At 50.8% G+C, this 70,473-nt stretch overlaps 2 protein-coding genes across 2 annotated transcripts; both read right to left on the reverse strand.

The window, feature by feature from the left end:
- Window positions 1-1,147: 1,147 nt before the first annotated feature.
- LOC120403955 (maestro heat-like repeat family member 5) lies at window positions 1,148-11,725 on the reverse strand. Its single transcript, XM_039535980.1, has 7 exons — window positions 11,720-11,725; window positions 11,010-11,096; window positions 8,714-8,818; window positions 7,428-7,563; window positions 3,572-3,672; window positions 2,368-2,517; window positions 1,148-1,210 (listed from the first exon to the last, which is right to left on the reverse strand). Exons 2-7 carry the CDS (start codon window positions 11,082-11,084, stop codon window positions 1,148-1,150), a joined length of 630 nt encoding a protein of 209 aa, XP_039391914.1. The 5' UTR covers window positions 11,085-11,096; window positions 11,720-11,725.
- A 39,320-nt stretch (window positions 11,726-51,045) lies between these two features.
- On the reverse strand, window positions 51,046-58,879 carry LOC120402844 (small VCP interacting protein). Its single transcript, XM_039533281.1, has 4 exons — window positions 58,593-58,879; window positions 55,775-55,825; window positions 53,101-53,220; window positions 51,046-52,209 (listed from the first exon to the last, which is right to left on the reverse strand). Exons 1-4 carry the CDS (start codon window positions 58,653-58,655, stop codon window positions 52,195-52,197), a joined length of 249 nt encoding a protein of 82 aa, XP_039389215.1. The 5' UTR covers window positions 58,656-58,879; the 3' UTR covers window positions 51,046-52,194.
- Between the last annotated feature and the right edge of the window lie 11,594 nt (window positions 58,880-70,473).

Consider the following 70,473-nt stretch of genomic DNA (forward strand, 5'->3'; position numbering starts at 1 on the left):
TCCAGACGCCAGCGTGCCAAGCGCGCGCTTAGAGGCGGCAATGAGAGCCGCGCGGGGCGAGGGCACTCTGCCTGTCGCCGGGAGGGCAGCAGGCAGCTCGGTGGACCTCCACAGGAGTGCCTGCGGAGGGTCCGCTGGTCCCGCGGCTCCGGTGGACCTCCCGCAGGCATGGCTGCGGATGCTCCACTGGAGCAGCGGGACCAGCGGACCCTCCGCTGGCACGTCTGCAGCAGGTCCACTGGAGCCACGGACCAGCGACCGCCAGGCGCCCCGCGGCGTGCCGCCCTGCTTGGGGCAGCGAAATTACTAGAGCCGCCCCTGGGTATAGCATGCAAGTCATGGGAGGCGATAGTACCACTCTACTCAGTGCTGCTTAGGCCTCAGCTGGAGTACGGTGTCAGTTTTGGTCACCAATGTCTAGAAAGGATGTGGAGAAACTGGAAAGGATCCAGAGGCGAGTGACAAAGGTGATTAGAGGGATGGAACACAAGCCATAAGAAAAAAAGGCTGAAGGAACTGGCTATGTTTTGTTTGGAAAGGAGGAGATTAAGGGGACTAGATAATGGTCTTCAGATTCTTGGAAGGCTGCCATAAAAAAAGATAGAGAAAAGTTGTTCTCTCTTGCTACGGAGGGCAGGACAAGAGGTGATGGGGTCAAACTACAGCACAGCAGATGTAGATTAAGCCTCAGGAAAAACTTCCTAACTGTAAGAAGAGTAGGACGATGGGAAAGATGCCTAGGGAGCTTGTGGAAACTCTTTCGCTGGAGGTTTTCAGAAGGAGGCTGGAGCCATCTGTCCAGGGTGGAGTTAGAAACAAGAAGTCCTGCATTGTTGCAGGGGCTGGACAGAGCTGACTTTGCGATCCCTTCTCACCCTGTGATTCTATGAGTGCTGCTGAATAGCACCAGGAGAGCGTTTGGCGTGTTCCGGCTCGAATATAGCACTGGCTAAAGTCACACTCTCTCTCTTTGGCCCAATGACTATACCCCGTGGGAGACTGAGAGACCCCTCAGGCCATGATGGGGACACACAGCACTCCTTCCCTTGCTGCAGGGGCTGGTACTTACGGCCAGGAGGCGGCGCCGGCGGTCTCTGAGAGAGCTGATGCCGTCGTGGAGCCTGCCCTGCAGCCTGCTGACCAGCTCCTAAGGATCTTTTCTGTGCTCTTGGGCTGGGATGTCAGCATCTTCCACATCTCCGCAGCAACACTGCAAAGGGAGAGAGCCAGTGGCACCCGATCAGAGCCCTGCCAGCCTCCTGCACCCCTCAGCACTGGCACGCCTGCTGGGTCTCCCCTCACCGGCCGGCCCTTTGTTGCCCTCCTGCTCCTGCAAGGACCCCGTTGGCTGGTGCAGGCTACATGGAGCCAGGTCTGAGTGTCAGCCACAGGAGAGGCCGAGGATGCCGTACAGGGTTTTGCAGATTGGCCTGTGTCCAGGGCAAGCCAGCCTGCAAAACCCTCCAGGAGAAGCAGCAGCTCTGCAGGAGCAGGAGATCTCTGGAGGGTTCTGCACTCCCCTGTCTCTGGCAGCGGGACCAGTCCGGGGGACCCAGAGTGCAAGTGGTGGTAGCCGCAGCCCCGTACCTGTCACATGACAGTGAGCAGCCCAGCAGGGTTCCGACCACCTCCTCGCTGAACTGGGAACCCAGCAGGAGAAGGGCCCTGAGCAGCTCCTGCCGGGCAAGTGGCTCGCTGATGGAGTCAGGTGCTTATGAATGCTCCTCACAGCCTCTGACACCTGGAAGGAAAATGGGGAGGTGGGGGCCTTGGCTTCCTCGCACGGCTATTGATTGGGAGCCAAGGACCTGCTGCACCTGAGAGCCATCTGCCCTCCCAGAACCTCTTCACCAGCCCCAGGCCTAGAACACAGCACCAGTTCCCAGCCTATCGATTCATAGACTGCAAGGCCACAGCGGTCATGGTGATCACCTAGACCAGGGGTAGGCAACCTATGGCATGTGTGCTGAAGGTGGCACGTGAGCTGATTTTCAGTGGCACTCACACTGCCGGGGCCTGGCCACCGGTCCAGGAGATCTGCATTTTAATTTCATTTTAAATGAAGCTTCTTAAAAATTTAAAAAACTTATTTACTTTATATACAACAATATTTAGTTATTTATTATAGACTTATAGAAAGAGATTTTCTACAAACATTAAAATGTATGACTGACACGTGAAACCTTAAATTAGAGTGAATAAAGGAAGACTCGGCACACCACTTCTGAAAGGTTGTTGACCCCTGACCTAGACTGACCCCCTGCATTTCACAGTTCAGAGAACTGCCCCCCAATAATGCCTAGCACCCAGAGACAGAGTCTCCCACGGATGGGCTCCCCAGCACGGTGTTCTCACTGCAGCTCTTACCCTCACCAAGCCTAGGCCGGGAACCTCCAGGATCTTATGCAGCATGTTCCTGGCCGTCACTGCGTCATGGACGCTGGAGTCTCTCACGCCGTCGATAGCAACGAGGAGGAAGTCCATGCTCTCGGATGGGTTGAAGTACTTCCCAAACAGCTGAAACAAACTGCTAGTGAAACCCCTTTTGCTGCCCAGCGCGGATCTGGTCAGCGGCCAAGCAGCCAGGACTGGCCCGGCCAGGAGTGCAGGCAAACCCCACTCTACCGGGACAGGCCTGGCTTACTGCACCTGGGCAGCACAGTACCCAGCCAGCAATTGGAAGCTGTCATGCATGGCAGAGGCCAGCGTGGCAGTGCAGGGGCACAATACTGCGCAGCACGGATACACTCTCTAGTGCTCAGCAGGGGCTGGTGCTCGTGCGCAGATGCAATGATGCCTTTTATTGCATTAATCTCTGAGGAAGCTCCCAGCAAACCTGACAAGGAGCTGGGATCAGGTTTGGATGAGCCCCAGTGCATCTTGCGGTGTGTCATGTAGGCAGGTATATTGGGCTGCATTAGTAGAAGCATTGCCTGCAGATGGAGGGAAGTGATTATTCCCCTCTATTGGGCACTGGTGAGGTCACATCTGGAGTATTGCGTCAGTTTTGGGCCCCATACAAGAGAAAGGATGTGGACAAATCAGAGAGAGTCCAGCAGAGGGCAAGGAAAATGATGCGGGGGCTGGGGCACATGACTTGATAGCAGCCTTCACTACCTGCAGGGGGGTTCCAAAGAGGATGGAGCTCGGCTGTTCTCAGTGGTGGCAGATGAGAGAACAAGGAGCAATGGTCTCAAGTTGCAGTGGGGGAGGTTTAGGTTGGATATTAGGAAACACTATTTCACTAGGAGGGTGGTGAAGCACTGGAATGGGTTACCTAGGAAGGTGGTGGAATCTCCATCCTTAGAGGTTTTTAAGGTCAGGCTTGACAAAGCCCTGGCTGGGATGATTTAGTTGGGTTGGTCCTGCTTTGAGTAAGGGGTTGGACTAGATAATTTCCTGAGGTCTATTATTCTTTGAGGTGGAGTGGGCCATAGGCAGGTCTCTGTCCCAGCTGGATGGGGTTAGTCACATCCTGGGTCTGTCCCTTCCCCCTGACTCCTAGGGTGTTAATTTCTGACTCCTGATAACTCTGGGCACAACAATCCCAGGAAGCACTGACTGTAGTTACCGATGTGATATTGCTGATGTTGGTGACCCAGAAGGCTCTCTCAGTTTGACTGTCCTTGAGGATCTGCCGATACTCTGCGCCGTGCTTCACCAGCATTTTGGCTGACCCAGGAGGAAACAGACAACAGGCAATATAAATCAGACCTTCGGTTAGCAAGCGGGAGTTTTGCAAGGAAGTTTAGAGAGGGTGTGTGAGAGACAAGTACATCTAACAAACATACTGTAAACTCAGGCCAATAACCTGTTCCCCATCCCTCCCCAAACTAAACAAACTAACCTCCTGGAAGAGTAAAAATAAACCAGGCAGAAGGGCAGCAGCAGCGTGGGGCTCTCAGTTGATTGCACTGAATGCAGCATGTACGATTACCAGCCCTGTGGGTAGGTAGCATATGTGGGCATTTGGCCCAGGAGCTACTGGCCCTCGGAGACCAGGAGACCAGAGGGCTGAACTGGTGGAGCCAAGGGAGACAGTGAGGTACATAGAGGAGACTTTTAGGGATGCAGTAGAGTAGTCCCACTCCCAGTCTGACAGCCTCTGTGCTGCTGAGGAGGGTGAAAGTTTCGGGGAAGGAGAACATCGAGCTGGGGCAGAGGAGACGATCCCATAGTTGGGACCCACCTTCCAGATGAAGTCATGATGTCCTCTCACACTGAGGCTACCCCTCCTGAGGTGGGAATCCCACTTACAAAGAGAAGCCAGGAAATAGTAATGGGATTCAATCAATAGACACATAAACAGTTGGGTTTGTGATGACTGGGAGAACCGCATGGTAAATTGCCTGCCTGGTGCAAAGGTTGCAGCTATCACGAGACATCCAGACAGACTTATGTGCAGTGCTGCGGTATGTAACCTAGCGTTTAAATCGGCCTCTGTATGAGATAGCTAATGTGAGTGAATTTTAAAAAGTCTCCAGATGTGATCCTGGTAAGCCTGACTTCAGTACCAGGCAAATTGTTGAAACTATAGGAAAGAACAGAATTATCAGATCGTCGGTGAACACAATTTGTTGAGGCAGAGCCAACATGCCTTTTATAAAGGAAATCATGCCTCACCAGTCTACTAGAATTCTTTGAAGGGTCAACAAGGATGTGGAGAAGGGTGATCCAATGGATATAGTGTACTTGGACTTTCAGAAAGCCTTTGACAGGGTCCCTCACCAAGGCTCTTATCCTAAGGAAGCTGTCATGGGATAAGAGGGGAGGTTCTCTCATGAGTCAGTGGTTAAAAGATAGGAAGCAAAGGACAGGAATAAATGGCCAGTTTTCACAGTGGAGAGAGGTAAATAACGTGGTCCCCCAAGGATCTGTGTTGAGACCAGTGTAGTTCAACATAGTCATAAATGATCCAGAAAAGGGGTAACCAGTGAGGTGGCAAAATTTGCAGATGATACAAAATGACTCAAGATAGTTAAATCCAAAGCAGCCTGCGAAGAGCTACAAAGGGATCTAAAAAATGAGGACTGGGCAAGAAAATGGCAGATGAAATTCAATATTGATAAATGCAAAGTAATGCACATTGGAAATCATAATCCCAACTATACATACAAAATTATGGGGTTGAAATGACCACTCAAGAAAGAGATTTTGGAGTTATCGTAAATAGTTCTCTGAAAACATCCAGTCAATGTGCAGCGGCAGTTAAAAAAGCAAACAGAATGTTGGGAACCATTAGGAAAAGGATAGATAATAAAACAGAAAAATATCATAATGGTTCTATACAGTGGTGAGCTGGAGCCGTTTCCCACAGGTTCCCAAGAACCGGTTGCTAAAATTAGACCTCCGTGGAGAACCGGTTGTTAAAGGGCCAGGGGGTGGGCAAAGAACTCCGGTCCGTGGGCGGGACCATCCTGTTGCTCCCAGGATTCCCAGCTGGGGAGGCTGAGGTTCCCCTGGACCCTCCCCCGCTTCCCCCCAGCTGCAGCGTGGCCAGCTGCCGGCGCCAGCTGGGCAGCTCAGCTGAGCTCGGGAGTCGTCCTGCTGCCGCTTTTTGAGTAGCCCGGCAAGTGGGGTGGGAGAGGGGGCTGCTGCAAGCTCCAGGGCTAGCCAGAGGGGAGGGAAGGGGAAGGGGCAAGTGGGGCAATTGGCCCAGGCCCTGCAGGGGCCCCCGGCCCCACGAGGATGTCTTCCCCGGGCTCTCCCCCGCTTCCCCCACCCTGCAGAGCCGCAGCATGGCCAGCAGCTGTGCAGCTCAGCTGAGCTCTGGGCTGCCGGCAAGGTAAGGGGACAGGGGGCTGCGAGCTCCGGGGCTGCAGGGTGGGGCAAGTAGGGAAATTTGCCCCGGCCCCTCGGCCCCACGAGGATGTCTCCCCCGGGCTCTCCCCCGCTTCCCCCACCTCGCAGAGCCGCAGCATGGCCAGCAGCTGTGCAGCTCAGCTGAGCTCTGGGCTGCCAGCAAGGTAAGGGGCGGGGGGCTGCGAGCTCCGGGGCGGCAAGTGGGGCAATTTGCCACGGCCCCCTGGCCCCACGAGGATGTCTCCTCCCGGCCCCACGAGGATGTCTCCTCCCGGCCCCCTGCAGAGCTTCAGCGTGGCCAGCAGCTGGGCAGCTCAGCTGAGCTCCTGAGTCGTCCTGCTGCTTTGAGATGCCGGCAAGGTAAGGTGCAGGGAGACTACGAGCTCCAGGGCTGCGGGGGGGAGGGCAAGTGGGGCAATTTGCCCCAGGCCCTGCATTGGCCCCCAGACTCTCCTTTGCTTCCCTCCCTTAAATCAGAACTTTTTATAGGGAACCGGTTGTTAAGATTTTGGCAGCTCATCACTGGTTCTATATAAATCTATGATGCGCCGAAACCTTGAATACTGCCTGCAGTTCTGGTCGCCCCATCTCAAAACAGATATACCAGAATTGTAAAAGGTGCAGAGAAGGGCAACAAAAATGATTAGGGGGATGGAACAGCTTCCATATGAGGAGAGATAAAAAAGATGGGGGACAAGGGTACACTTCAAACACTGTATCGCCGTAGCTGCACTGGCGCTGTAGCGTTTAAGTGAAGATGCTCCTATGCAAAGAAGCTCTTAATCCACCTCCCCGAGAGGCGCTGGCTAGGTGAGTGGGAGAGGTGCTCCTGCCGACAGGGGTGTGGATTTTTCACACCCCGAGCAATATAGTTATAACAATATAGGTCTGTAGTAGAGACCTGGGACTATTTCGTTTAGACAAGAGATGACTAAGGGGGGATATGATAGAAGTCTATAAAATCATGACTGGTATGAAGAAAGTGACTAGGGAAGTGTTATTTACTCCTGCACATAACAGGAGAACTAGGGGTCACTTTATGAAATGAATAGGCAGCAAGTTAAAAACAAACAAAAGAAGGTATCTGTGCACACAATGCACAGGCAACCTGTGGAAATTGTTGCCGTGGGATGTTGTGAAGGCTAAAAGTATAATTGGATTCAAGATAATCAGGGCATGTAACCCCATACTCTGCATGTCCCTAAACCTCTGACTACCAGAAACTGGGACTGCATGTCAGGGGATGGATCACTCAGAATTTCCCTCTTCAGTTCATTCCCTCTGAAACATGAAGCACTGGCCACTATCTGAAGACACAATATTGGGCTAGATGAACCATTGGTCTGACTCAGTATGTCCATTCTTATGTGAGTTATGAAGAGTAGAATACGGATAGAGGAAGCTAAAGACATCGGGGGAAACTCCATGGCTTGCAGGACTAAGGAGGTTTCTTTAAAAAAGTGAATTAGGAACAAAAGAAATCGTAGCAGTGGTGTAGGCTCATTACTAGATGGAGACTGTTTAAAGGTTGCAGAAAAGGTGGAAGTGTTCAATAAATATGTTTTTCATGTTGGAAACCCCATGTCAGTGTATTTAGGAAGGACAAGGGTCTCCAGTGCTCTTACATTTTAGCAGCTGCATGAAGGAGAAGAGGTGGTGAAGTCCCTCCACAGCCGATTGCCAGATCTCCTGCTCCTGCTCCACACAGCACAGAGTGAGACACCCCACCAGCTGGCCCAGGACTCTGAACTCCTCCACTTCCTGACGGAGAGAAGGAGCAAAGGGAGTCACTCGCCCCTGCAGACCTAGCGCAGTGAGTCCCCCTGGCATTGCCCTAGCAGTGGGTTAGAACAGGGGGAGGCAGAGACCACCGCAGAGAGACTGGGGACACTGAGCGCAGGAGGAGCTGTGGGGCCCATCACCAGGGGCTGAGGAAAGCTCAGCAGGGACGGAGAAATCTGGGCAGCAAAGTCAGCAAGCGTTACCCCAGTGGGGACCCAGGTAACGAATGAACTAACGTCAGTCTCCATCTCAAGGGCAAGTTCCTAATCCCAGCCCCTTCTCCCATCCCCCTCCCTTCTTTGACCTCAGGCCCAGGAGCTTGGAGTCACCTTGGACTCCTCTGCTCTGCCTCCTGCCTCTCTCACTCCATCCTGGAGCTCCCCAGAGCCCGCCCTTTCGCGCCGCCCCAGCCTGCCTGCCCTCTCCGGCCGGCTCTCTCCTGCAGCCTTGTCCTCTCGTCTCCCCCTCCTGCAGCCCCTGCACTGGCTCCCTGCTCTTCCCCACCTGGCACCAAGCCCCTTGCCCTCCTCTCCCGGGGTCTGCACAGCCTCCCCACTCCCACTCCCCAGTTCTCTGGCGCCTTTGGCCCCGCCCATCCCTTTCACTGTGTCCCCTCCCACCTCCCTCCTTCTGTTCTGCTGCCCCAGCCTCTGGAGGCACATCATCCGAGCGCCCCCGTCCAGCTGCCGGAGGAGGCCCTTCCATAGGGGATGGAGCATCTGGAGCAGCTCAATGGCCCTGAGCATGCAGAGCAAGGGCGTTCATCTGGCAGCCTGGCAGAAGCTGATGCCAAGGCATCCCACAGGCGTCTGACAAAGGGGGTGAACAGACACCTGGGTTCGGAGGCTGCTGTCAGGGCAATCCTGTGTAAATGCATTGACCCTGCAGAGCAGACTTTGGTGCTAGGGGAACAGCGGGGAGAGTCCTTGGAGACAGAATGATGGAACTCGACCCAAAGCCCACTGGAGTCAGAGGAAAGACCCATCGACATCAGGGCTCGTTAGATTGGACTCCTACTGAGGATCTTGCTGAGTCACTATTCTAGGCCTGCATTTTCCATGCCAGGGCATGCTGCACCGCAAGGCTGTTCAGTGTAGTTAGGAGGTGGCCAGGGTCACAGGCTGCTCACCTGGAATTTGCACTGAGACCCCATGAATTCCATCAGCCACCTGATCCTTCCCACTGCCCTCAGCCGCTCATGTACCTCCCTGGATGTGGTCCAGGGGAGCAGGACCTGAGAGAAACAAATTGGGACAAATTGCTAAGGAGAAGTACCAAAAAATAGTCCAAGCACATAGGGAGAAAATCAGCAAGGCAAAGGCAAAAATGAGTTCTAACTGTCAAGGGACATAAAAGACAATCAGAAGCAGCTCTATAAATGCATTAGGAGCAAGAGAAAGACAAAGGAAAGTGTGGGGCTACTACTCAGCAGGGAAGGAGAGCAAAGAATGGATGACACAGACAAAGCCAAGGTGTTTAATGCCTTTTTTGCTTTAGTTTTCACTAAAAGGTTAATGACGACTAGATGCTTAACACAATATTAACAACAAGGGGCAGGAATACAGGCTAGACTAGGAGAGAACAGGTAAAAGACAATTGAGGTCAGTTAGATGTATTCAAGTTGGCAGAGCCTCATGATATTCACCTAGATGGAGCTAGGCAAAGAAATCGCTGAACCTTTAGGAGGTTGAGGTCCCAAAGGACTGGAGAAGGGCAGACACAGAACCTGTCTTCAGAAGGGGAACAAGGAGGCCCCAAGGAATTATAGACCTGTCAGCCTAACTTTTGTACCCAGAAAGATACTGAACAAGTTATTAAACAGTTTGTAAGAATCTAGAGGAGATAATAGGGTAATAACAAATAGCACCATGCCAAACCAATCTAATTTCCTTCTTTGACAGGGTTACTTGCCTAGTGGATGGAGGCAGGCAGTATATGATGATGTATATGAAGTTTAGTAAGGCTTTTGACACAGTCCCACAAGACATTCTCCTAAGCAAACTAAGCCAGTCTGATCCAGATGAGATTACTATAAGGTGGGCGCCCAACTGATGGAAAGATCGTACTCAAGAGGAGTTATCACTGACTCGCTGGCAAAGTGGGAGGGTGTCTCAAGTGAGGTCCCCCAGGGGTGTGCCTGGTCCAGTACTAATCAATATTTTCATTAAGAACTTGGTTAACGGAAAAGAGAGGATGCTTGTAAAGTTTGCGGATGACACCAAGCTGGGAGCGGTTGCAAGCACTTTGGAGGACAGATTAGAATTCAAAATCAGCTTGCTAAATTGGAGAGTTGGTCTGAAGTCAACAAGATAAAATTCAGTCAAAACAAATGTGACGTAACACACTTAGGAAGGAAAAATGCATAAAAACAAAGTGGGGGATAACCGGCTAGGTGGCAGTACTGCAGAAAAGGATCTGGGGCTTATCATGGATCTCACACTGAATATGAATCAACAGTGTGATGCTGTTGTGAAAAAGGAAATGCCATTCTGAATTGTGTTAGCTTGGAGCTCTGTGTCCAGTTGCAGGCACCACGCTTTAAGAAAGATGTGAACAAACTGGGGCCAGTCCAGAGGACAGCGACAAAAATGATCAGCAGTTTAGAAAACCTGACCTGTGAAGAAAGGTTGAAGGAATTGGGCATGTTTCATCTTGAGAAGACGGAGGGCACCTGTAACAGTCTTCAAATACGTTAAGGGCTGTTATACAGAGGATGGTGACAAATTGTTCTCCATGTCCCCTGGAGGTAGGACAAGAAGTAATGAGCTTAATCTGCAGCAAGGGAGATTTAAGTTAAATATTAGGAAAAAGTCTAAGGGTGGCTAAGCACTGGGACAGGTGACCTAGGGAAGTGGTGGACTCCCCATCATGGAGGTTTTAAAAACAGGCTGGACAAACACTCAGCAGGGACAGTCTAGGAATGCTTGGCCCTACCTCAGTGAAGGGGGTGGAGTAGATGACCTCTTGAGATCCCTTCCAGCCCTGCACTTCTGTGATTCCCTCTTCCCAGGTTCTGGGATCGAGGAGACCGAATCTCTGTTAAGGACATTTCCCTCTTTTGGGAGCACAAACCACCCACAGAATCTACTTCCTGTGGCCCCAGAACTAGAATGTTGGGGGAATCTAGCTCCGGGCTTTGGCCAGGTTGTTGGGGCCCATGGTGAACACAAAGGAATGCCAGATTCACATGAGGGCTCAGTGGAGAACACAGCAGATCCCGCCCACGCTCCTCCACCCCCACCCCATACAGACGTTTTTAAGATATATTGGGGGCACTTGGCCTCAGCCCAAGAACCTTTGTAGAGAACGTACTCTGAGGGCCGAAGGCACGGGGTGTCCCATGCTTGGGATTAAACAGAGCCTTGGTCCCTGAGCCCCACCCCAGCTACAGGACTAGTCCCCTTCCTGCCCCCACGCCTCCAGACCTTCAAGATGATTTGCAGCACCAGAAGGTTGGGCTCCTGATCCTCGCACACCAAGGCCTTCAGCATCTCATCCATGGTTTTCAAAGTCTGCATGCAGAGCAGAGGAGAAACCAGAGCAAGTGGAGTTACCCAGCCAGGTGATGAACCAATGCCCTGGCGTGTGACACCCCCCAGGTCATAGCAGCCCCTGGTATTACAGCTCACCCACTCACTTGTATCCATGGGGACCTACTACAAACTCCTCTTGGCAACAGGGCCCCACCTGTCTTTGCTCTCCCCAAAAAGCCCACTGCACACAGTCTATCCCACTGGGAGAGTCAGACAGGACTCCACATTTGGAGGGCAGATTTCCAGCCAAGTTTCGGCTCCCCTGGCCTATGTGCACCTGAAGCAGGCGATCTCCGGCCTGTGCCTCGAGCCACGCATGGGGGTTGATTGTGCTTGTTATTGGAGTGTCTGTTCCCCACTAATTGTCAGTGCATGTGAAGGATAAATGCCTACTACTGCTACCCTAGGAGGAGTTACTCCTTTATCTGGGCCTGTGCTTTGGGGCCTGTGCTTTGGTGCTGCAGGTCCTGAGCTGAAGTCCTGTCGGGAGCTGTGATCATTACACTCTTATGCCAGTGCCAGGTAACCCAGGGGACAGTACGGCGAGTGGCAGGATTCCCACTCAGTTTGGGACAGCTCAACATGGCCGGTTTGGGGCTTACTTTGGTGTAGAGCAGCCTCCACCTCCTCCATGGTGTGTGCTGGAGGCAGGGAGAAGATGCTGGAGAAGCAGGTGGCGAGCAGGCTGGGTTGTGTCAGGATCCGCACCGGTAGCTTCATTTTGCTAAGAGAAGAGACACATGCGGTTGGGGTCTGAGGCGGGACTGATGTGCTAATATTGCCCTCAGGCTCCCAGGACATGGAAACACCTGCGGGGCTCCAGCTGGCGGGTGGCAGATGAGAACAGGCCAGGGGGTGGTGGACGGAGTTGGTGCTGCCTTCTCCCATACCAGCAGGCAGGGACTTAGTGTAGCCTGCAGCTGTCTGCTGTGACCCCACCAGCACTCACCGGCTGGGGCAGAGATCGCTGCTCTTCACCGAGAAACAACATCCTGCAAATGGCATGGACGGGAGACTAGAGCCTGCTGGCACCAGCGCCTCTGAACCCAGCGGCCACAGTGCAGAGGAGCCTGCCAGTCCTGCCCGCTGGGGCAGAGACCCTCCCACCACAGCCGTCTGCACTGCGGCTGCACAGTCAGGCCAGCACCGAGATGCTGCAACAACCCGCAGCCAGGCAGAACCGAAGCAGAGATCTAAGCCCTGCCCCTGCCCATTGCTCTCAGCCTGCTGGACAGGGCACACAGCTGTGTGCAGGGGGGCAGGAAGGTGGGGACAGCCCAGACAGCATTAACCTCTTCACCCCCACTGCCAGAGCATGGCCCCAGCACATGCAATGAGGTGCCAGGTGACTACTTGAGCTGCCCCTGCAGCGCGCCTCGTGGCAGGCGGCAGCCAGTGAGAACAGCTCGCCCACTGCTGGCGCAAATCCCTCCCCTCTCACCCCCCGCAGAGAGCGATCATGGCCAATGCCGTCGCCTGCCCCATTGTCAGGAAGCCAGTGTGCAGTGGGAGAGCTGCTCCAGCTCCTGCCCCGCCTCCTCTTCCCATTCCTGGGGAACCTATCGAGCCAACAGCGAGAGCCCAGCTCCAGCCCGCAGCATCCATCACCTTCCAGGCGCCTGATGGACAGGGAAGCTCAGAGCAGGGCGCTAGTGGCACTGAGAGAGCCCCCATGGCACAGGCAGTGCCAAGTGCCAGGGCTCAGCCTGCCCAGCCTCTCAGCCACTGGGAGTCGCTGAGCTGCCAGTGTGGCGCAGCTGGCACAGCTGGCACCGACTCCAGTCGCTCCGCTCCAGCAGCACCTAACTGCCCCTCTCCCCCAGAGGACTGGTCCTGCCTCCACGCCCCCTCCACCATATCTTCATAAGGCCACGTGGAGAGGTCACCAGGCACCGAAGGATCCTCCACCACCTACCCACTGGTGCCAGTCCACATGCACCAGCACCATCATCTGGTGCCACATTTCCTGGGAATCAGAAGATGGGGAGGAGCAGAGAAATGCCCTGGAAAACTGGCCATGCCAAGAGGCTGGCGTGTCTGGCTGCACGTAGCACTGGCTGGGGCTGGGCCGGGCAGGCTGGGTACCTCAGCTTCATGATGGCGAGCATAGCTTGCTGGCGCATCACGCCGGTCAGGAGTCGACGGACTCGTGATCAATCAGCTCCTGAGGAGACAATGTGGGAAATGCCAGCTGGGCTCCAAGCTCCTGCAAGGCTCCGACAGGATCAAAGCGCAGGGCCTGCAACACGTGGGCTCGGCAGCCAGGTCGTCCTACTGCAGGCTTGATGGTGTGCAGGGCTCCAGCCAGGGAGCGCAGTGCAGGGCCTGTGCTCAGTGTCCCAGTGTCACGCGCCAGTGCTCTGCAAAGGCTCCATCAGCATTAGCACCCAAGGACTCCACCTGAGATCAGGCCCCCTTGTGCCCGGTGCTGCACACACACAGTGAGAGCCAGTCCCTGCCCCAGAGAGCTCACGAGCTAACTAGGCGAGACAAGGCATGGGAGGGAAATTGAGGCACAGAGGGAAGTGACTTGCCCAAGGTCTTACTGCAGAACTGGGAGTAGAACCCGGTGTGTTGAGCCCCATCCCACTGGACCACCCACCAGCCCACGCTGTCCCACGTTCAGGGAAGGGAGGTTAGCTCTGGAAAGCTTTCTGCAGCGCTGGAGAGCAAAGACTTTCCAAATCTACGGAGCAGATTTGTTGCTAGTTCCCTAGTGGGCACTGACTGCGGAGTGTTGGGGCTCTGGGCAGGGAGACTGGCGTACACAGAGCGACCCGGTGACTTGGGAAGCTGGGTGCAAGGGAACAATCTACGTTTCAATACAGTTATATGTTTAGGAACAAAGCGGCAGGTCACACCCACAGCATGGGGGTCCTAACCTGGGAAGCGGTGACTCTGGAAAAGACTTGGCAGTCATGGTAATCAGCTGCCCATGGCGCCCAGTGCGAAGTTGGGGCCAAAGGGCTAATGCCATCCCAGGATGTACAAACAGGGCAATCTCCAGTTGTTAGAGAGGTTATTTTCCCTCTGTATTTGGCACTGGTGCGACCGCTGCTGGGATCCTGTGTCCAGGTCCGGTGCCCACAATTCAAGGAGAATGTTGATAAATTGGAGGGGGGTTAGAGAACAGCCCCAAGAGTGACTGAAGGACTGGGAAACATGCCTGATAGTGAGAGACTCAAGGAGCTCAATCAGTTCAGCTTAACAAAGAGAAAGTTACAGGGTGACTTGATGACAGTCTGTAAGTACCTACAGGGAAGCAAATACTGGATAATGGGCTCTTCAGTCTGACTCGATCCAATGATTGGCAGCTGAAGTTCGACAAATCTGCAAAGATCTCCAGGACAATCACTAAACCCGCCAAGTAACACAGCCCCAGTGTGTGTTTTACTCACCTTTATCTTCTCCACTAGCAGGGCTTTGTTCATAAAAGCAGGCAGGCTTCTGAGGGTGCTGATGGAATCCAAGAACTTGAGTTTCTTGGCCTCGTCCTACGCCCCGCAGAGATTAGACACAAACAGGAAGGTTAGCGTGGAAAGGAGCTGCCAGTGGGAGAGATGTCAGAAAGCTTCCCCCCAGTGCTGCTCAGGCTTTGATATGCCAAATGGCAGAAGGCCATTCATCCGGCAACAGGAGTGACTATCTGGGGAGGGCAGGGCAGCTCTGTATGAAACCGGACCAGAGAGGAGCAGATCTCACGGGGTAGGTGTCAGAGAGGAACTACAACATGGCAGCTAAGCAGCCAGACAGTGTTAGCAGGGGCTTGACAGAGTGGGAGGAACATCTGGGTGGGATACCCTGACACCCCAATATTCACCACTGTCATGTCATTAGGATATGTTTTGTACAAAGTACATATTGTAAGGTATTGTAAAAGTCTTTATCTGCTAGACATTAATGTCTCATTGGATTGTATGTGCTATCGCTGTATGTGCAGTTATGAAGTTCAGCTATGTATGTGTTCCTGAAACACGTTGTGAGGTTCAAAACAACCTTTCAGGTACAACAGTAAAAATGCCAAACAATGGCTTCTTGAGGAAATGCACACAAACAGCATAGAAACCTCTTGAGATAACGCTACACAGTGGGAACTGTTGGACCCAGGTCGCAGCAAAGAGTTTTCCAGCAGGTGGGAAGAGGAGATAAAGGGAACAATGACATCAGGGGACCTCACGCTCCCTGCAATAAGACACCTGGAAACACCTGAGGACAAAGATTGAACTATGAGAAGTGATGGTCTCAGGCTGGAGAGAGATTCCTAACCTGTGTAAGAAAACCTGGGAAATCCAAGCTGCACAGCAAAGAATCTTAAGAATCTGCCAGCCTGAGAATTTGCTAGTGTAGATCCTATCTATCTAGTGTGGAAAGCTTAGTTTGTATGTTGTGTTTATTTACTAAGGTAATCTGCCTTGTTCTGTTTGCTATCTCTTAGAACCACTTAAAATCTACCTCTTGTAGTTAAGAATCTTATTTCTTGTTTGTACCATAACCCAGTTTGTACAATTAGTAACTGGGGGGAGGGGCAAAGAGTTGGGCATGCCTCTCTCCACATCAAGGGAGGAGGCAAATTTCATAAAACCTTTGGGTCTGTACTCCAAAGGAGGTGGGCACCAGAGTACTGGGACAAGCCCCTTCAGCTGAGTCTTCCCAGAGCTGATCTCAGGGTCTGTGTCTTTCTGCAGCTGGGCATGGCCCTGCCTGAGTGTATGGCTGAAAGTGGCTTGTGAGCCAAGCCCAGGGCCGCCCAGAGGATTCGGGGGGCTGGGGCAAAGCAATTTCAGGAGCCCCTTCCATAAAAAAATAGTTGCAATACTATAGTGTCATGTATTTGGAAATGTAAAAAATAACCAGTGAAATACATTCAAAAATAATTTTTAATAATTTGAAAATACACCTCTACCTCGATATAACGCTGTCCTGTGGAGCCAAAAAGTCTTACCGCATTATAGGTGAAACCGTATTATATCGAACTTGCTTTGATCCACTGGAGTCATGGCCCACCCCATGAGCACTGCTTTACCGCGTTACATCCGAATTCGTGTTATATTGGGTAGTGTTATATCGGGGTAGAGGTATACACGAAATACATGATTTTAAAACATTCAATGCTTTAATGTGTGTGTCATAACTATAAAGGGAAGGGAACTGCCCTCCTGTGTACAATACTATAAAATCCCTCCTCGGCAGAGACACTAAAATCCTTTTACCTGTAAAGGGTTAAGAAGCTCAGGTAACCTGGCTGACACCTGACCCAAAGGACCAATAAGGAGACAAGATACTTTCAAATCTTGGCGGCGGGAGGAGCTTTTGTTTGTGCCCTTTGTTTTGGTGGTGTTAGCTCTTTGGACTAAGAGGACCGGACATCAATCCATGTTCTCCAAATCTTTCTGAACAAGTCTCTCATATTTCAAACTTGTAAGTAACAGCCAGGCAAGGCGTGTTAGGTTTAACTTTGTTTTCTCAACTTGTAAATGTTCCTTTTTGCTAAGAGGATTTACCTCTGTTTGCTGTAACTTTGAACCTAAGGCTAGAGGGGGTTCCTCTGGGCTCTATGAATCTGATTACCCTGTAAAGTTATTTTCCATCCTGATTTTACAGAGATGAGTTTTACCTTTCTTTCTTTAATTAAAAGCCTTCTTTTTAAGAACCTGATTGATTTTTCCTTGTTTTAAGATCCAAGGGGATTGGATCTGGACTCACCAGGAATTGGTGGGGGAAAGGAGGGGGGATGGTTAAATTCTCCTTGTGTTAAGATCCAAGGGGTTGGATCGGTGTTCACCAGGGACTTGGTGAAGAAGTCTCTCAAGACTATCTAGGGAAGGGAGTTAGTATTTAGGAGTGGTGGCAGCAAAACCAGATCTAAGCTGGTAGTTAAGCTTAGAGGTGTTCATGCAGGTCCCCACATCTGTACCCTAAAGTTCAGAGTGGGGAAGGAACCTTGACAGTATGTATACATTTGCAATTACATAATGGGCTGTCGCTGGGTGATGGTGATGGTTGGTGCCAATGGGCCGGCGCTGCCTGGGGGTGGCGCTGCTGTTGCCCAGGGCTGGGTGGGGAGCTGGGCTCAGGGCTGGGGGGGCCTGTCAGGAGGGTGTCCAGCTCAGAGGGGCTTACCATGCTGCTTACTCCCACCTCCCCACTCTCCCAGAGCCTCAGAGCGCGCCGCGTCCAGGAGCTTTCCTGGCCCCTGGACAGCACTGCAGCAGCCTGGCTCCATCGGGACCTGAGCTCACAGCCCCGCCCCCTTACCATGTGGTTCTGAGCAGGAGGTGCTCAGGCCATGCCTCCTTACCACGCAGCTCTGAGTGGGAGGAGCTCAGTCCCGCCCCCTTACCAGGCAGCTCAAGCAGGAGGTGCTCAGGCCATGCCCCCTTACCATGCAGCTCAAGCAGGAGGTGCTCAGGCCCCGCCCCCTTACCATGCAGCTCTGAGCAGGAGGTGCTCAGGCCCCGCCCCCTAACCATGCCGCTCACGCAGGAGGTGCTCAGGCCAGGCCTCCTACCCATGCCGCTCAAGCGGGGCGCTCTGGCCCCCCCCTTACCACGTGGCTCCAAGTGGGAGGAGCTCAGGCCCGCCCAAGCCACGCTGCTTTAGCTCTGTCCAGGGCCACTCCTGGAGGCGGTGCGCTGAGGCGCCGGGGATGGGGGCAGGCGGAGGAGCCTCCGGCATTCTCGTGGGGGCCTCTCGTGGCCGGGGCCTGGTGCAAATTGCCCCACTTTTCCCCCTCTGGGTGGCCCTGCCCAAGCCCAGCAAGACAAGGTAAAGGGGCCCAGGCTGGCAGAACAGGCGGGCTCAGTGGTATCCCGATACATCAGGTGGCACCTCAAAGGGGCTGGAAATTGAAAGTAGACAAATTCAAACTGGAAATGTACGTTTTTAACTGAGAAAGTAATAGACCATTGGAACAACTGAGCAAGTGGCATGGTGGGTGACCTTTTGTAACTCAAGACAGGAGATTTTTAAGATGCTTTAGTTTAAACAGGAATTATTCGGGGGCTGGTCTCTGGCCTGTGTTATACAGGAGGTCACAGTGGTCCCATCTGGCCTTAGAATCCATCGTCTCCCGGAGAAGGCGGATGGTGCATGTGGACAGGGCACTAGCTGACAGGTCAGAGGAGGGCTCTTAGTACCTGTTCATTGCTCGTGAGAAAGGCTTGATGTAATCCAGAGCCTCTTTCTCCTCCGAGTCTAGCCTCATCAAGCAGGCGTTACAGTAGGCTGGTGAATCTGATCAAAGACAGAGCGGTGGTAATACCTGGGTCTACCAAGCTGCAGGCTGGGTGACAGAGATCTTAGAAAACCCTTACCCCTCACTTCCGCCCCAGCAGGAGCAGCCCGATGCACAGCAGGGTCTGGCACAGCGATTCCTGGATTCCTCACCTCTTTGCTGCCCAGCCCAGCAAAGATCCAGTCAAACCCTGGTTCCCAACAGCCACCCCACTTCCCGCCCAGCATGCAGGCTCAGTCTGGGGATTTGGAGAGCGTCACATCTGGAAGGAGGGATGATGTCAGGCCATGAGTGGTGTCCCAACTCTCCAGGCCATTGCTGGAGGGCAGAGGGACTGGCAGTGAATTGGTCTGGTCCTCGTGTAGGAGAGGAACAGTTGCCCAGTCTGTGTGAGAGATGGGGACCCAGAGCCTGCCCGTTCTGCTTGTTCTGACTGCCTCTCCTGCCACCAACAGCCAGCCAGAGCCATCGGGTGTAACCTGGGCAGGCACTGGGCTCCCATCGTCAACACTCCCCCCCAAATGCCCTGTGCTGGGACATGCAACAAAGGAGCCAGCAGATGGGGCTGCAACACCAGGGGGCATCTTATGCTCTGGCCGGTGCCCTGCAATCCTAGGCTTTAACAACCCACCCTGCACCAAGCAGCCCCTTCGACGGGTGGAAAATATCTTCCAACCCTGCAGCGTGACAGATAAGGGTGGGCGATTCAGTCAGTCTCCACCCCATGCTTCGGCTGCCGTTTCTAATGCCCCAATCAGCTCTAGAGGCTGCAGCTGCTGCCAGCAGGAGGGGCCATTCCCCCCTGCCGGGGTTTTCCTGTCTCTCCATCTCATGGCAGCTCAGAGCAATACAAGGTCTATGGAGTCTTCTCCCCCCAGTGACACCCTAGTCCTGCCACCCAACCCCCAGAGGGGCCAAGCCCCACCGCAATGCAGGGCCATGGCCCCGGCCATTTCTGCAGCCCCCTCCGCCCACGCAGGAGGTACCCACTCACCGGCATGGAAGGGCTGAGGCACACACAGCTCCTGCTTCTGCTGTGGGCTCTTTTGCCAACTCTTCCATTGGGGAGGTTTCGTCTCCTCCCAGGCACCGATGGGCTTTGAGGGGTCCTTGGGGCTTCTTCAGCCATCCTGCAAGAAGCCAGGACAAGGCATTGCTTGTGAGTGACGAGGTGACTGCCCGTTCAGCATCAGGGCCAGCCCAATTATTTCTGTTCCACCAGCGCCTACAGATGCCAGCTGAGATCAGGGCCCTGTTGCACCAGGTGCTGCAGACAATCGCTGGGCTGTAGGGCTCAGACTCTAACTAGCCAAGGCAGCCAGCAGAGAAACAAGTGAAGGGATGTGCTCAAAGTCATCCAGCCAGTCAGCAGGACAGGCAGGATTAGAACCCAGGTCTCCTTATGCCCAGCCAGCACCCCATCCCGCAGGCCAAACGGCCTCCCTGGGTCACTCCCACCTCTCCTTCTGCTGGTTCACAAGCTGCACAGCAGACAGGCTGGATCCAGCCACTCAGGATTCTTCCTGCCCAGGAAATTACCTAATCCCTTCCCCAGGAATATTGGGGCCATGGCAGTTCCCAGGTGGGCGAGGCCAGGGGGGTGGGGCAGCTGGGGCGGGCTCGTGAGCAGCAGGAGTTGCTCACACCCCCCCGTGAAAGGGCAGGAGCAGAAGGTGGGAGAGCAGCAGAGAGGCTGGTACCTTCTCTTCCAACGTGCCCAACCTCAATTGCTTTTATCCTGACCACCCCCTGCAGGGCAGGGCCTGGCTGCTACCCCCACTGAACAGACAGGGAACTGTGGCACAGAGGGAATAAGGGACTTGCCCAAGGCTACGCAGACTATCTCTGGCAGAGCTGGGAAATGGCCATGGGTCTCCTGGGTCCCAGGCTGGCACCTTCTCTTCCAACCTCCTGCCCCCTTTGTCCCTGGTTCAGTGTGAGCTGTGAGAGCTCTCTGGGGCACAGGAGCTGGCTTGTGCCCAGATGGAACAACGTTGCCTATTGCACAGATCTCACTTTTCCCGAACATTGAAAATGCTGCTAAAACCATACCAGGGCCCGCCAGGATCCCTGCAGCTGGTCATTGCAAAGTTGTGAACTGTTCCCTGGCCTCCCAGAGTGGGGCAGTGGGAGAGGGTGGGGCTGGCCCAAGGCCCTGCTGGATGGCGGCTTATGTGTATGGGGTCCCAGTGCTACAAAGCTGTGTGCCAGGGGCCGCGCTTTCTGGGGGTTTCATGGATCATCTCTCCAAGGCCTGTGTGGCAGCAGCCACTGGAGAGCATCCCAGGCCTGATTCCCCCCATGATGGGTGTCCTGAATGGCCCCTGCTCTGGGGGGCTCCATTCCTCACTCAATGTCTCCTGCTGACTCTACAGCAGCTGCACGGCAGGTGTCCTAATGCAGCCCTAGCCCTGTCCAGAGCTCAGGGGCACTGTCCTGGCATCGGACTGTCTTGGTAAATAGAACAATGGCTCCTGGCAACCTGAGAATGCCAGTTCCCCTGGCATCCTCAGTGCCATTCCCTATGGAAGTGATGGGGTCAGCAAAGGTGATGGAGGTGGTCAGGCCTAGCTCGCTAATGACATTCCAGGTGCAGGGGGCGAGGTGCAGAGCCAGGGAGGAGATTGGGGAGGCAGGAGTGGCACATTGTGATGTGGCGCGGGCGGGAACTAGCTCCCCACATCTGAACGCTCCGCAACACTGGCGGATTCAGATCCAAACCTAGATCAGGCTCCAAATTCACAGCTGGCCCCTCCCCCTGATCTGGAGCGGCTGAGACTCCAGCGCTCTGTGGAAGAGACCAACAAACGCCAAATCCTGGGGTGGGCTTCCCCCAGAGACAATCTCGTGCTGGGAAGGGAGATGCCTAGAGCCGGCAGCTCCACCACTCACGCTCCCAGCTGCCTGGGAATGAGCCAGGATCAGAGCATCGGATAGCACGCAAAGCCCAGATCAGCACCCCCAGGCCTGCAAGGGACCTGCACCGTCTGGGGGTGGTTGATTTCACCAGAAAGGGAGCTTCCCACAGACTCTCCAGCTCCCTCACCTCTCATGCTTCTTCCCATTTGCCTTTCATCACTGCCACATGGACCAAGTTGGCCACCAGCTGCCTCCTGTCTGGACACTTACCTGGCCCCATCATGGCAGTGGCTGAGCAGAGGTGGCCAATAGAAGATTCTCCTACCTGGAGTCAGGAGTGGGCAAAGCCGGTGTGTATATGGTCCACCCACTTTCTGCTGCCGGTGGCAGAGCTGAAGCGGCTGGCTCAGCGTTCCTCAGCAGCACGTGAAAGCACTCGCTCTGCCAGAGCCAAGCCTGGCAGTGAGGGGATGAGGCTGTGCCAGCCAGCAGGGGGCATGTCACAATGGGCAGGTGAGTCACAAGCCAGCCAGTGTGTGACTCCCCAGCCATGGGATGCCCCAGCCCAGACTAGTTCTGGCCTCGCAGGGTTTAAGAGCCTGTCCTTCCCCACCAGGGTCATGGGAGGGACCTTCCACTCCCCACAGTCACAGACGTTCGGCTGGAAGGGACTGCTGGACTTGTCTAGTCCCAGCTCCTGCAGACCCCAAGCCAGAGCCCCTCCCTGCGTCCATGCAGCTGAAGCCAGGAGGTTGCCGGATGGATCCCTGAGTGGGAGAATCACTTCCATCCCGGCTCCTCCTCCTCGTGACAGTACAGAACGGGGGTTCCCGAACTCTCTCCTCCTCCAGCTCCCAGCCCATGCTTTCAGAGCAGCCCCCGCCCAACTGAGTCTCAGGCCTTGCTAGCCACTCAGTGCCACAGCAGCCCAGGAGATGATTGTTGCGGGGTCTCAGCCCAGGGAAGGCAGTGACTCCTAGAAGCAGGAAAGCAGCAGCACCATAGCTCAGGAAGTCTGGCAATGCCAGTGGCTGGCTGGGGTCTGACAGCCCAGGCACCCAGAGCAGATTGTCAAAGGCCAAAACCCTCTCACCACCGGCTCTGTAGCTCCCCCTTGCTTTTGGTCTGTCTTAGGCACCATCCTGGCCCTCATCCCCATGGCATCAGAGCACTGCCCAACCTCGATTGCATTTAATCTAACCACCCCCTGCAGGGCAGGGCCTGGCTACCCCCACTGAACAGACAGGGAACTGTGGCACAGAGGAATAAGGGACTTGCCGAGGCCACGCAGAATATCTGTGTCAGAGCTGGGAAATGACCATGGGTCTCCTGGGTCTCTTCCAACCTCCTGCCCGCTTTGTCCCTGGTTCAGTGTGAGCTGTGGGAGCTCTCTGGGGCACAGGAGCTGGCTGGTGCCCAGATGGAACAACGTTGCCTATTGCACAGATCTTGCTTTTCCCGAACATTGAATCTGCTGCTACAGCCATACCAGGGCCCACCATGATCCTTGCAGCTGGTCAGTGCTAAGTTATGAACTGTGCTAGGTAGGGAAGATGAAATAGATCTTCCATCACTAGCACAGCTCTGTGTTACTGTGGACTCACTGCGGGCTCAACCCAACCAGCCCTCCTCACAAGGAGCCTGTAAATCCTCCAGCCCTGCTGTTCTCCTTTGTATTTCTGTAGTGCCCAGAGGGCTCAGTCAGGATCAGGGCCGCGGTGCTAGACATTGTACAGACACAGCCCGATTCCCCCACGCTGCGTCTCCTGAATGGGGACTGGAGGAGACCAGGACTGGAGTAGGACTAGGAACAAGGCTGGAGCAGGCTCAGACTCTTGCCTTTGTCAGGCAGGAGCAAGTTCCTGGCCCTGGGTGATGTTGAGCAGACTGAGCTGCTGCTGTGAGACTGATATAGCTGCTCTGGGAGTCACAAGGCCAGTTCCTGGCTTGTGGATTGGCTGGAGCCCAGCACAGGAGGACTCAGCCCCTTACAGATGGCTCCCAGGGCGCTTGGCTCCCGGCCGCTGGGTACTGACATGCCAGGTGCCGGGGCGAGGTTCAGCGCCAGGGAGGAGATTGGGAGGCAGGCGCACTGAGGTGGGACTGAGCGGGCAGGTGCTGAGGAGCTGCAGCTGGCTGGCCAGCAGAGAGGAGGAGCAGCAGCTCGGCTCTGGAGGGCCCAGCTGCAGTTCCACACTGGGCGCTGCCAGAGCCTGGCAGGTGGCTGGCTGAAGTGGCACGTTGTGCTATGGCGTGGGCAGGAGCTAGCTCCCCACATCTGAATGCTCCGCAGCACCGGCGATTCAGATCCAAACCCGGATCTGGCTTCAAATTCACAGCTGGCCCCTCCCCCCGATCTGGAGCGGCTGAGACTCCAGTGCTCTGTGGAAGAGGCCAACAAATGCCAGCTCCTGGGGTGGGCTTACCCCCCGCCACAAGGCAATCTCGTGCTGGGAAGGGAGATGCCCAGAGCTGGCAGCTCCAGCACTCACATTCCCAGCTTCCTGGGAATGAGCCAGGATTAGAGCCCTGGGTAGCGCAAAGCCCAGATCAGCACCCTCAGGCCTGCAGAAGGACCCACACTGTCTGGGGTGGTTGATTTCACAAGAGAGTGGGCTTCCCACAGACTCTCCAACTCCCTCACTGTGACAAAGTGGGACTGTTCTTAATGTTGCCTCTGAATACTGTAGGGGTGCCTCAGTTTCCCCTATGCATTTCTTAAGTCTCTAGGTGGTGGGATAAAGGCCAGTGTGCATAAATGGCTGACACTGTTTCCGGGCAGCTAATGGCCGGGGCCCTTCCCTCCTGCAAGAGGATAGCTAAAGGTGTTGGAGAACAAAGGCATCAGGTGACTTCCTGGCTCAGGAAAGAGACAAAGGCCAGAGAGCAGGGGCTGGAGAGTTTCACTTTGGAGCTGGCTGGGGATGAGGAGTGAAGTGCAGACGTGGGTGTCTGGCTCACTGCCCCCCAAAATGGACCCGGCTGAGGGGTCCTGTTCTCTGGACCTACAAGCTCTGTTTTAGACCGTGTTCCTGTCATCTAATAAACCTCTATTTTCCTGGCTGGCTAAGAGTCACGTCTGACTGCGAAGTGGGGGTGCAGGACCCTCTGGCTTCTCTAGGACCCTGCCTGGGCAGACTCACTGTGGGAAGCGCAAGGAGGGGCAGAGGATGCTGAATGCTCCAAGGTCAGACCCAGGAAGCTGGAAGCCCTGTGAGCTTCTGGCCCAGAAGAGCCTGCTCACAGAGAGGAGACTTCACCAGAGTCCTGACTGGCTTCATAGGGAGCAGCTCCAGAGTATTGCCCAGGGACTCCATGACACACACCTCTTATGCTTCTTCCCATTTGCCTTTCATCACCCCCATGGCCCATGTTGGCCACCAGCTACCTCCCTATCTGGACACTTACCTGGCCCCATCACAGCAGCAGCTGAGCATGTGGGTGTTGTTGTATTTAGCATCTCAACCCCATGGAGCAGGGACTTGCTCTCCCTACTTTGCTCAGGCCCAGAGTGTCAGGGACTCACCTGATCTCACTCAGAAGACTTACAGCAGAGTCCCAGCCCAATGCCTCATCTACCAGCCTGTGCCGCCTTCCCGTGCCTTGCCACCAGCCCGCTAAACCCTCCTCCTTGTCTCCAGCCCCTCTGGGCTTGACTGGTGTGACCCCTTCTGTTTAGCCGCCCCAGACTCCCTCCTGTGCACATGCCGCTGCCCACTTCCTCACTGGCACCGGGCTAGACAGCCAGCACCAGGGCACTTGGCAGCCAGGAGCTCGCAGAAGGCTCGGTGTGGCTGGCGATGCAATGGAAAAGCAGAGGTGGGCAATAGAAGATTCTCCTACCTGGAGTCAGGGTGGGCAAAAGCCGGTGTGTATATGGTCCACCCACTTTCTGCTGCGGTGGCAGAGCTGAAACGGCTGGCTCAGCGTTTCTCAGCAGCACGTGAAAGCACTCGCTCTGCCAGAGCCAAGCCTGACAGTGAGGGGATGAGGCTGTGCCAGCCAGCAGGGGGCATGTCACAATGGGTAGGCGAGTCACAAGCCAGCCAGTGTGTGACTCCCCAGCCATGGGATGCCCCAGCCCAGACTGGTTCTGGCCTCGCAGGGTTTAAGAGCCTGTCCTTCCCCACCGGGGTCATGGGAGGGACCTGTGACGGGTTGGATCACAGAAACCCCCCCGGGAGCTGCCACCTGATGTGCCAAGACTACCTCTGCTCCTGTTTTCCCTGCCAGCTCAGGACTCCAGCACCCTGTCTTGCTAAGCCAGACACTCCCGTCTGCTCCAACAAAGACCCAGGGTCTGAATTACTTGCCCCAAAGCTGCAGGTTTACCTGAAAACAGCTCACAGAAGTGTGTTTGTCTTTAGCACTCAGATGCCCAACTCCCAATGGCGTCTAAACCCAAATAAATCCGTTTTACCTTGTATAAAGCTTATGCAGGGTAAACTCATAAATTGTTCACCCTCTATAACACTGATAGAGAGAGATGCAGTTCTTTGCTCCCAGGTATTAATACATACTCTGAGTTAATTAATAAGTAAAAGTGATTTTATTAAACACAGAAAGTAGGTTTAAGTGGTTCCAAGTAGTAACAGACAGAACAAAGTAAGTCACCAAGCAAAATAAAATAAAATGCAAATCTATGTCTAATCAAACACTGAATACTGATAAGATCCTCACCAGTTCCGGAAGGCACCCTTTTACAGACTAATCTCCTTTTAGCCTGGGTCCAGCAATCACTCACACCCCTTTGTTGCAGTTTCGTCCAAATATCCTGGGGGTGGGGAGGCTCTCTCTTTAGCCAGCTGAAGACAAAATGGAGGGGTCTCCCAGGGGTTTAAATAGACTTTCTCTTGTGGGTGGAGATCGCCCTCCTCACTCCTATGGAAAGTCCAGCTCCAAGATGGAGTCCTGGAGTCACCTGGGCAAGTCACATGTCCATGCATGACTCACAGTCTTTACAGGTAGAAGCCATTGTCCACGTGATATCGTGTATGTCTCCAGGAAGACTTCTTATGTGGACTGGAGCATTCCAAGAGGCATTGCTCCCCAAGTGCTTCCTGATCGGGTACTTAGCCTTGCAAATTCCTTCCTAAAGAAGCTGACCAAATGCCTCACAAAGCTTACTTAGAAATCAAGCAAGTATACAGCCAATATTCTTAACCTCAAGTAGAAAATGATAGATGTGTACAAATAGGATGACTAGATATAGTAGACCATAACCTTTACAGAGATATGTTACATGGCACAGGCAGCACAAAACATATTCCAGCTATGTCCTATTTTCATAAAGACTTATGGGAGGTACCGTCACAGGACCTTCCGCTCCCCACAGTCACAGACGTTAGGCCAGAAGGGACCACTGGGCTCATCTAGTCCCAGCTCGTGCAGACCCCAGGCCAGAGCCCCTCCTTGTATCTATGCAGCTGGAGCCAGGGGTTCCCCAGATCCCAGTGGGAGCATCAGTTCCATCCTGGCTCCTCCTCCTTGTGACAGCGCAGAATGGGGTTCTTGAACTCTCCTTACTCCCAGCTCCCATTCCCAGCTCACGCGGGCGGCTCTTTGCACCTGCCCAAGCTGCTGGGTGCCTTGGCCATGGGATGTAAAACGGCCCCATCTCTGCTTCCCCTTCCACCACGGCAACAACGCACAAGCTGCTTTAAGAGCAGCCTCCTACCCCTCCCCACCAGCTGAGTCTCAGGCCTTGCTAGCTGCTCAGTGCCTCAGCAGCCCCAGGAGATGATTGCTGCGGGGTCTTGTGTGACATTATGAGTCTGATCTAATATCTCACTGAAGAAAAACAGGGCCAGAAAGAGTTAATTAACTCGCAGACTAACCTGACCCAGGGCTGAACTTTAGAAACTGGTTAGGAAGATGTGTAAATGAATAGAGCTTTGAAATGCAGGTCTGCATTGTTAGAGGTAGAAGGGTAGGTGTTTGCTCAGGTCTTGTGATGTAAGCAAACAAGACTTGTTTATTGCTATGGCTTTAATTTAAAGATCAAAAAAGGAATATTAACATTTAGGAAGATGCTTGAGTGAAATAGTATTATTTTCTATGTGTCTCTTTGAAGGTTGTGGTAACCCGTATCTGAACTATTTAATGGCTAAATTACCCTGTGTTAATTGCCAGGATGTTTGGGAGAAGGAGCATTAGGCCTATTGTTTTCTCAAGCCAAAAGGCTGCTGGAAATGTATAAGAACCCTAGGACATGATCCTACTTCATCTCAGATCTGCTTTGGGTTTCAAGAGGGGAAAACCTTAAGCCATAAGGATTGAGATCCCCAGTCACTGACTGGAGTCACCCTGAATATGGACATTGGACCATAACCTATGGACTATTTCTAAAAGGACTTTTGGCAACTACAAGCTCACCTCTACTATGTATCTGAACCTCAAGAACTGAATTCAAGTCTGTATGTATATTGGTCTTTTAACCAACACTCTCTCGCTTTTCTTTTGTAATAAACTTTAGCTTAGTTAATAAGAATTGGCTATAGCGTGTATTTTAGGTAAGATCTAGTTATAATTGGACCTGGGTATGTGGCTGATCCTTTGAGATTGGAAGAACCTTTTCTTTTGTATGATGAGATAAGATTTTCAGTAATCATCATCATATCTGACGTGTGTGTCTGGATGGAGGCTTGAGGTTGGTCACTTTGAAGGGAACTGCAGTGTTTGAACTTCTGAGTAACCAGTGGGGTATGGTAGAAGCTGTTCTGTGCTGGCTTGGTAAATCTAAGTATTGGAATAACCACCAGCTTCTGGGGTTTGTCTGCCCCGTTCTGTTTGCAGTTCACCTAATTGAGTGACCTCAGCTGTCTCCCACGGGCAGCACTGTCACATCTTGGCCCAGGGGAGGCAGTGACTCCTAGAAGCAGGAGAGCAGCAGCACCATAGATCAGGAGGTCTGGCAATGCCAGTGGCTGGCTGGGATCTGACAGCCCAGGCACCCAGAGCAGACTGTCAAGGCCAAACCCCTCTCACCACTGGCTCTGTAGCTCCCCTTAGGCACCATCCCGTGCCTGTAGATCTTCCACCGTAGGGCATGTGCACCCAGGGCACTTGAGTCACAGACATTTGCCAGCAGTACCATGGAGCGATGCCTGCGCCCCCGCTCTCCCCATGTGCTCAGGCACGGGCATCAAAGGGCACGTCCGCCACCTCCCTCTCCAGTCCTTCGCATCTGCGTGCAGCCAGGTGAACATCCCCATTTCTACTGAGGCCTCAGGGACAAGGTCTATGATGAACTGGCTGGGGTTGACCACCCTGCCCCCCCGTCCCGCGTTGCACCCTTACGGCTCGCTGAGGATCCAAACTGACACTCATCGGTTTGAGCCCCTACCTAGCCAGGCCCTGTTCTCTCCCCCGAAGCAGTTGCTGGCCCTGAACCCCTGCAGGCAGCCATGACACACAGGCACTCAGGGCTCGAGAGAAGGGCTATCGCCGGCTGAATGACCCCTGCCTGCGTGGTGGGGATCGAGGCCACTTTGCCAGCAGGTGCCCCCCAAGTCCTGGGCTATGGTGAGTCTGGGGAGATGGGAGGATTCAGCCTCATGAGAGGAGATGTGGCTGGACAGAATGGCAGAATTGGGTCTCCGAGCAGACACTAGAAACTGCCTAACACCGGGCAGGGGTCTGGGGCTGGGAGATGTGTAGGGTACAGAGCACAGCACCCCTAACGCCGGGCAGGGGGGGTGGGGCTGGGGATGTGTCAGGTATGGAGTGCAGCACCCCCTAATACTGGGCAGCAGGGCTGGGAGATGCGGGGTGTAGGGTACAGAGCACAGCGCCTCTAATGCTGGGCAGCAGGGCTGGGAGATGCGGGGTGTAGGGTACAGAGCACAGCGCCTCTAATGCTGGGCAGCAGGGTTGGGAGATGCGGGGTGTAGGGTACAGAGCACAGCGCCTCTAATGCTGGGCAGCAGGGCTGGGAGATGCGGGGTGTAGGGTACAGAGCACAGCGCCTCTAATGCTGGGCAGCAGGGCTGGGAGATGCGGGGTGTAGGGTACAGAGCACAGCGCCTCTAATGCTGGGCAGCAGGGCTGGGAGATGCGGGGTGTAGGGTACAGAGCACAGCGCCTCTAATGCTGGGCAGCAGGGTTGGGAGATGCGGGGTGTAGGGTACAGAGCACAGCGCCTCTAATGCTGGGCAGCAGGGCTGGGAGATGCGGGGTGTAGGGTACAGAGCACAGTGCCCGCTAACGCTGGGCCGGGGGGCTCAGGCTGAGGATGGGTAGGGTACCGAGTGCCACGGAGTGTGGGGGAGACAAGGCCCTGCACCTCAGGCTTCCTGTGATTCACCATGACTCTCAGCCAGCCAGTAAAACAGAAGGTTTATTTAGACGACAGGAACACAGTCCAAGACAGGTCTTGCAGGTTCAGACAACAGGACCCCCTCAGTTAGGTCCCTCTTGCGGGGGTGGGGCGGCAGGCCAGAGCCCCGTTGGGAGATCAGAGCCCCATCTGGACTCCTCTCCATTTTCCCAGCCAGCTCCAAACTGAAACTCCCTCCAGCCTCTCACTTAGCCTCCCCCCCGGCTCCTCTCCCACCCTTTGTCCAGTTCCCGGGCAGAGGTGTCACCTGGCCTCCAACCCCCTTCCAGGGTTCTCATGTTACCTGCTCAGGTATCCTCCCTCAAGGAAAGTCTCCCATCCCCCAATGCAGACAGTCCCAGCAAAACTCCCCTGCAACCTTCCCAGGCCAACACTCCCCACTCAGCATTCAAAGAACACATTAAGAACATTCCCAGTTCGACACACAGGGCACAGCACCCCCTAATGCAGGTGAGCTGGGGAGAGGCTGGAGAGCACATGGGCCTAGCCCCATGGGGGGATCAGCCTGTGCAATCAGCGGTGCCCAGGTATAGTGCTCGGGGCTGGATCCAGCTGTGCCATGGGCTAGCACTGCAGGCCTCCCTGTGCTGAGTGGAGGTGCGGGGCAGGTAGTAGATCCCTGGACCAGGCTTGTAATCCTGGGTCTCTTTCTGAACACCCCGGTTCAGGACTTCGGACGTTGGCTTCACATCTCCCTCATCCCCTCCCACCAGGCCGTGCAACAACCACGACGTCTTCTCTCGCCTCACCAGCAACCAGAGCCAGGGCTCCGCGCTGGACAAGTAAGAGCCTCACGGGGGAAGGAGCGGGTGGGAAGGTGAATCCAGGGCCGGCTCTAGGTTTTTTGCCGCCTCAAGGAAAAAAGAATTTGGCTGCCCCCGTCCCAGCCCTGGGCTCTCCCCCCCCTACATGCACCCCCTTCTGCCCCAGCGTTGGGCTCTCCCTGTCCCCCTACCCCACCCCATCCACACCCCCTTCTGCACCAGCGCTGGGCTCTCCCCCCCCCGCACCTCTTGCTGCCCCAGCCCTGGGGTCTCCCCATCCCCCCTACCCCACCCCACCCGCACTCCCTGCCGCCCCAGCCCTGGGCTCTCCACCACCAGTGCTGACTCCACTCTCTCCTCCCTCGGCTCCAGCCGGCCTGGCGCTGGCAGGGTCGAGGGATGCAGTGGGGCTCCCGGGCTGTGCCTCAGCCCAGGGTCCCTCCAGCCAGGGCTCCCGCCTCCAGGACCGGCCGGGACCCAGGAGGGCAGAGCGTGGGGACCGCCCCGGCAGGGGGCTGAGGAACCAGGGCAGGGTAGCCCCAGAGAGCAGAGCCCCAGAGAGCGGGATGTGGGCCCCGCATGGCAGCGCCCTGCCCTCTACGTCCCTGCTGCTTCTGGCTGCCCTGCCGCAGTCCCTGGGTGGCTCGGGCCGCTTCACTCAGCTCCGGCTGCGGCGCTGGGGGGTGGCCGCCCTGTGGCACCTGCAGGCGGCTCCGTGCGCCCCGCAGGGCAGCCCCCAGCCTGAGTGTCCCCTGCTTGGAGCCCACCCGGCCCAGCCACAAGGTGCGGGTGCTGCTCCCCCAAGGCGCGAACCGCAGCGGCCCCAGGGCACCCCCTGCGCACGATGCGCTGCTGCTGCCAGGGCCGGCTCTAGGCTTTTGCCGCCTGAAGCAGGAAAAAAAAGCTGTCCAGAATGCCGCCCCTGAAAATGTGCCGCCCCAAGCACTTGCTTGGTTTGCTGGTGCCTAGAGCCGGCCCTGGGTGAATCTCCAGGGAGCCCAGCCCCAAGAGCAGTGAATGGCAGACAGTGACTCCCATGGCTGGCGCCGGGAATGGCCCCAGAGCTGGCAGTCCCAGCTGGGCCTTCGATGCCCCCTCTACCATCCCCACCCTGCCCTAGGTCCCGGCAGTCCCAGCTGGGCTCTCACCCGCCCCCCTCTGCCCCCAGCCAAGGTAGGGTCTGCACGAGTCCCTGAGCCATTAGCACCAACAGGGTGTGACCTGCCCCCGGGGTGCCTGTCTGGGGAGCCAGCTTCCCCACAGCCACTGTCTGTGGTTTGCTTTGCTCTGGAGCGCAGGAGCTGGTCCAAGAGGTAACTATAGCAAGACCGCTTGGAAATAGTGACCATAATACAATAGCATTCAACATCCCTGTGGTGGGAAGAACATCTCAACTGCCCAACACTGGCCTTTAATTTCAAAAGGGGGAACTATACAAAAATGAGGGGGTTAGTTAGACAAAAGTTAAAAGGTACAGTGACTAAAATGAAATCCTTGCAAGTTGCGTGGGCCCTTTTTAAAGACACCATAATAGAGGCCCAACTTCAATGTATACCCCAAATTAAGAAAAACAGTAAAAGAACTAAAAAAGAGCCACCGTGGCTTAACAACCATGTAAAAGAAGCAGTGAGAGATAAAAAGACTTCCTTTAAAAAGTGGAAGTCAAATCCTAGTGAGGCAAATAGAAAGGAGCACAAACACTGCCAACTTAAGTGCAAGAGTGTAATAAGAAAGCCAAAGAAGAGTTTGAAGAACGGCTAGCCAAAAACTCCAAAGGTAATAACAAAATGTTTTTTAAGTACATCAGAAGCAGGAAGCCTGCTAAACAACCAGTGGGGCCCCTTGACGATCGAAATACAAAAGGAGCACTTAAAGACGATAAAGTCATTGCGAAGAAACTAAATGGATTCTTTGCTTCAGTCTTCACGGCTGAGGATGTTAGGGAGATTCCCAAACCTGAGCTGGCTTTTGTAGGTGACAAATCTGAGGAACTGTCACAGATTGAAGTGTCACTAGAGGAGGTTTTGGAATTAATTGATAAACTCAACATTAACAAGTCACCGGGACCAGATGGCATTCACCCAAGAGTTCTGAAAGAACTCAAATGTGAAGTTGCGGAACTATTATCTAAGGTTTGTAACCTGTCCTTTAAATCGGCATCGGTACCCAATGACTGGAAGTTACCTAATGTAACGCCAATATTTAAAAAGGGCTCTAGAGGTGATTCCGGCAATTACAGACCGGTAAGTCTAACATCGGTACCGGGCAAATTAGTCAAAACAATAGTTAAGAATAAAATTGTCAGACACATAGGAAAACATAAACCGTTGAGCAGTAGTCAACATGGTTTCTGTAAAGGAAATCGTGTCTTACTAATCTATTAGAGTTCTTTGAAGGGGTCAACAAACATGTGGACAAGGGGGATCCGGTGGACATAGTGTACTTAGATTTCCAGAAAGCCTTTGACAAGGTCCCTCACCAAAGGCTGTTACGTAAATTAAGCTGTCATGGGATAAAAGGGAAGGTCCTTTCATGGATTGAGAACTGGTTAAAAGACAGGGAACAAAGGGTAGGAATTAATGGTAAATTCTCAGAATGGAGAGGGTTAACTAGTGGTGTTCCCCAAGGGTCAGTCCTGGGACCAATCCTATTCAATTTATTCATAAATGATCTGGAGAAAGGGGTAAACAATGAGGTGGCAAAGTTTGCAGATGATACTAAACTGCTCAAGATAGTTAAGTCCAAAGCAGATTGTGAAGAACTTCAAAAAGATCTCACAAAACTAAGTGATTGGGCAACAAAATTTAATGTGGATAAATGTAAAGTAATGCACATTGGAAAAAATAACCCCAACTATACATACAACATGATGGGGGCTAATTTAGCTACAACGAGTCAGGAAAAAGATCTTGGAGTCATCGTGGATAGTTCTCTGAAGATGTCCACGCAGTGTGCAAAGGCGGTCAAAAAAGCAAACAGGATGTTAGGAATCATTAAAAAGGGGATAGAAAACAAGACTGAGAATATATTATTTCCCTTATATAAATCCATGGTACGCCCACATCTCGAATACTGTTTACAGATGTGGTCTCCTCACCTCAAAAAAGATATTCTAGCACTAGAAAAGGTTCAGAAAAGGGCAACTAAAATGATTAGGGGTTTAGAGAGGGTCCCATATGAGGAAAGATTAAAGAGGTTAGTTAGGACTCTTCAGCTTGGAAAAGAGAAGACTAAGGGGGGGGATATGATAGAGGTATATAAAATCATGAGTGATGTTGAGAAAGTGGATAAGGAAAAGTTATTTACTTATTCCCATAATACAAGAACTAGGGGTCACCAAATGAAATTATTAGGCAGCAGGTTTAAAACAAATAAAAGGAAGTTCTTCTTCACGCAGCGCACAGTCAACTTGTGGAACTCCTTACCTGAGGAGGTTGTTAAGGCGAGGACTATAACAATGTTTAAAAGGGGACTGGATAAATTCATGGTGGCTAAGTCCATAAATGGCTATTAGCTAGGATGGGTAAGAATGGTGTCCCTAGCCTCTGTTCGTCAGAGGATGGAGATGGATGGCAGGAGAGAGATCACTTGATCATAGCCTGTTAGATTCACTCCCTCTGGGGCACGTGGCATTGGCCACTGTCGGTAGACAGATACTGGGCTAGATGGACCTTTGGTCTGACCCGGTACGGCCGTTCTTATGGTCTTATGGAGCCCCACTAGCAGGTCCTGGCAGCCTCACGGGGTGGGATCTGGCTTTGTCCTGGGTCACCCAGCCAGCGACCCCCTGCTGACACCCTTTCTCTCTCCCACGGAAGGGGCCTCATTAACCCCGTGGGCGGTGCCAGGAGTGCCTGGACGACCCCCCTGCAGTGCAGTTCCCTGGCGGAGGGACACTCCAAGCCCATTCTCTGTGTGGATGCCACTGACGAGCTGCTCTTCTCCAGATCCAAAGGTGCGCGCCTCGGGGGCGGGCTGGCTGCTGAGCTCTGGGTGTGATCGCTGGGGAGTGAGCCTGTTACCCCAGGGAGTGCCTGAGCCGCCCTGAACTGCAGGGACAGGACACGAGCCTCCTGCTCGGACAGCGCCGGCCTGCCTGAGAGCCCCAAGCCCCACAACGGGCCGGTGCAGTTCTGGCTCCCCCCAGCAGAGGGCAGCCATGCTGCATGAGTCATTAGGCTGAACAGCTGTGTGGTGACATCCCTGAAGCCAGTTGTTGGGGCCTCTGCCCAGCCTCTAGTGGGCAGGTGTTTACCTGGCACTGATAGACCCTCCCTCCGTTGGCAGGTCCGGCGCAGGTGCCAGGGGCTGGGTGGCCCACGGGGACTGAGCTCCCCTCTCGCCCCTGGGAGCAGGGGGAGGCAGTGACGGGGGGAGCTGTGGGGTTCCTGTGCTGAGGACGGAAAGGTCCTGCAGTGTCATGTGCTCCTGCTTCCTCTCCCAGACTGGAGCTGCAAAATGTGGAACCTGGTGACGGGCCAGGAAATCGCCTCGCTGAAGGGCCACCCCAACAATGTGATGTCCATCAAGTACTGCAACCACTCGGGGCTGGTCTTCACCGTCTCAACCTCCTACATCAAGGTGTGGGACCTCCGGGACTCGGCCAAGTGCGTCTGCACCCTCACGTAGGTACCTGGTGCACGGAGGCTGCTCTGGGGGCCTGACCAAGCTAACCGTGGAGGCATAGAGCAAGGAGGTAAGTGTTATATCCTTGGGGGCAGCCGGTTTAGGAAGAAATCACTTGAGGCCAGACAGCAGACAGCTAACAAAACCACCATTTTATTTACAGACTCAGAGAACTCACCCAGCCGGCTGAAGCTGGCTGAGCTATCCCCTAATAATCTAACTCAGTTACCATAGGAACCAAAAACCATGACAACCAAATACACAACAGTAAGGGTCTATGTGAGCAGAAAGCCAAGTTGGCATTCGCCTTCACCCCACCCTGTGTGTGCTGGGTCTCTGAATCGCTGCACGGTGTGAGCGATGGGTTCAAGGAAAGACCCCGGCTAGTGACTCTAAGAATCCTCAACTACCACCACTGTTCCTGTCTGATAGAAGGCGGCTCATGCCCTGAATCAAGCAGAAGGATCCTTTCCTGAATCTCACTGCACTCCCGGCCTCGCTGGTATTTAACGGCAAGGCATTGCACTGCGATAAAGTAAAATAGAGCCCCTGACTCACCCAAAATGGTCTCTGGTTGTTCAGCAGACAGAGGGCATTTGGATCACCATGTCCAATCAATTCCCACATTCTGAGGAATGTTCCAGGCAGCCACAGCCAGAACCTGATTGACCTAGGGGGAAATCAGAAAACTGAAAGGGAGGAAATGGAGGTCAAGGAGCCTCTACTAGCTCTTTGGCGCAGCCCCAGCCTCCAATATCGCTGCAATTGTCTAGAGATCAAAGAACTGGTTGACGGGACCATTTATGCCTTCCAGCAGAACTCTGTTAAGGACTCTGGCTCCCTCCTCTCTGGGCTGGGAATGGAGAAAGGAAGGCTGTCACTGTGCTATCTTTAGCTGCCTGGGAAGTGCTCAGAGGCTGCAGTAGTGGGAGTCAGAGAGAAGGATGCACCAGAGGGTGTTATACATAGCCAGGCGTTTGCAATCCATGGGTGAGTCAGAGAGGTGACTCCATTACTCCTGTCAGCCATCATAGATTTAAATTAACAGACATGTCCTATCTCCTAGAACTGGAAGAGACCTTGAAAGGTTGTTGAGTCCAGCCCCCTGCCTTCACTAGCAGGACCAAGTACTGATTTTTGCCCCAGATCCCGAGGTGGTCCCCTCAAGAATTGAACACGCAACCCTGGATATAGCAGGCCGATGCTCAAACCACTGAGCTATCTCTCCTCCCACAGCACCTGCTAAGTCCTGCTGAACCCAGCTAGTGGCTGGGAAAGGATCCTGGGGCAGAAAGGCTGATCTACACCATGCATCTGACCCTGCATGATGTCCCAGGCAGGGGCAGCTGCGGTTCCTTGAACCACCCTGGGAGGCAGCTGGGCTTCATGATGTAAAGGCAGAATTGATGTTCCCCATTTGGGCCCATGCATCCTCCCTCCCCTGCCTCCACATCCCAGAGCAGTGGCTCCACCAATGAGACCGTCCTCTGGAGCGAAGGAGGTGCGGGCTGACTCCTCTCCGGACAGCATGGCTCCGCTGTGGCTATGAGCTCAAAGGACCGCTGATGACCCCTCTGTTGGCAGGCTGGTACCTGGATTCCTCCTTCTCTTACCCAGAATGAGCGACTGACTATTTCCATCCTCAGTGATGGTCTCGCAAACTCTTTTTTCCGTCACCACATGCCAGAGCCTCGGCGCCCTCCTCTCCCTCCTGACCGCATCAGTACTGCAGCCTCTGGATCCTCCCTCCCACACCCCGCACTGTCTCCAGGCCACAGACTCCTCCGCACTTGGGATCTGAGGGCTGGGGGCGGGGAGGCAGCTTTAATGAAGTGGCTCTAGGACTGGTAAAAGGAACTGGGTGAGAGTCCTGGAGACCAAAGCTCCTGGTCTTCCACAGCTTGGCCTGGCAGGGACACGGGGCTGGCCTCACCTCTTCTCCCCCGGTACCTCAGCCCTAGCCTGGAGAGCCCACAGCTGGGCTTGAAAGGGGAGTTCACGTTTCCAAGGCCCATTTTCCATGGCCTCTCTGGAAGGTGGGTCCATGGTGGGGATGCCTGGCCACTGCACTGAGTCCTACCAAATTCATTTCAGGTATGGGTCACCACAAAGTTGCAACTTCTGGTACCTCCTAACCTGGGGCAAAAGGCTCCACAGACTATTGGTGGTTCCTCAAGCCATGTGCTTCTGTGGCATTCAGGCGTTTGGAAGTGATGGCCTTCTCCAGGAGAGGGATGAAGGACTGCATCCAATGGCCCGACCCTCAACTGGGAAGCTCCATGGAAGGCAGCTGAGCTACTTTAAATTACACCGCTGGGGTCTAATCTTTACTTCTTAACACCCATGGAAGGACATGGGCTGGATGGGATGTTCTACCAAAGCAAACCTCCTTGTGATGAGTGACCCATTCCATCTGTCCCCATTGCACTTGCCAGTCACATGGCCAGAAGCTCCAGGGATGACACGAGGAGTCCGGTGGCACCTTAAAGACTAACAGATTTATTTGCGCATAAACTTTCTTGGATAAAAAACCCACTTCTTCAGATGCATGGAGTGAAAATTACAGATGCAGACATAAATATACTGACACATGAAGAGAAGGGAGTTACCTTACAAGTGGAGAACCAGTGTTAACAAGGCCAATACAATCAAGGTGGATGTGGTCCACTCCCAATAATTGATGGGAGGTATCAATTCCAGGAGAGGAAAGTTGCTTTTGTAATGAGCTAGCCACTTCCAGTCCCTATTCAAGCCCAAATTATGGTGTTAAATTTGCAAATGAATTTTAGTTCTGCAGTTTCTCTTTGAAGTCTGTTTCTAAAGTTTTTGTGTTGAAGGATGGCTACTTTTAAATCTGTTATAGAATGTCCAGGAGACTGAAGTGCTCTCCTACTGGCTTTTGTATGTTACTATTCCTGATATCCGATTTGTGTCCATTTATTCTTTTACATAGAGACTGTCGGTTTGGCCAATGTACATGGCAGAGGGGCATTGCTGGCCCCTGATGGCATATATCGTCTTAATAGATGTGCAGGTGAATGAGTCCCTGATGGTGCGGCTGATGTGGTTGGGTCCTATGATGGTGTCGCTAGAGTAGATATGGGGGCAGAGTAGGCAACAAGGTTTGTTATAGGGAATGGTTCCTGGGTTAGTGTTTCTGTGTTGCGGTGAGTATTTGCTTCAGGTTGGGGGGCTGTCTGTAAGTGAGGACTGGCCTGCCTGCCCTCCCGGGTCTATGAGAGTGAGGGATCGTTTTCCAGGATGAGTTGTAGATCATTGATGATGTGCTGGAGAGGTTTTAGCTGGGGGCTGTATGTGATGGCCAGTGGTGTTCTGATATTTTCCTTGTTGGGCCTGTCCTGTATCTATCTCTAGGGACACTTGTTTTCTGTTTCCCTGCTGCATGCTAGAGTTTGGGTTACCTGCCCTCCTTGGCAAGTGATGGGGTCTTGGCTTGTCCTACCAGGGATCCACAGGCATTTCCATTGCCTATCCAGCACTGTGACGACATCCTGGTCACTTCAGAGCATTACTGACTCCTAAGGCAAGGTGGACTGTGGTGAAACAAGGATCAATGGACCCAGGGAGGGACAGTTTAGGGGAGACAGGGATGGGAATGGGCTGGGGAATGGTTGCATAGAGCTGGCCCTGGGACAATGGAGTCAGGATGTGGGTGCATTGCCAGAGCTGAGGGATGGCGGCGGGAGAATCTGGGGCTGTGGTGTGGGTTGGGATTGTGGGGCATGGGCAGAGCTCTGGGGGTGGGGTGGACAGTTGGGGTGGAACCCAGGTTGGGATAGCAGTGGGTGATGGGTCGTGCTTTTGGGGAATCAGCAGAGCTGGGCTGAGAGAGCTGGTTGAGGTGATGCTTGCTCAGCCTGGTAACTGTCTCCCCCTTTCATTCTCTCTGGGCCTTGGGGATCAGGTGGTGTGAGAGGGGGGAGCACGGTGCATGTAGGGGAGGCCAGTACTGGGAAGAGAATGCTGGCTATTGCCAGTCTGGTGATCCTCTGCAATATCTGAGCATGCTGGCCAATTCACCAGGCCGGGGAAGCAAATGGTGCTGGAATTCACATGGGGATGGATCCAGGATATGCTGAGGCATCCTTCTGGGCAGCTAACTGCCTGTGATGATCTGATCCTTTGGACGTGTGCCTGGGGCTCTTAGGCAATGTTTTCCTTGGGTCTAGTGATATTTAACCAATGCTTTGTGCAACAGCCTCTTTCGGAGAGGTTGGGCAATATCAGAGGCACGCATTCGGTGCCAGCTTAGCAGCCTCCCTTGACTTGCATGGTCTTGCGCTGCTGCTGCTTTGACCCACAAAGGTCCTGTAGCCTGGCACCCCCTGCCCTAAGCACCCATGAGCCTGCCTGCTGCCCACGTCTCTGCAGTAAAACGCTCAGTCTATGAGCCAGCAGAGGGCTTGACTAGAGATGGGCTCCAGCGATAAGGACTAGGCTGTGGATGGGGGCCTTCTTCTTGCTGGGTGGGAAAGCATCATTACAAGAGGCCTGAAATGAAATGGTGGAGGTGGGGGCAGGGGTGATTTCATGGGGTGTCCCCAGGCTTTGCACAGCTGGATGCTGGGGCTCAGCCTGGATCCCAGGGTGTGGGTGGCTGGAGCGTAGCTTCCTCCCTACACGCTCCCACTGGTGCTAATTCGCCCCACACCCCAGTTGGCATTGTGACCAGAGAGACCCATGGACTGTGGAGACTGAACTGCCCTGGGACCTCAGTCGTGGGTCTCAGTGGCTCAGAGCTGAGGCACATCGATGCAGGCTGGTGTGGGGCTTCATTCACAAGGGCTCCTCGCCACCTCTTCTCGCCAACCAATGCCAGGGATGGGGCTGGCCCTTGGGTTATGCTGAAGACAGGTTTCCACATGATTGGCTGATTATTTCCCACCCCCCTGCTCAAGCATGTGCTCTCCCTGCACCTGCCTCCATGGATGGGGATGCTCCACTGATTCAGCACTGGACAGGGGCAGCCAGGACTTGGCCAGGCCTCTGGGAAGCCACTTACAACAAAAGAGCTGTTGGAGGCTACTTCCCTTCCAGGTAGGAGGCTGCAGAGAGAGATCCGCATGGGGCGAGTGACCCTGGAAGGCACAGGGTAGCTGGGTCCTGCAGAGGCTCACCCACTGGGCTCTGCGGCGCACCTAGGGCTGGGGTTGGGGTCCTCTACTCAACGATCAGCTTTATGGAGATGTTGTGAAGCCCAGTCATAGGCTCCCAGACTCAGGGTGAGCTGGGAATGGAGGGGAGATGAGTGGGCAGTGAGCATTGGCCTGCTACACCCAGGGTTCTGAGTTCAATCCTTGAGGAGGCCACTTATGGATCTGGGGCAAAATCAGTACTTGGTCCTGCTAGTGAAGGCAGGACTTGATGATCTTTTGGGGTCCCTTCCAGTTCTATGAGATAGGTATATCTCCATATATTATGATTTAGAGGATCCTCTCCATCCCTGTGGCATCAAGGAGATCTGTCTGGAGCAGGACATCAGGAGGAGAAAGTGGACAGAATCATAGAATATCAGGGTTGGAAGGGACCTTAGGAGGTCATCTGGTCCAACCCCCTGCTCAAAGCAGGACCAATCCCCAGACAGATTTTTGCCCCCAATCCCTAAATGGCCCCCTCAAAGATTGAACTCACAATGCTGGGTTTAGCAAGCTAATGCTCAAACCACTGAGCTATCCCTCCCCCCTAACTGTAGAAATTCAGAGGAGGGTTTGGGGTGGGAGCTGGGAAGCCCGGCATTCTTGTGGCCAGGTTGGTTTGGGGAGTGAGCCAGAGCTCTGCAATCCCGGCCTGTGGCTGGAAGGTTGGGAAGGGGGAGCTGTCACAGCCATTTCATGTGGGTTTCCTTCCTCATCTCCTTGTGGCTGTTCACCCTGGAGTTATTAAGCAAGTTGCTGTGGTCTAGGGAAATAGCTGCCACTCACACCTTGTGCTGCAGCTTCAACCTACAAGGGACCTGACTCCCATCCTGTCCCTTCACAGCCTTGTGCCCAGCTGGCACCCATGCCCTGAATGCCTGGCTGCCCCCGCCCCCTCCGAGAAATGGCTTGGAGATGAAACCAGGAAAAGTTTCTGAGTCCAAATTCTAACCAGCCGTGACCCAGCTGGCCCAAATCAACCCAAACCATAAGAGGCTGGATGGGCAATTTGGCCTTGTGTGGCATGCTGCAGCAGAGCCAGCCCAGGCTTATTGTTCTGGCAGGTGGTGCTGTTATACACAGACCTAGAAATCCCTTTTCTTGGGGTGTGAGTGGCACACAGTCTTGGAAGACACGCTTAGGAAGTCCTGGTTAGCTTTGGGATGTGGGTTCTTTCATGGGGGAGCTGTTGCAAGCAGCAGGAGAGTTGTTTCTCTGCCTTGAATGTCTCTAACTGGAGTCAGTTCTTGGGAGCGAAGTTGCTCCTGGGAAGTAGGCATTGGTGTCTGGCCTGAGGATTCTGATTGCGGTCTGACCCCCGCTGTCCCAGGACTGGTTTATACACAGCAACTAAACAAGCGGCACTAAGCCAGTACCCTGACTCCATATCACTGGCTTCCTACTGGAGGAGAAATCAACCTGTAGGGCCTGATACCCGCTCCTGCTCAGCAGAGGAGTGGCGTTATTAGTTAATTAGTTCGCTGCACTCAGGCCCCACCGTGCCAGTTGCTGAGCGAACACAGTAAAACACAGTCCCTGCCTGTAACCGTGCGGACTCATCCCTGCGGCACCTCCTGTTGGTTGTCCTTGGGAATTAGCTCGATTTCCAGCCGGGCGCCCTCTGCAGGCCGGTGATCCACCTGCCACTTGGCCCCCCATGTCCCTCCTGGACCCGGTGCCCTGTTATGTGGGGCGCTGCCCTGTGGCAGTAACCCCTCAGTCTTAGGGTCACCCCCCGCCCCGGGGAACCCCACCCATTATTCCCACCTCGCTTCTGTATAAGGCTACTGCCAGTCATTGTCTAGCCCCTGGGGCAGACTGCAGTATCAGCCTACTCATCACTGGCAAGGTTGGGTTTGGACCTGCTGCCTTGCCTACCCCTGGGCTGCCCTCTGCAACCCCCAGTACCTATTGGCCTTTTGCTAGGCCGCAGCCTGGGGCTTTCCAGGCAGGAGCGCCCTGGCTCCTCTCCCTTTCCCCAGCCCTGCTCCACTCAGGTACCCTGTGTCTAGCTCCCTGCAGCCAGGCTCCCTCTCTCTGAATGCAGAGGGAGAGTATCTGAGCTTCTGGTTCCCAGCCTTTTGTACAGGCCAGCTGTGGCCTGATGGGGTATGGCCCAGCTGCGGCCACTTCCTTTTACCACTGCAGCCCTCCCAGACAGGAGTAGGGGACCACCCCACTACACTGCCCTAAAGGGATCACTTAGCAGTGGGCGGGCTTCCGCCCACCCAGTTTCCCAGAAACCCAATAGATACACTGCCCTAAAGAACTTGCATTGAAATAGTCAGGCCAAAGGAAGGATTCCAGTCTCACTTTGAATTGAGACCAAGAGCCTTAAGTCCTCTTCAAGGTGCCGTTTGCTGGGAACACAGGGCAGCTGAATATGGATGGAGTCCTGTAGCTGAAGGTTCAGATTTGCTGCCTTCTGGCTATAAGCCAACTGGCTCCCCCACCATCATCACTGACATAGGTGCCAACTTATATGGGCTCCCTGGGGCTTTAGCCCCAGGAATATTCCCAAGCAGGGGCTCTGCTCCACCAATGTTTTCTCCCCTGCTTGGAGCGCCCCCCCGCCACCGCCGCTGCCAGGGCTGGAGCTTCCCCCTCCTCCGCCCGGCCCCAGAGCTTCCCTGCCTGAACGCAGCGTGTCTCTCTTCCTTGCCGCCGCTGCCTAGCATAACAGCAGTGAGTGCAAGCTGCTGTTGCTGACTGTAGCATCTCGGAGGCGGGGGGGCCCTGCTCGGCAGCCCTCTCCTCCTCTCCTCCCCGCCCCGGAGGCTGGAGCTTCCCTGCCTGAAGCAGACAGCGTGTCTCTCTCCCTTGCCTCTGCTGCTGCCGGCTGCTGCCTAAGGTAAGGTGACCATTTTTTTCAAATTTAAAACCAGGACATTTAAAATAGCTCAGCCAGCATGAGTAATAGTCGCTGTCGTAGAATATAAATTGAAAAATATTGCGGAGTATGCTTATCTTTTTTTTCTTTAAGTGAAAGAATACAATAAAATGTACTTCTTTTATTTATATTATATATTATGAAAGTAATTTTGCGAAAAAAAACAAATATTTGATATGGGCAGATTAGTACATAATTATATACTTAGGATTTTGGGATCCAAGTAATAAAGAAACAAGTGTAGCAGTAAAACAAAATGGTTTTAATATAAAATGGTACAAAAGTACTTAATCTACATTCCTAATTTTGCTTCTTATATTTTTGTGAAGAGTGGATTGATTTTAATAATAATTCGTTTTCCTGGATGTTTTTATAAAATTCCATGCAAGTTTGGTTAAAATTATATTTAGTAATTAGCAAACATTTCAAAGTTTCAACATGTAATTGAGTTTTATCACTGGACCTGATATTGTTCATCAAAGAAAAAAGACGTTCGGCAGGTGCATTGGTTCCTGGTAAACAGAGACAATATTCTACCAATTTGCCAATATTTTTGTAGGAAACATCATTTTCACTGAAGGCTTTGAATATTTCAACCCATCTGTTCGATACTGGTACAGAATTTTGTATCCAGTGAGTAATTTTTTCATCTGTAATGTAGCGCAGGAAAAAGCAGGTTTCATCAAACAGTTCATCTTCTGCTAAATTGATTTCAGAAAAATACTGAAGAATGTAATCACTGCAAACTTGAATGTTGTCATGGGTGAGTTTAGTGTTTAACAAAACCCAACTGAATTTTTCGGTATGCTTAATAGGTCCTTCCCATTCCTCTAGATATTGAATACGTGTCATAAAATTCTGCCACTTTTTCTTTGAAAATAGCAGGTTTTAATATGCCTTCTTCCTCAAGCTGCTTCAAATTTTGCCGTACCTGTAACGGCAAGAAAACGTTGCTTTTCTGTCAGCTAATTTTGTTTTTAAGTCACTGTAAATATTGCTAGTTTCTATAATAGAAATCTCCTGTCCTTCTATTTTCAAAATAGCATTGTGGAACATTGATGACACGTTATGCAAAAAGTAAAGCCAAGACTCTGTCTCTGAATTATCAAAATAATTTGTGATAATTGTGGGGCTCTTCTCGTTTGAGGCAAAATATGATTTTAAGGCAGGATATATTTGTAGGACGCGCTCAATCGCGTGTCGTAACGCCAACCATCGTGTGGCACTGTATCCCAAGACTTTCTTATATTCGATGTCCACGAATTCACAAAAAATTTTCAATGCATTAACGCACTGTATATATATAAAAGTATGAATAAAACTTGGTGATAAAAGTTTGCACATCAATTGGTACATGGTCGGCTGCAGTTTGTATAGCATTGTTCAAAATATGAGCAGCACAACCAATTCCCACAAGCTCTCTTCCACCCCAATTTGATTTCAGCTTGGTAAAAATGTTATTTTTCCCACTTCTTCGCATTCCTCCAAAGTTAGTATTGGTGTTGTCAGCACAAAATCCAAGTACCTTGGTATCTAAACGATACTTTTTTAACACTTCCAAAATATAATCAGTAACTATGTCAGATGTTTCGCCTGGCAAATCTCTTACTTCCAAAATTTTGACGTGTATTCCATACTGGTATGAAAAATATCTTTTTATTATGGGAATCAACTTTACTTCCTTGTGGTTTGATGCATCCGAATAAATAGAAATAAAATTTGCAGCATCTAAATCCTCTTCCAATAACTGTTTCGCATAAGGCACCAGCACATCAGTAACTATTGCCTCGCATTTTGTTCTAGAACATGTAAACCTGGCATCAAAACATGTTTTAATCAGTTTGCAGGTACAATCCATTGATCGGAATGAGTGATTATGCATTACTGTGTGGTACGCCCATAAACCTTCAGCTGCAGCTAGTTTTCTTTCAGCATCTTCAAATTGTTTTTTCTTAAAATATGATGTCACACTCATACTTGCAATTGCTGCAGACATGGCCCGTTTATGTTTGACTGTTTGTATGTGGTTTTCAATGTCAGTTTTTCCACTGTTTGCAATAGAAAATATACTTCTGCATTTTACACATTCCACCTCACTATTGTCATTATTAGTACTTGCTTTGATGAATGTATATTTCGATTTTAACTCGTCATTGAAGACGCACTTTCGTCGTTTTGGCGCCCGGGGTGTCCAAAATAAACAATTATTACAAACTTCGTCGGATGTCGGTCTTGGTCCGAGGCGAAGTCACGGTCCAGGATCGAGGGGGCGCGGTCCTGGTCCAAAGGGGCGGCGTCGATCCTGGTCCAAGGGGGCGAAGTCATCGGGTCCTGGCGAACAGCGAGTGCGCCGTGAAAACGGCGGAGCGAAAGCTCGAGTAACCGAGAGCGCGAGCTCTGAGGGCCAGTGTCATGGTCCGAAGATGCCAGATCACTGGTGCCTGTCCTGTGCTGCGGAGGGCCTTTTATAGTCCGAAGCTAACACCGAATTGGTCGATTTTGGCGGGCTCTGTGTGATGACGTCATCATCAAGTTCCCACGGTCGGGCTGTATGTAATGCGCGGGAGTATTATTGAAGAGTTGCCGTGGCCACAATATAGTGAGAGAGCGTGTGCTGAATGCCAAGTATTGCCGAGATCCAACGACGAGAACCGTAGTGTAAAATAAAACTAAAACTAGGATAAATTAATAAAATTGATTTAGGCTGGTTTATCAAGGATTGATTTGATGTACTCAATCTTTTGATAAATTAATAATTTTTGATTTTGTAGTCCTAAACTGTACTGGTTACATCTCATGACTAACCAGACCAATGTCCAAAAAAACAGTACTGTACTGGTAAAACCAGTACGTATGGTCACTTTATCTTAAAATATATTCTTGATTTTGCCCTTTTAGTTCTTCCATATAAAATGGTGGTGTTCCATACCAATTGAGGAAGGGAAGTAAAACCTTCCAAGTGCCTCTCAGTTCTTTTCTTTCTGCATGCCTGTGCAGATGTGAACCCAATCTTTATCCTTGTATTGGGTGTGTGTGTGTTGGTTTTGTGGGTTTCTTTTTTTTGGATAATGTATTGTTTTAAAATATTTGTCTACAAATAAGTTTGTCATTCTATTTTTTTCTTGTTTTTTGTGTGGAATTAGTTTGATGGTTAGGCTCACTCAGCATTAAAGATGGCAAATTGTCAGGACATAGACTCATCTTCAAGCAGAATTCTCTGTTGGGTCCCTGACTAAGAAGGAGTACTCAGCCATCAGAAAAGAATCCAGTTGCACGGGGCTGCATTATTAAAAGGGGTTTGCTCTAAGTGGAAGTAACTTTTAATAATTTGGGGACCCTAATAAGATGATTATGACTTGTCTTTTGTCCCATTACCAGTTACTTCACAATTTTCTCTGTTTAGTAGATTTGGTATTTTATTGGAATATTTGACTCCAAGGTCTACCTTTCATATTGCTGTCAAGGAGGCTCAGGCTTGCACTGCAGTTTGGATGGCAGTCATGTCATCCTTTAGAGAACAGCATTTTAAAGGTTTCATGGGCATATTATTTTCCACCCACATACTTGAAATGTTTAGTTTCCACAAGGCTAATGAAGGCTTTTATTGAGCTTCTTAAGACCAGCTTTCTCTTGTATCCTTCACTGAAGATTTTTCCCTTGGGACTGTAACATTTGTCAAAAGACCATCAGAACTGCAGACTTTGACAGATTTTTCTTATAAAAATTTTCATAAGAGGTCTTGGATTTCCTTTTAAATTACTTTTTTGGGGGGGAGGGGGGCACAGAACAGGGAGGATAAATACTGTTTCTAAGCTTCATGATCTTTTAGGTTAAGGTTGGTTGCACACTGACCCTGACCAGACAATGTGTTTTTATAGCCATCTTCAAGATTGTGACTTTTGGTGAAAAGTCCATGTCAATGTAGAGATGACCTAAACAAATCTGAGGCTGACGTTGGTTCCTTATTCTCAATCCCCACAAATAAGGGACTGTGAGTCTATAAACCACAGTTCCAGGGTCAGACCTCCATGTGTGGTGCCCTTCTTTGAGAAGTGGGACCCTGCAGTCCCATCACTTTAGACACCGAAACCAGTGCTTTGGACCTCCCAGGGCCCAGCCTCCCTCCTATTGTTTTATAGATGCTTTCTTATGGGCTGGCTCTCTGAGCTCCTAGATTACTTCCCTGCCATGTTGTCCCCAAAGGGCATAAAGTACACAGACTTAACAAAGGAATTCTTGACCACAGTTACTTTATTCTTTAAGCATATCAGAGTTACAAATCTTTTCAAAACAAAAGTCCTGAAACCCACTCTCCCCTCATTTGATCTCACCCCTTCTGAGAGTCAGAGGTTTGGCAGAGTCCCTCCTACCTTTTCCCTTTCCAGCTAGTCCTTCTTGCATGTGGTGATGGTCACTGCCCCTGTTCAGAGAAACCAGGCCATCTGCTTAGCTGGAAAACTTTCCTCTTTGCCTTGATAGGCCCCCTCATTAGAAAAAAACATATTGTTCCAGTGGCAGAGGCAGGGGCGGCTCTACCTTTTTGGCCGCCCCAAGCAGTCATGCCCGGGAGGCGCCCCGGAGCCGCGGGAGCAGCGGACCTCCCGCGGGCATGACTGCAGAGGGACCGCTGGTCCCGCGTGGCTCGGCTGGACCTCCCGCGGCTGCGGACGGTTCGCGGGTCCGGCGGCTCCGCTTGAGCTGCCGCAGTCATGCCTGCAGGAGGTCCAGCCGAGCCGCGGGACGAGCGCCCCCTCTGCAGTCATGCCTGCGGCAGGTCCAGTCATCCCGGGGCTTCAGTGGACCTCCCGCAGGCATGACTGCGGCAGGTCCGCCGGCCCAGCCTGCCGCCCCCCCCCCCCCCGGCAGCAGGGGACGGGCCGCTCCTCGGCTCGCAGCGGCAGGATGAGCTGGGGCCCCAGCCTTTTGCCGCCCCCTAGATTTTGCCGCCCTAGGCACCAGCTTGTTTTGCTGGTGCCTAGAGCCGCCCCTGGGCAGAGGACAGCAGTTGACAGACTATTGAAGTTGATGGCCCTAAAATGCCATCTTGATAGCTGCCAGGCCCAGGAAAGGGACTTGAGATGTGACTGAAGGCTCATCTGAGAGAAGCTAGCTGGAATGCAATTCAATATGCATGACTTGGAGAAGCCTAGAAGTGTGTTCAGCACATAATACAAAACAAAGTTTACAGTTTGATACAGACATGTCCCCCAAGTCAGAGTCTTGTTAATCTCAAAAGCAGAGTATGGCTGGGCTAGTGTTTTTCATGGATGGGGGGAAATCAATTGTTTTGGGGGAAGGACCTGCCTCTCCTTACTCCAGGAAAGTAATAGTGGTATAAAATCCCCACTACTTAAACTATTTGAAATTTGACTGGGCATAATTTGAAGGCCTTAAATTTGGAAAAGTATGAGGCTGTATATGCAGAGTTTTTCAGGCTAGAGGGTGGCAGAACATGTACAGCATGACACAGTGAATAAGTAGCTATATTTCCTTCTTTCTAGCCTTTAAAAAAAACAAACCCTAATAGTGTTAATTTTGTGGCTTATGTTTAAATGTACCAGTGATTGTGATAAATATACATAAAGTTTGTTTTAAATTGTAGTTTCATTCGTTCATAGGATTCATCCTGTTTTTGTAGTCATTTGTACAAATTGTGCATTCTAAAGGAACACTAACAGAACTTATAGTTTAATAGCCTCTGCTGCTGTTAAAACTTCTGCATTAGACAAAATTAATTCCAAAAGCTTTCTGCAAAAATGATCATTTTATTTGTCAAAATCTAATTTAAGACTATTTCTTATTTTTACATTATTAGTACAGTGGCTGTAGATATGGGTTGGTCCAATTTTCCTTTGATATCAGTCTCTACCACCACTTCAGTCTTACAGTATGTTCACTAAAAATGGCAGAAACAAAATGACAGCAAATGGAGGAATATCATCATTCCCATTTAAGACCCTCATCCTGCAGTCTTTCCAACTGCAAACATCTATAATCCTACATAAAATCTGGTTTTTGTCAGACCTTAATTATGATTTTGTTTTGCAAAAATCCCCTTCATTTCACCAGGACATGTTTTAGTTGGATGCCAGACATGCAGTGTTGTCTTCTTCTCAGGGTGATAACCCCATGCAAACAGCATCATGGGTTCTTCAGCAACTGCTTATTCCCTGACCCAATTCCATTTAGTGCAAGAATGGGGAGAATCAATTATTAATGGACTAAAAGTGTATGTAGGAAAACCTACGTCAATTCTTGGTTATATGCCTGAGATACAAAAATATATGCACACATTTTACATATACTTACCTAAAGTCACATACGCTGAAGCATGCAAACACTCCTAAACATCATGCTGAACTCTTAAGGCTGCAACTGGATTTGCACGGATGGACCCCTAGACCCAGAGTATGACTGAAGCCAGTAGAACTCCATATAGGTACAAAGGTCTACCTGCATAGATCAAATTGCAGGATCAGGGCTTAAACTTATACAGGGAAGATTTTCTTAACTTTATTATCCTAGCTGTGAATTTTCTCTTTTTCCTCCCCATCCATTTATAAAGACCCAAAGGATTCCACAGTCAAGTAAAGAATTGCCAGCTTCCATAAGCAGCATATACTTTTGCATAAGGATACCATTTCATAGAGCATGTAAATTATATAAATTAAGGGGATAAATTCTGGATCCCTTGAACTCAATGGAAAAATTACCACAGACTTTAGTGAGGCATTGTTTAGAACTCTGCTTTTTGTTCTTCCTAGGGTCTGTACAGAAGACAGAATATATATTAAATCATGTATTTTGCAATCGACAAATGTATTATCCCTTCAATTTTACATTGTTTTCAGATAGGGCAGTCCAGTACTTTGTCAACATATTTTGTAAATACAGTAAGTTGAGATACAGTTGTAGTCTCTATTATTCTTCACTAAAAACGAGTACAAAACACTCAATTAACTTTTTATGCTGATGCAAACCAGAAAGGCAGGAGTTTTTAGAATGTGGGGGCTAAAAAGTTATTCTGGGATTACTCTACTTGAAGTCCACTCAGTGTTGTAATCTTTTTTTCAAATCATGGCTCAGTTTTTCCATTGACAAGATGTCCTGTACTTTCTGAAACCACTGATTCATGTGGGTAAACAGATTGACATGTCACTTTTTTGAGCAGTTAATCTAGCTCAATAGAGCGTGGACTTTCTTCTCTACCCCTACAGTACGAAAAACAAACAAACCACAACTATGAACCTAATCCTCTAAGATGCCAAATACTTTTTAATGTTTTTAAAGTCAATATATCTGAAAGAACTCTGACTCTCACAAGACTGAACTGTTAAAACTTAAGTATGGTAGTCATTTAAATAAATCAAAGTTGAGTCACGGAGCAGTTAAAAGCTGGTAGGCAGAATAATGTCACACTTAAGAGCACAACACTTATTTATATTTGTCTCCTGGCTGATTGCTGAGCCACAAAGCAGTGTAAGTGAATGAATGCAGAGGTTAACCCCAGGTAGCACAAATTCCTTCAGAAATTCCTGATCAACAAAGCCAAGATCAACAAACCCTCTGCAACCCAACCCCAAAACTCCTTCCAAACTCCTCCACCATTAAAGTGGCACTTTAATGGCACAACAAATTGTCTTGGCATAGTCACACTGTAGAATACTCACTCTACTAGAAATCCTGGACAGAAAGTTGCATTGTACATTACACACACTGTATTTTATCAGTCTTCCATTGTAGTCTAATTCAGTAAAATAGGAATATAACAGTGAATAGGGCAAAAGCCCACACTCAAAGTAAATGTGAGGTATCAGTATCTTCAATGAAGGCTACTGCTTTTGTCACTAAACTAACAGTATACTCTTCTTAAGAATTCCTTTGCTATTGTGAATTATGAAGGCAGAAGCCAGGAAGCTAGTTCTTTCAAGAAAGTGGACTTAAGATGATAGTTTTGGATTGAAGGGGAAAAGAGTGTATTTAATCCAAGCAACACTTCCACAGTCTAAACTGAGTCAACAATGGAGTCACTAGGACACTAACAGGCCAAACACAGTGCCCTCCAGGGAAAATAAAAGTTGTATTTTTATTGTAACAGGATCATTTCTAAATTCCCTCATCTACTCAGTAGTGTTCTGAGGTCACTTCTAGTTTTGGAATCAGTTCATAATACACCAGTGTAGTTAGCTGTAAATAATCAAAAGCAGTTTCACATTTGGGAAAAGGATTACAGACATTCCTTGATACAAAAGAGCAATAAAAGTGCTTCTAGCACTTGGCAAATATTATTGTACTATATATAGTTAAGCCACCCAGGTAGTACAGAAGCTTTTAGAAAATAAACTATCCAAGAGATGACCTAATAGGTCTTTTCCTTTTCCATTTTTTAATATTTCCAGAAGTACAACACTACCCCCTTGTGGTGCAAAAAAGAACAAAATAGCCAACAACGTTTAATTTAGCTAATAGCATTAACTTCCAGTACATGTTATGTTATAATTATGTACTCTCAAGAAATCCATAATTGGCGAATCAATGAAAAGAGAACGGGCATAAGACCACAAAATATTTATCTCAGTAAAAGCATGTAAAGCGATTATAATTCAAAGCGACTTTTTTTTTTTTACAGCACATTTCACAAAATTTCAATTTGCAGAAGCCAAGCTTTTCCAAAAGCCTTTTAAAGGCACTAAATTCACAGGTAATTAACCAATAATTAGTACAGAAGTGATGGACAGCAGCACAAGTATCTAGAGAAGATAACTTTTTTTACACAGAGGCAGACAAAGTTCAACAAAACTTTAAATGCTAAAACAAAAAGAGAAACCCCCACACACTAAAGGTTACCCAAGCTGTGCATGTTAGTTTCAAGAGCAGAAATATAATACATTCACTCTATCACCATTAAATACTAAGTTCATTCCCAAATAACTTTGCATCTCCCACTCTCCACCCCACCCAAAAGTTGAAGCATGAGACGGTTTAAAAAATGGCAAGTTTTGGCCACCTTTGTTTTGCATTCTGAGATTTTTGTTTGAAAAATATTTTTAGCGTACACCTCTATCCTCTGTCGTACTGCAATGGCAAAGTACTGTTGAATCTTCATATGCAAACAGCAAAAGCCACACAATGTATAAGTGCCACTCAGCTGCAGAAACTGGCAAGTTATTGGCAGTATTTGATCCTCTTCTTTTCAAATGCCACACTTCTTTATCCAACCTGCCACTAGAAAAATAAAACAAAGTTGTGTGTATGCAGTAAATTCAGTGATTCATTATGGTCCATGAAGACTATGGAGATCTGTGGTTGGCGGCCCATACCCCGGTTGGGGTGACGGGCATGAATGAATGACTTCATTCAAATCCACCAATATGTTTTTATGTGCAACAAGAGGATGCACAACTTTCTAGATACTATCCCTGTCCCAAAAAGTTTCCCTCTCCCTTATCTTTTTAATAAGTTGCTGCTTTCCTTTTAGATGGTAAATTAGCATATATAGAGTGTAGATAAACAGAAGTACACCAAAAACACACAACTTCCCCCTTGCCTGTTTGTTATTAATTGGCTTATTTCTTATAAGCATGGAGGAAAAAACATGGTTTCTCAAGGAGGTTGCCATCTTACAAGTATGGTCAGTAAGGGTGTTCCATGTGCAGGGAGCAGCCTGGAATTTAGGTGTGAATATGATTGTGGGAGAAGTTGGTAAGTGGGAAGTCAAAATTAGCATTAATGGTGGAGCAGAGAGGATGGAAGCAATGCAGTAAGAGACAGGAGCGGACAAGTGGGGAAGGACAGAGCTGTGAAAAGCCTTCAAGATTAGGAAAAGTAGCTTGCATTTTACGGTAGGAAAAGGGAGACCTAGTGGAAGAATTCAAAGAGGGGGTGGGTGATATAGTAAGACAACACAAAGGAAGACGAATGATCTTAGAAGCTGCATTTTGAATTGATTGGAGGGAATGACCAAATGGGTATTGGAGAAATCATAAGAGGAGGCAGCTGCAATAGTCAATGTGGGATAAACAGTTTGAACAAGATTTTGCTGTGGGAATAAAAAGGAAAGGTTGCAGATCTAAACATTTTTAAAAAGGATTTAACAAAGTAAATCTTAAAACTTACTCTAAGTCCGCCACCGCCGCCTCCTCCAGAGCTTGAAGATGCAATTTGTTTCTCCATTTCCTCCTGTTTCTTTTTCTTCTGCTCCACAGAATATGGGTTCTTAACACCCCGAGAGGTGGCCTTTAGGGAAATAAGATTGGGTAAAATACTGCAGTCCAGTTTCTTTCCAAAGAAATAAAATCTTGGCAACTATATTTTGTGGGTTTCTATTTGGAAGCAATATTGAAACACTAATTAATACTAGTATGTAACACAGCATCATAACTTTTTAAGGTGCTTTTTCACATTGCACAGTATTTGTCAGTCATGGCAATGGGGTATTCTCTTCATTTTATTTGTATATCCAGCTAGGCATAATTTAATGAGTAAATGCATGTGGTTTGTATTCAAATTGTAAAATTAAACGTTTCCCCGTCTCCTTCAAGAACTCCCAGGCACTTTGATCCTGCAGTTTTTCAGTTGGTGTGAGCTCCATATTCTTACCCTCACCAACTGAATTTTAACTTTAAAAGGATGGTTTAGGCAGTCTGCTGCATCCAAAAACCCAAACTGTTAGTTTATTATGGGATTACTGCCCCCACCTTCTCTTACCACATGGATTCCTGCAAGTACAGGGCATCCTATAGCTAACAGAGAGATGTTAGCCAAGAGGTCTCATTATAATTTACAATAAGTGCATGAGGGGAGATAACAGATTTAGTTTCCACATCTACAGTACTTATGTGAACCCTACCACAGAAGTCAATGAGAATTTTACATGCAGCAGAACTGCATAGCCAAGTGCTTAGGGGACCAGCTTAGGATGTGTAAAACCAAGGTTCAATTCCTCTACCACAAATATTCTCTGTGACCCTGGGCAAGTCACTATTTGTGCCTCAATTGTTCATCTGTAAATTAGGGTTAATAGTACTTCCCCTACCTCATAGGGGTGTTGTGAGGATATATACATTACAAGATGGAGGCACTGAGATACTATGGTGATGGGGCCATATAAGTACCTAAACTAGAGCGATATAAGATTCTAAAACATGAATACCAAGGCAGCACACAATAGCGTCTTTTTCCTCTTACTTATTTTGAAATCTGAACTTTACAGAATTTTTAATGCACTTCTAGCTCATAATTTAGAGCTATAACACTACATGTGAGCAACAGAAAAAATAAGGTTAAATCTATGCTGGGAGGAAAGAGGAACAGACTGCTAGCACAAATCCAAGGTGGTGGTGACTGATATAGGTCAAAGCAGAGTTGTGACAAAGCAAGACTGTAGACGGAGTAAGAATGTGAAGAGAGGCATTAAGGTGTCAATGCAATATATAAAATATGAAGTAGGGTGATCTGAACAGTATATTAGATTAGCATATTGTTTGCATAGAAACAGAATGACACTAGCTCCAGCATGGTCTGAACAGAGGGCTGGAAACCTGTGAGAGAGAGACACAGACACAGACACAGACACACACACACACACACCCCTCTCTCTCTCTCTCTCCTTTACTTTGTGTCTGTTTCCACCATCTACTACATCTCTTCCTATATAGTATTTATCTATCTACCACTCAGGGTTGTTGCAAGGATATATATTTAGAAAGTACTTTAGAGATTCAAAGCACTGTAGCTGTACTAAATCTTCCCCTTTTTTTTTTAATTAAAATGTAGTCCAAAGCAAAACAAAGGTTTTAATAAAAGGGCCTTTAAATATCACTTAAATGCTGCTATCATAATTTAGAAAGTGCTTTTATTCATGACTCAAATATGAATCATGATCTTTTAAAAAACAGGAGCAAACAGAATAAGCCCATACCAGCAAAAGGCCAAAAATGTTCATACAATACACACATTCATTATCTTCAGATTTCAGCTGCATATTTGAAATTCATCAAGACACTTTTTAGAAAATTTGGATTATGCAGTGTTTAAAAAAAAGTCTTGTAAGATGCAAATAAGGCTACAGTTCTATTGCTTTAGGCTTCTGTATGTGTTTCCACCCTCCTATTATTACTTCTGCCCTAAGGCAAATACTACCTCCACTTTCCTAAGTTTAAGACCTCCCAGCTTCAACACCAAAGTCCCCAACTTTTCAGGCCCAGAGTTTGTCAATGCCACTGCTTAATTGACTGCGATGAGGAAAAAGACCCATATTTTCCCCATGTTAATGAAGCGAACAGCCAACAAATTCCGCTATGTTGAGCTTTTAGAAGTAGCAAATCTCAAAAATAACACTTGCAAATGCCGCCAAAAGAATTGCAATTTTTGAAAAATGCAACTGAACTCTCTTTGGTGTTTTGTGGTCAAAGTAAAACAAAAATATCACTGACAAAAATCAATTTCTTCTTTTGGTTTATAAGAACTTTCCAGCTTTGCATTCGTATTTTATAATGGCAGGGATTTTCAACAGCGCTAATAGCCATTTTGAATTTCAATGGGAGTCAGACGCCTAACTACCTTAAGCTTCTTTCAAAATCCCCGCCAATTTTCCATGACATCATTGTATAAATACCCATCAAATACATTATCACCAACAAATTAGTAACATGACAGCCAAGTGCAAAGATAAATTCCACTTGCCTATAATCCACGTATGCTGTTCAGTTGCATTTGGCAAAGAAACCTCGTATTTCCCATATTAAAACCAGTGGCTACATAACAAGTTTCTGAGTAAATGTAATGTTACCTCCATTTGCCTCTTTTCTGCAGCTTCTGCAAGTTGTCTTCTCTTAATTTCCTACAGACAATTTGGGGGAAAAAAAGAAAGCAGAATAAATTGCTTAACAATGTAGTAGAGAAAGCAGAATAAATTGTTTAACAATGAAAATATAGTAGTTTTAAAAAAGATTCAATGATATAATGCATAGACTACTCCATGTCCATTCCTTGTCATTCATATGAACAATGGAAGTTATTTAATCTAATCAAATTCTGAACTTAAGTCAAATGGCAGCTGCTTCTTCTCTCTGTTATAAGTATTAAAGTAACTACATAAGGACAGTATGCTTTTGGTTACTAAGATGGTAGAGTGTTATTGTTGCTATGATGTATTCCAGTCTTTTTGAGTAACAGTAGTTAGTGTTATGCAGATATATCCATTAAAAGGACACATTTCAGATTACTTGAATCTTTACCGCCCCCCCCCCCAATCCTTTCTAGGATGAAACATGCAATAAGAAGGCAGAGAAATGGACAGATAATCCATAAATTGTCCTTGTCCTTTAAGGAGAAGAAAAATGCAATCTTGGTATGATTGCTGTTTCCCTGAGGTCCTCATGAAAATAACCTCATGAGACGTGCCTCATCACAAGCATAAATATTTTAAAAACCAAACATCATGCAGCGCACAGTCAACTTGTGGAACTCCTTACCTGAGGAGGTTGTGAAGGCTAAGACTTTAACAATGTTTAAAAGAGAACTGGATAAATTCATGGTGGTTAAGTCCATAAATGGCTATTAGCCAGGATGGGTAAGGGATGGTGTCCCTAGCCTCTGTTTGTCAGAGGATGGAGATGGATGGCAGGAGAGAGATCACTTGATCATTGCCTGTTAGGTTCACTCCCTCTGGGGCACCTGGCATTGGCCACTGTTGGTAGACAGATACTGGGCTAGATGGACCTTTGGTCTGACCCAGTACGGACGTTCTTATGTTCTTATGAAACCACTGATAGTGATGTTTACAAAACAATGTAACTAGAATAGCAATCATTATAAATGGATTTTCACTGAATGCAAGTTCACTAAAACCAGGCTCCACTGTTTTCCAGAGTTAGAAAAGCAGATTTATTTCCTTACCAGTTAAATCCCAACTAGGATCTTGATCCAAAAATCAGGTCAGCTAGCATAGGCCCCTAAACCCATGAAGAATCCCACTGATTCTGAAGTCAGTGGGCTTCCACAAGGACTCAGGGAACTATGCTAAGAAGACTTGTACCCATGTCAGTAATAAATGGTAGCGATGGCATATCTGAAATGAGTCCACCATCTTAGTAAAATTTCTAGTAGGAGGGTGTGTATAACATAAACAGGAGTGTAACAGAGAGCCCAAGCACTAAATGGGTTTAGAGACAGAATTACCCTCTCCCTCTTAAGAGATGGTCCTGCCAGATCTCTTTGTGCTCCTGCAGATACTTCAAGTGCAGGACACCTGTGACTGAGACTGACAAACTCCAAATTGTGTTTAATTTTAGTTCATGGTAGAGGTTCCGGGTTTAAGGGGGATATGGATCAGCATTCATGTGACTCTCCCAGTCAGTACGCAGCCCAGGGAAGCTAATGATCCAACCAGCGGACCAAATTCGGTGATGAATCCTGGTCACGTGCCTCCTGAGACATGTACACATGCTAAGAAGGGGTGCTACCCTATGGTTTTTGTTTTCTGGTTACATACTGTGTGGTAAGGTACTGACCATGCAGTACCCAGCTGATAGAAGGACAGCTGCCAGCTTTACTGAGAAGCACCTAGACTTTTGGACAGTATAAAACACCACGATTTTCAATGTTTTAAAACATTATAAAGAGATACTCAATTTGACAAACTAATTTTTAAAATGTATGTTTGGATTTTGTTTTTTAGCTCTTAAGAGCTTTCTGTTGATGTTTATATCTCCCTGTCCCCCCACCCGCTGCCAATCAAGGAAGAAACTGACTAACAAACATTCAGATGACACTACCCATATGTGCAAATACTTGCAAGATCCAGTCTATACAGGAGGAAGAGTGAAACTGATATATCAAATGCCAAAAGCAGACAAGATGGAATGGGAGAAAAATATCTGTTTGCCCATCAACTTTTCAGTTACAAGTAAGATCTAAATTAAGTAGAACATTTTCTCCCAAAAATGATTTTCAAGTTGGTGTCCCTTTAAAGCAAAATGCTCTTAATAAAAACAAACCTAGAGCACTATGGACCTGCTTCTGCAGATCCATGCAAGATCAATGTGTTTTGTTTAATTAATGGGTATAGTTAACCCTTAATTATACATCGAGGGCCTAATTCCCTCTGTCCCCAAAATAAATATTTAAAAACGCAGTTTTTTAACAGGATCTCTTACTGCGTGTATGTCACTGGCGTATGTTACAGGTGCCTCTTTGGGAAGCAGCAATCCTCAGGGCTCACTGCACCCCAGGTGGGCTGACCGATCCCAGCACATTGCTGTTGCCCTTGTCCTGCCTAAGGACTGAACATCTAATTACCCCCCCTCTGCTCTGCTGCGTTATTTTATCCTGCAATTATGGGGAAACCACACCATGGAAAGTCGCCTCTCTGTGAGGTAAAACAGAAAAACAACCAACCAAACCGCCAGCCCAGAAAAAACCGGAGGAGGAGGAGCTGAAAGGAGGCTGCACCTGCTGGGGGCCTGCTCCGGGGCGGGGGGGCCCTGCCCGGTTTGCGTGTGGAGGGGCCGGGGAGCGCGGTGCCCGCGGCCCAGCTAGGGCGTGTCGGGGGAGAGGAGCTGGGCTCCCGCGTGGCGGAGCGGGGGGGCCGTGCGCGCCGCACTCACCGGGTCGGGCGTCTCCACCACGTCCTCGGCGGCTCCCCCCAGGCAGGGCAGGCAGAGCCCCATGCCGGGCCGCCTAGCGCTCGCGCTCCCGCCTCAGGCAGCCAGAGCTCCGGGGACGCGCCGCGGCGGTCCCGCCCGGCACCCTCAGAGCGCGGAGCCCAGTAGGGCCCGCCCAGCTCTGGGCTCGGGGCACACGGCGCCACCTGCAGCTCCGGAGCTGCCGCTGCTGCCGCCGCCGCCGCGAGACAAAGGCCGGAGGGAGGCTGGATGCAGGCTCGGGGGAAGGCGGGAGCCAGAGTCCCACCATTGTCCTGTTCCCGCAGGTCTCGGCTACCCCAGGGGGTGGTGTTGTAAACTGCTCCGCGTAGGACTGTGCTGCTGGCAGCAGTTACTGATAGCTTAGAGTGTAAGAAACTGCTACTTGATGGAGCAAATGCCTACAGGCAGCAGTTTCTTGCACTATAATATAAATTACTATGCAATTATTGATACGTATAGATTGTAAGAAACAGCTTTTGTAAAAAAAAAAAACCTGCTACTTGATTTTTACATACTTGAAAACTGTTATGTTTGTCTTCCCTCATGTCTCATGTTTTCTAGACCTTTAATTTTTTTTCTCTTCTCTGGACTTTTTTTGTCCACATCTTTCCTGAACTGTAGTGCCCAGAGCGACACACAATACTCCAATTGAGGCGTAAGCAGCACAGAGTAGAGCGGACATCCCATAGTTGTGATCTGTTTTTTTGCAGCAGCATTACTGCACTGTTCACTCATATTCAGCTTGTGGTCCACTATGACACCCAGATCCCTTTCCACAGTACTCCTTCCTAGAAAGTAATTTCCCATTTTGTATGCGTGCAACTGATTTGTTTCTTCCTAAATGGAGTACTTTTGCATTTCTCCTTTTTGAATTTTATCCTATTTACATCAGACTATTTATTTCTCCAGTTTGTCCAGATCATTTTGAGTTTTCATCCTATCCTCCCAAGCACTTGCAACCCCAGCTTGTTATCATTCACAAACTTTATAAGTATACTCTATGCCTTTATCTCAACTATTGATTAAGATTTTGAATAAAAATATATCCAGAACTGATCCCTGTAGAACCCCACTTGTTATACCCTTTCAGCCTGTGAATCACTGATAATTACTGTTGGAACTGTTTTCCAACTAGTTTTGCACCCATCTTATTTTAGCTCCATCTAGGTTGCATTTCCATAGTTTGTTTATGAGAAGGTCATGGGAGACAGTATCAAAAGCGTTACTAAAGGCACTTTGACCACTTTGATCACTTCCCTGCATCCAGAAGGCTTGTTACCCTGTTAAAGAAAGCTATCAGGTTGGTTTTACATGTCAGACTGCTTGAATTAGCTACATCAGAGAGCCTCTTTTTTTTTTAGCAAAGTAAGACCTGTCACTGCTGCAGGTAGTACGGTCCTACAGATAGCATTTCTCTTTCTCTCTCACTCACTCTCTCACACACCCTACCTACCTACCCACCTACCTACCTGCAACCTGTCGGGATGTGCTACCTGTAACACTGCTATATATGTAATGAAGCTAATTCCTACAGGTAGCAGTTTCTCACACCAGATCTATGTGAGATTATCTGTAGCAATTTGCAACCTGTAGCAGAGAGAGAGTGAATTCTTACCATTAGCAGTTCCTGAGGGCTGTGAACACTCAGGTAAACAGTGTCTCACAGCCAGCTAGCGGCTTTCCCAGGGCCAGCGCTTCCATTTAGGCAACCTAGGCGGTCGCCTATGGCACCAGGATTTGGGGGGGTGGCATTTTGCTGCCCTCAGCAGCAATTTGGCAGCGGGGGGTCCTTCCACGCTCGGCAATTCTGCGGTGGGTCCTTCACTAGCCAAAGTGCCCTGAAGACCGGGAGCGCGGAAGGACCCCCGCCTAGGGCGCCAAAAAACCTAGTGCTGCTCCTGGGCTTTCCCTTGCAAACCGCAATGCATAGTTTGAAAAAACATGGCCTAGCACAATAAGCAAACCTACTGTGCTATTTTCCTTAGGAGCAAAATAAACTAATGCTGAATACTGCAGCTGACAGAATGCAATGTAAACAAGTATCACACAGATCTTTCTTGATAGAAAAGCTTTCTGCTAAACCCTGCACATGCCCAGCGCAATCACACTCCCTACCTTCATCTGGCTTCTCTCACTCAGCACAAAACAAAATGCACACAAGATGATATCTGGAAAGATGAGAGTTTCAGTTGATGAACCTGCCAGATAATAGCTGCTGCTGCTGGAAATATAGTGGGGGAATATACCAGAGAGATTACATTGATCAGGCCTTTTGAGAATTTACCAGGGAAATCCAGAAATTTTATAATTCGGGATTCTGAAGAAAAGTACAGGGAAATGAGAGCCAGGATTTCCACTGACTTGCTGTGTAACCTTTGGCAAGTTACATCTTTTGTGCCTCCAGTTTGTCCTCTCAACTTTCCCTTGCCCTGTTAGCTCAAGAGTAAATAGGCCAGCTACAATTCTGATTTCAGCAGCAGATCTTTTCACCCCTCTGGATCTATCACCCGGTGTTAGAAGTTGGTGTGCTTCCCACCTCTCATGTATGGTGTAGTGTACAAAAGAAATTATTTTTGCAAACATTCCATTCCTACATGGAAACTATTGACATGTTTGATAAATGGAAGTGTCAACAAATTCTTTAAAAACAACTGTATGGTAAGAAATACCTTTGAGAAACAATTCTGTCTTCATCATCCTCTATAACCATGTCATCAAAATCACCTGAATGACTGCTTGAAACTCCTGACACTACACACACCTCCTCTTCCATGTGTGTGACCTCCACTTGGCTGTTGTGAGGCTTGTGAGATACATTGTCTCCCTTTTCTCCTACCTCTGAGGTTTCCACAGTGTCATCCACAGCAGTTTCCTTTTCCATGTTTCTCTGTGATATGTTTTCCTCACCTAATTTTGGAGGCTCTTTAAATACTTTTAGTTGGGAGATACTGTACAACGTTGCTAAACCTTTCCCTAACTTGTTTTCTAATGTAACTCTTTTGCCTTCTACAGTGGCAATTTTGTATGGTCCCACCTAGGTAGGTTGTAGCTGCCCTCCCTTTCTTGTTTTCCTTCTCGCATTCAGTAACATGACAGTGTCACCAACCTTGAATGTTATTTCCCCATGTTTACAAGTCTTAGTTTTGGCATACTGTATTTGTTGCTTTTCTTGTGCTTTTGAAATATTACTAATAGCCAGTTTAGTTTCAGCATCACGTCTAGCTTCAATTTTCATGATGTACTCTTTGTAATATTCTTCATCGAGTTCCTCGAAACCTGTTGGCTTTGGAAACAAATGGAGAAGGAGTTGTGTTTATAAAATGAACAATCTCAGAATAGCATATGCATCTGAAAGCTGAAGGACTTACCATGTAGTTGTCTGAAACTTGGTCTGGGAATCTTGCCTCAAAGCCATACAGTAGTTGATAGGGTGACAATTTGGTTGCCATGTTTGGTTTTGTTCGCAAAAAAAATACATCACCAAGAAATTCACCCCAATTAGTTGCACTGTTGTCAACCAACTTGTGCAATGCTCTGTAAAAATGGTGATGGATTATTTGTGGGAGTGGAAAGTACTGTCTTTACGGAGAGAAATTGTATGCAATCGAAAAGGTGTAAAGAGGCCATCCTAGTGCAGTGGGATAATTCCTTTCTTTTGAAATAAAAGACAAGTTGAGTTTCAATGTACTAAACATTTGAAGCAATCTGTAGCTTCTGTCATAGTACATTCTCCTTTCTATTAATACTGTATTTTTTCCTGCCCTAAAATTACCTTTTGATGGATTTTTCTGTTTTCAGCTAGTCCATTGGCTTGTGGATGGTATGGGCTGGTGAAGCATGTTGTATTCCCAATTTTTTGCACATCTCTAGGTTAAGATGAAAGGAAAAAAATTGCCATAAACTTTCCTTTGGACAGGTTTGATGTGTAACCCTAACCCTTTCCCCTGATACCTTATAAGGCATGCTTTATATGCAAGATCACAATTATATGAAAATGAGGAATATGGGGTACACTCCCAAGGTATAGAATGTCACACATTCATTTTCTGATATAGCTGTAAAACTACTCTTAAGTTTTTTCTAAATAAATCAGTTTTTAAAAATGTATAGTGTGTACCTTCTAGAAGTGAAGGTTATTCTTCACAACTCATAGTTAGATATATATATATTAAGGCTACAACAACCAACAAGAATGCACTTTTATCTAGAAAACCACGATTAAATCAAGTCTTCCTGACTAGTGATTTAAATTTTAAATCAAATCCACCATGGTTGAGGGCCAGTGTCACAGCCTTATGTATATTTTATTACTCAAGAAATCTTAAGTGACACTTTCACTGTATGACAAGATGCTTAGTCGCCATCTCAAAATACCCATTAGACAAACACTTGATACCAAACACATTTTTGGAGTAGAGAGAACCAACCCCACGTTCCTATATTTTCAGCACTGTTTAAAAAATATTTTGCAAGTGGAATTTCATGGCTATTGTATGAAAAACTGTTAATGAAAGTCTGAACATTTAAAAAGAAATCTTTATTAGTCCCTTTCCACTACATAGTAGGTCATACAGGGCCCGCTGCAGGAAGAGGAGAGAAACGGGTGACAAGGCGGTCTCCACTTCCTGGAGTACGTGCAGGGGGGTCGTGGAGAGCCCCATGCGCTGATCGAGCACGTGGGCATCCACATAGTCCCCCCTGTCGTATCGGAGCCCTCGGAGGTAATGGAGGAAGGCGTGTGTGCCATGCTGGACTACCCACACCATAAAGGAGTCTCTGCAGGGCCTGGAGGCGGAAGACATAGACCTGGCTGCGAAGGCAGACCAGGCCCTGCCCTCCCTCTCTCCCTCCCTCTTCCACGGGGAGACTCAAAAGCCCTGCAGGGACTCAGTGCAGCCCTGGCCAGAAGAACTCCAGGACCATCCTCTGGAGCCTGATCAGGGTCCCCGGGGCTGAGCTCAGGGTGTTGAACCGGTGCCAGAGCATGGACAGGACTAGCTGGTTCGGCACCAGTGCCCTCCCTCGCAGGGAGAGACACCGGAGCAGTCCTGTCCATCTCCGCAGCCGCTCACCCACCCTGGCCTCCAAATCCTGCCAGTTCTCCAGCGGAGAAGGATGCGTGGCAGAGAGATAAACGCCAAGATAGAGCAGCGGACCCGCGCTCCACTGGATGGCTTGAAGCACGGGTGGGAGGGAGCTCACCTGCCACCCGTCCCTGACCACCAGGCCAGAACTCTTGACCCAGTTGACCCAGGCAGAGGAGGCTGCCAAATAAACAGCCTGTCAGGCCTCCACCCACACCAGGTTGCCTGGGTCCTGGACCGTGAGGAGCACGTTGTTGGCATACGCCAACAGGACCAGCCACAGCTCCGGCTCTCGAAGCACCAACCTCATCAACCTCTGGCAGAGGAGACAGAGAAAGGGCTTGATCACCAGAGCGTACCTCTGGCCCAAGAAGGGGCACCCCTGCCGTACTCCCCACGCGAAGCTGACCAGCTCGGTCAGGGTCCAGCTGAGCCTGACCAGACACTCCGCCTCAGAGTACAGCACCTGGAGAAAACCCACAAACTGGGGCCCTAAGCTGAACGCCCGCAGAGTGCCCAGGAGATACCCGTGGTCCATCCTGCCAAACGCCTGCTCCTGGTCCAGGGACAAGAGGGCGAATGACAGACCATCCCTGTGCCCCAGCTCCAAGAGGTCTCAGATCAAATACAAGTTATGGAAAATGGTCTGGCCCGGGACGGTGCAGGTCTGGTCTGGATGGGCCATGTCCGCCAGCACGGACCCCAGCCACAGTGAGATGGCCTTCACTATGACCTTATAGTCCATGCTGAGGAGTGAGATGGGATGCCAATTCCGTAGGTTGCTGAGGTCCCCCTTCTTCAGCAATAAGGCAAGCACGGCTCGCCTGCACAAGAGAGGGAGGACCCCGCTTTGCAAGGACTCAGCCTCGGGAGTAGTCGTGGCAGAAGAGCCATGCGTACACCTTCCCCAGATCCCACCACCGTCTCGCTGAGGGAAAGGCATGCCACTATCCCCACCAGAACTCCTGGAAGGATGCCACGAAGCCCACGTCCTCCAGCAAGTTGTTGTTAAAATGCCAATAGGCCGGTCCCGGCCTCTCCGAACTTAGAGAGGCCGTCACGGTCACCAGATGGTGAGCCGAGAACAGGGCCGGCTGGATGCCGGAGGTGTGGGCCCATGCCAGATAGAAACGTGAGAAATAAATGCAGTCAAACCAGGAGTGGCGTGACCGATTGGCCTCCACCCGGACATAGGTGAAGGTGGTGTCATCGTCCGGGTGGTGGTCACGCCAGACGTCCACCAGGGAGTGATGGTCCACGATCTCCAGGAGGATGCCTGCGTCCGCCTGGGATTTCTTGACTCCTGAGTGGTCCCGGTCCGCGAGGGTGGTGTTGAAGTCCCCGCCCAGGACCAGGCACTCGTGAGGATCCAGGGTGCCAAGGAAGTTCGACACCTGCCGATAGAAACGCACTCGTTCCAGGCCCACGTTCGGGGCGTAAACATTGACCAGGTTTAATATCAGCCCCTCCACACAGGCCTGGACGTGCAGCAGGAGACCCAGCACGACCTCGGTGACCCCCAGCACCTCGGGCCATAGCTCGGGGGAGAACAGGGTGGCCACGCCGGCAGAGTGGGTGCCGAGGTGGCTAAAATATACCCCCGTCCCCCACTCCAGCCACCAACTAGCTTTGACGGCTGAAGTCGTGTGGGTCTCCTGCAGGAAGATCACAGAGTACCTCCCCTCCCGAAGGAAGGGGAGCACCTGGCTCCTGCGGAGACCTACCCTACAGCCCTGGGCATTTAAGGTGGCAAAAATGATAGCTTTCATAGGGAGGGCTGGGCGGATCCTCATGGGCAGGGTGATTGACAGCCTCCAGCTGTCCCTGCAACAATCCAGGTTTGACCCCAAAGGTCACGAGGGAGTTGTGGAACTTGCGGGCCTGCCGGTAGGCCATGATGTCCTGCCTCCCGGTCCTTCTCCCCTCCCCCAAAAGGGCCCTCACAGTCCGGAGGACATGATGGAAGTGCCCCCAGCACTGGAGGGCAAGCTGCACCTTGCTCTTTGAGCCACAGGTGTCCTTCAGGAAGCGGCTCATCCCTCAGCGCAGAGGGGGACGCAGCGGCCAATCCGCTGCCATCCTCCGGTGGGGCTCCTGAGAGATCTTCGCGGCCCGTGGAGATGGGCAAACAAGGGGCCGAGTTCCGGTGCTGCTGTGCCGGGCAGCCCGTCTCCATGCCTGGCAAGGAAGGGGGCAGTGGAGGGAATAGGGCAGCCCCCATAATGTCGGGAAGGGGAGACACGAAAACCGCCCCCTGAGGCTTGTCCGTGGATAGCAGGAACGAGACAATCTCAGGGCGGCAATAGAATAGGAAGTGGAGGGGAAGGGGACAGGCGATGGTTTGGGAGCAGGATCAAGGGCAGGAGGAGGGGCAGGCACTGGAACAGGAAGAGGGACTGGGACTGGGGCAGGAGAGGGGACAGGAGCAGGGGCAGGAACGGGAGCAGGGACAGAAATGGATACATGGTCCCCAGCAGCCGAGCAGCTGGGGTGCAGCTCCTCATGACCAGGACTCAGGGCAGGAAGGGGGCTTTCACCGATCCGGGCACGGGCGTCACTGCAAGCGCATCACCCTCAGCCACGGCATCAGGCATGGGGGAGTCATCAGCAGGGCCCCCCTCCGGAAGGGAGGCTAACCACTCCGTCCGGGTGGTAGAGGGTGCACCCACAGGCTCGGGGCTCGGCGGCCTCACATGGAATGGTATCCGCAGCCGGGCTGACAGGTAGAGCCAGGGGCGCCCCAAGGACAAGAGCAGGGGCTTTAACATGGGGTGAAGGGCAGGCAGGAGGAGTGGGAGGGGCTAAACTGCTGCCCAGATCGAGGCCTGCTGGTGGGGGTCGTCCTCTCCCTGGGTGACAGGTGAGACACAGGGCCTCGATCTCCTCATATATGGAAGGGAGATCACCTCCCATCACCCCGGGGTCCTCCCTGCTAGCGCCTGAGGCGACACTTGACTCGGGCATTGCAGGGGGTTTAGCCGGCAAGGGGGCAGGAGAGGCTTCATCAGGGGCCTCCGTGAGGAGGGACTGTTGAGGATGGATGTTGGTACCCTCCAGTGCTGCCACATCTTCCCCAGCCGGCACTGGTGGATGGAATGTACCCGTGGGCAAGGCAGAAGGCTCAGTGTCTGTGGCCCCCTTCCTGGTCTTCCAGGGGGCCTCCACATCAGATGGTAGGAGCGGAACTTGAGCCTTCTGCTTGCCCTGCTTTCCCTGTACTAGGGTCCAGCCCTCCATGGCATCACCTGCGGGCCGGTTGACAGGGGTTGGGTCGGGGGCAGGGATGATGGCTCGGGGACTGGAGGAGGTAACGGTGGGACAGCGCGAGGGGAGGCAGATTCCCCCTGGGGAGGGCCCTCTCCCAACCCCGGTGATACCCCCGCTGCACCCTCCTCCACAGGCCCTGCCAGATTGCAGGCAGTGGAGGCGGGGCTCTCCCGCTCATCTGGGCATGATAGGGGAGGAACCCCTAGGACCTGAGCAGGAGCAGAAGGAGGAGGGGCAGCTCTGGGCACTAGGCAGCTAGGGGCACCGGCGATGACATTGTCGACACCCTGCTGGGGCTCGGGGGTCCCAGGTGCTCCTCCATGCCGGGCCAAGTGGCAGTCCCTCCGGACGTGCCCCATCGCCCAGCAGAGGTAGCATCGTGCCTCCCCGTAGAATAGTGCACCCATTAATAGGGGACAAGGAAAGACCCCTTGCGCACCTCTCCGCCACATGCCGCCAGTTGAAGCTGCACCTGCCAGCGGAACGAGAGTATGTGATGGAGAGTGGGGTCTTTGCAGTGCAATGGGAGAGGGCTAACAACAGAAATTTGTTTCCGCAGGGTAGAGAGGGCGGGTAACAGGGTGGCATTGGGGAGGAAAGGAAGAACGGAGGTCAGGATTAAGCGGCTCCCCAGGTTCTCTAGCGGCTCCAGGGGGATGAACACGCCCCCCCCCCCACCGCCAGGCCCTTCTCCACCGCCTCCTGGGTGGTAGCTTCTGAGGCAAAGAAGAATACGACCTTACCATACATTTTGGAGGCTGCTACGATGGCCGTGGGCCTTGCCAACGCCCGCACGTAGGTCTCCATGTGGGGCGAGGCAGCATGAGGAGGCAATGGATGCCGTGCTTCCTGGTCAAGGTGGGGAAGGGGCCCTGGCTGCTATAGATGGTAGCAGAGGCGGTGGTCGGGGGAGATGACGTGCTGGCAGGCGGGAGGGGATGCCGCCACCTGGGCGTACGCCCTGGGGGCCAGGGGAGGGGCACCCGCAGAGATAGTGGAGGGAACATCAGGGAGGGGCGCTGCGGCTAGTGGCGGGGCTGCGGCAGTGGTGGCAGCCCCTGCCATGGAGGGCCTAGTCTTCTTGTCAGGGCTCTTTCCTTTCTTTTTGCCCTAGCCTTTTCTGCCGGCTGGGGGGGGCTCCCCCAGAATCAGAGGGGGCGAGGGATGTGGCAGCAGCAGAGGTCACCCCGTCGCCCAGCAGCAGGGGCAGTGGCACGTGGTTCAGCAGGAGTGGTGGAGGAAGAGGTTAGAGAGGTTGTCGGGGGCGGGGCGGGTCCTGCCCCAGGGATCCCACCCCCTGCGTCTCCCGCCATGATGAGCAGGGGAAAAAACAGAGAAAGCAAGGGGGGAGGGGAAGCAGGTCAACCACCCCTCCCCAGTAGGCTGCAGGCAGGGGAGGAGGGTGCCGAAATGGGGGGGGGGGTAGATAAGGAGCTATCAAGGACTTGGGGGGGGTCAGTCACTGACACAGGATTGGAATCCAGCTCCTTTAGCTGCACTAGGAGAGGAGAGGGGCACAATAGCAATGGGAGTGCAGTATAATTGGGGCAAACTCAAACAGGGGAGGGGCACAAGTGCATGGGAGGGGGCATGGGCACATGAAGGGAGGAGCCAATCAGGGCAAGGGGGCCACAAAGGAAGAGGAGCAACCAGTCTGGCAGTGGGGCAGAGGAACCAAGGGGCCAACCGTAGGGCTGGGGTGGTACAAACAAACAAAGCTGCAGAGGGAGATGGGCGGGGCAGGCAAACAAACTGAAGCTGGGGAGGGGCAAAAGACTACAAGGGGCAAATGGGGTAGGCAGTAAGGGGCAAAGCAGGGGGGGCCTGTTACAGAGGGGAAGGGGTCAGTCCAGTGGGGGTACGGGGCCCACAGGCGCTTGTGCAAAGTCAATGTGTGGGCTGGCTGTTGCTGCAGGCCCAAATGGTGGAAATAGGGCATGGCAGGCCAGGCAAGTAGCTGAGCCCTAGAGGCAGGAGCTGAGGCTGATGGTAAGTGGCCTGTGGGGGTGGTGGAAGGGGCAGTGGAGGTTAGGGGGGGACACAGATGGACCGGGGGGCAGGCTCCACGCCACACCCCGTGTCCCCACAAACACAGTCTAAACCCCACCACAAGAGCACAGTTGGAGAGTTACTCAGTCCTTAATGGCCCCCTCCACAGTGGTCTCCAGAGTCTCTGTGTGCTCCCCCAGCAGCTGATGGTCCACTTAGTCCTCTTCCTCCTCCAGACTCCAGCAGCTCCCCAGGACAAACACAGAAGCAGCTCCAGCAACCCTGGCAACCAGGTAGGAAGGAACCCTCACAGGTGGTAGCAGTGGTGGTGGAGATGGGGTCCTAGGCTCCCTCCAGAAATGGGGGAGGAGGGGCTGGCCAGCAAGGCAGGTTTGTAGGTTTAGAAAAAAAGGTGTATACATTTATGTATGGGATAAATATAAAATTAGTGGATGGTTAACTGCATTATAGGAAGTTGGATCCCATGGCTACAACCACCCCTGTCTGACCTGTTTGGTACCAAGCATACACTGCCAAACCAAAGCTTCCCAAAATACAGTGGGTGGACAGTGGGATATCTATTCATGGTGCACCTCACTCTGAATCTATACAAGTACTTCTGGTGAGTACCCTGACTGCTGAGACAAGGAGTCCAGGAGGCATGCACACAAGTGACATAGTAACCGTAATGACTCTGTGCTGACATAACTTGAGTTAACCCACACTTAAAGTGTAGATATGGCCTTAGGTATATGAAATGTTTGGGAGAGGTAACAGGAACAGTATGAGGGTAGATTCAGGGTATGTCTTCACTACTTGCCAGATATGTCTTCACTACCCGCCAAGTGGGTAGCGATCGATCCAGTGGGGATCGATTTATCACGTCTACACTAGACGCAATAAATCGATCCCCAAGCGCTCTCCCGTTGACTCCTGTACTCCAGTGCCATGAGAGGCGCAAGCAGAGTTGATGGGGGAGTGGCAGCAGTCGACTCACCGCGGTGAAGACACCGTGGTAAGTTGATCTAAGTACGTCTAAGTAAGCGAATAACATAGCTGAAGTTGTGTAACTTAGATCGATTTCTCCCCCCTCCTAGTGTAGACCAGGGCTAAGACTCAATCAGGTGTTTAGGCTCAAGGCATTGGAAAAGACGGTTACTCACCATAGTAACTGTTGTTCTCTTCTATGTGTGTTGATGCATCTTGCATTCCAGTTAGGTAATCGCCGCTGCATGGCATCTCATCAACGAACTTTTACTATAGCCGCGCGCTGGCCGCGGCTGGGAGTGGTGCTGAGCTGGTGCGCGTGTTATATACCACCCAGCCCCCCCGCCCCTCTCAGTTCCCTTCTGCCGCTACTCTCCGACAGTGGGGGAAGGAGGCGGGGAAGAGGGGATAGGAGCAACACATCAACAACAACATAAGTTGAACAAAAGTCGCATCTTTCTTCTTCGGGATTGCCCCTATGCATTCCAGTTAGGTGAATCCTAAGGTTACCTTAC

This window comes from Mauremys reevesii, linkage group 4 (assembly GCF_016161935.1).
Source record: "Mauremys reevesii isolate NIE-2019 linkage group 4, ASM1616193v1, whole genome shotgun sequence".
Taxonomy (NCBI): domain Eukaryota; kingdom Metazoa; phylum Chordata; order Testudines; family Geoemydidae; genus Mauremys; species Mauremys reevesii.

Bases quoted from the DNA above. Each gene is read 5' to 3' on its own strand.
- LOC120403955 (XM_039535980.1), bottom strand. From the start codon at position 11,084: ATGGATGAGATGCTGAAGGCCTTGGTGTGCGAGGATCAGGAGCCCAAC. The intron at 3,673-7,427 runs GTAAGAGCACTG...CTCCTGGGTCAG, and splicing joins CTTCATGCAGCTGCTAAAAT to CCAAAATGCTGGTGAAGCAC. The intron at 1,211-2,367 runs GTAAGAGCTGCA...CTCCCTTTGCAG, and splicing joins CCGGCCTAGGCTTGGTGAGG to TGTTGCTGCGGAGATGTGGA.
- LOC120402844 (XM_039533281.1), bottom strand. From the start codon at position 58,655: ATGGGGCTCTGCCTGCCCTGCCTGGGGGGAGCCGCCGAGGACGTGGTG. The intron at 55,826-58,592 runs GTGAGTGCGGCG...AATTGTCTGTAG, and splicing joins TGGTGGAGACGCCCGACCCG to GAAATTAAGAGAAGACAACT. The intron at 53,221-55,774 runs GTAACATTACAT...ATTTCCCTAAAG, and splicing joins CAGAAAAGAGGCAAATGGAG to GCCACCTCTCGGGGTGTTAA.